The following is a 72,089-nucleotide window of genomic DNA, read 5'->3' as shown; positions in this document are numbered from 1 at the left end:
GCTAATTTCCTTCAATTCTACACATTTTGCCATGACTTATGCCATGTTAACAATATCTGAGGGAGATTGTGTATTCTATTCAACTGTACGTTGAGACCTCGACTGAGTTCCTAGGGGAAAAAAATGGGTTGGGGGCCCCCTAGCGGCCTTGGTCCCTAAGCAACCGCTTATGCCTGGAGCTGGCCCTGGTGGAGCACAATACCATGGAGGGAGTCCCTCAAATTTTTATTCCTTAGGCTGGGATCCGCACCATGCAGCTGTTGCAAGACCGCATTTTTCACTGGCTATCCGCTGGTCGCAAAAACAATGATTGATAGGCAGCTTAAACTTCCTCAATTCAACCATTATTGGGTTAGAATACAAATATACTGTACCGTTCAAAAGTTTGGGATCACTTAGAAATGTCCTGGTTTTGAAAGAAAAGCAAAAAGAATTGTCCATTAAAATAACATCAAATTGATCAGAAATACAGTGTAGACATTGTTAATGTTGTAAATGACTATTGTAGCTGGAAATGGCAGATTTTTTTATGGAATATTTACATAGGCGCACAGAGGCCCATTATTAGCAACCATCACTCCTGTGTTCCAATGGCACGTTGTGTTAGCTAATCCAGTTTATCATTTTAAAAGGCTAATTGATCATTAGAAAACCTGTTTGCAATTATGTTAGCACAGCTGAAAACTGTTGTTCTGATTAAAGTAATAAAATTGGCCTTCTTTCGACTAGTTGAGGATCTGGAGCATCGCCATTTGTGGGTTCGATTACAGGCTCAAAATGGTCAGAAACAAAGAACACTTTCTTCTGAAACTCGTCAGTCTATTCTTGTTTTGAGAAATGAATGCTATTCCATGTGAGAAATTACCAAGAAACTGAAGATCTCGTACAACGCTGTGTACTACTCCCTTCACAGAACAGCGCAAACTGGCTCTAATCAGAATAGAAGGAGGAGTGGGAGGCCCCGGTGCACAACTGAGCAAGAGGACAAGTACATTAGAGTGTCTAGTTTGAGAAACAGATGCCTCACAAGTCCTCAACTTGCAGCTTCATTAAATAGTACCCGCAAAACACCAGTCTCAACGTCAACAATTAAGAGGCGACTCCGGGATGCTGGCCTTCTAGGCAGAGTTCCTCTGTCCGATGTCTGTGTTGTCTTTTTCTTTGCAACCCAAAGTCACTTTTTCTTTCAAAAACAAGGACATTTCTAAGTGACCCCAAACTTTTGAGCGGTAGTGTACATTTGTGAACAGTCATCCACAAAACCCAGAATCCGCAAGGTGCAAATAGCTAAATAAGCGAGAAGTAGTGTGATTCACATCATTGCGTTATGTATATATCAATAATAAGTGATATCCATATTGCCAGTAGGCTACAACACTGCTGTCATCCTTACTGTACTTCCAAGTGTTTATTCAAGTTGGATGTAATCTTTGCTGACCAGTCACATCATTGGAAAACATAGCTTGGACTGTGGCCTACAAAAGCCTTCTCCTGCTCTTTTCCCGGAATCCATCAAAATGCATTTGGTGTGTCATCATAGTGGTCTCTGACTTGTGGTCAGACTTGCTCAAGCGGAACAAATTTAAACTTGAGCCTTTTTTCAATGCTGATTTGATTGTCATTGAGAAAACAATTGAAAGCAACTGTTTCGCAAGCATCCTTTCTGAATTTAAAAGTAATCCTCGAAGTAATCAACTTTATATTTTTTGATCTGATCATTTTTTTGCTGGTAGCGTAACGGATTACAGTTACAGTTTTGTTGTAACCAATTGTATGGAACGGATTACATATAACCCATTACTCACCCACCTTGAATGTCAATGTATCCATCCCTCCCTATTAATAAACCATTACAGTTCATTGAATTGCTGTTGTGAATGAATGCAGGTCTGGGACTTGGGCATGAGGTCTGAGTGGTACAGAGTTACTTTATTCTCATGCCCCTGAGAGATTAACTGATGGTGGACTGCTGAGCTTTGTTTTGGTGGACCCCTCCAATTTAGCACTCAGCTGTTCAAATATGCTGTTTATATTAGCCTATAAGGATTAATACATGTGTGCATGTGTGCGTGTGTGCGTGTGTGCGTGTGTGCGCGTGCTTACGTACGTGCGCGTGTGTGTGCCCATCAGCGTTTCCAGAAACCTGGATCCAGTGACTGATGCAGGCCGGAGTAACCTTCTCGTATGAAGGTGTCGCATACAATACTTCCTCAAGCCCAAGCCAAACACCGTTCAATCCCTGATATAACTTCACACCTAATCCATCCCTCCTCCTCTCCCTGCTCTGGACGTTTGACCCCGATCTCTCTCCATCCCTTACCATCCATCCCTCCGAGCAAAGACTCATTCAACTTCCAGGTGATGGACACTTTTGTTTAGTTTGGCTTTGGGTGAAATTTGAATAAAGGTCCCACAGAGGTCAATGACTCAATGAAAGTCCTAGCTACGTATCAATTTACAGTGTTTTTAACCAGGTTATAAACAGCTAAATACCACAGAATTGTCTGCACTTACAATAAGTACATGTAAATGGTTTCTACGTTATAGTTTGGTACAAGATAAAAAAAATATTAATATTTCATTAATTCTTTCTTGTTTTTGCAATGTGGAGAAAAGTTACCGTATTTGTATCAATATTTGAGAGTGCATTGGTGAATTGGGGCAGTGAATTCTATATATTTTTTTCTGGGTCTGGCCAAACTCAGAGGGCTGTTGACAGGATTTAACAAACAGAGGGCATGAGCAACAACAGGACATTTCATTTAGTGATTTAGCTAAACGCTCTCAGACTGACCTAATCAGATTTCCCAGAGGGCAGCTTTGGTTAAGTCTCTTTTTGAGTGACAAGTGACATTGCTGTTTGTCAAAGTCAAAAGTGAGAAGAGAGATGTCAGTGTTGTTGACACACACCAGATTGCTCTGTCACTGAGTGGTTCAGGTCTTAAAGATATGGATGTCAGTATTTCCTTAATACTCCTGATAAACTGAATTAGAATGAAGTGTACTAATCTCGGTTGATTGAACCTAAAAACAAAGAAATTACTGACAGAGTTGTACTGTGTTAAGAGTCCCATCAAATCAAATCACATGCGCCGAATACAACAGGTGTAGACCTTACCGTGAATTGCTTACTTACAAGCCTTAACCAACAATGCAGAATAATTTTAAAAAAAGAAGTAAGATAATATATATTTTTTAAAGAATAGAAAAATTAAATTAAGTAAGAAAAAAAGTGAAACAATAAAATAACAATAATGAGGCTATATACAGGGGGTACCGGTACCGAGTCAATGTGGGGGGGTACAGGTTAGTTGAGATAATTGAAGTAATATGTACATATAGGTAGTGTTAAAGTGCATAGATAATAAACAGAGTAGCAGCAGCGGATAAAAGGCGATCAATGCAAATACTTCGGGTAGCCATTTTATGAACTGTTCAGCAGTCTAATGTCTTGGGGGTAGAAGCTGTTAAGGAGCCTTTTGATAAACTGTTCAGCAGTCTAATGTCTTGGGGGCAGAAGCTATTAAGGAGCCTTTTTATGAACTGTTCAGCAGTCTAATGTCTTGGGGGCAGAAGCTGTTAAGGAGCCTTTTTATGAACTGTTCAGCAGTCTAATGTCTTGGGGGCAGAAGCTGTTAAGGAGCCTTTTGATAAACTGTTTAGCAGTCTAATGTCTTGGAGGCAGAAGCTGTTAAGGAGCCTTTTTATGAACTGTTCAGCAGTCTAATGTCTTGGGGGTAGAAGCTGTTAAGGAGCCTTTTGATAAACTGTTCAGCAGTCTAATGTCTTGGGGGCAGAAGCTGTTAAGGAGCCTTTTTATGAACTGTTCAGCAGTCTAATGTCTTGGGGGCAGAAGCTGTTAAGGAGCCTTTTTATGAACTGTTGGGGGTAGAAGCTGTTAAGAAGCCTTTTGGACCTAGACTTGACTCTCCGGTACCACTTGCCGTGTGGTAGCAAAGAGAAAAGCATTTGACTTGGGTGGCTGCAGTAACCGCCTGGTATAGAGGTCCTGGATGGCAAGAAGCTTGGCCCCAGTGATGTACTTGGACGTACATACTACTCTTTGTAGCGCATTGCGGTCGGATGTCAAGCAGTTGCCATATCAAGCGGTGATGTAACCAGTAAGGATACTCTCAATGGTGCAGCTGTAGAACTTTTTGACGATCTGAGTACCCATGCAAAATCTTTTCAGTCTCCTGAGGGGTAATAGGAGTTGTTATGCCCTCTTCACTACTGTCTTGGGGTGTTTGGACCATGATAGTTTGTTAGTTATGTGGACGCCAAGGCACTTGAAACTCTCTCGACCCGCTCCGCTACAGCCCCGTCTATTTGAATGGGGGTGTGTTTGGCACCCCTTTTCCTGTAGTCCACGATCAGCTCCTTTGTCTTGCTCACGTTGAGGGAGAGGTTGTTGTCCTTGCACCACACTGCCAGGTCTCTGACCTCCTCCCTGTAGGCTGTCTCATCGTTGTCGGTGATCAGGCATACCACCGTTGTGTCATCAGCAAACTTAATGATGGTGTTGTAGTCGTGCGTGGCCATGCAGTCGTGGGTGAACAGGGAATACAGGAGGGGACTAAGCATGCACACCTGAGGGTCCCCCGTGTTGACGATCAGCGCGGCAGATGTGTTGTTGACTACCCTTACCACCTGGTAATCGAATAAGACAAGGTGTGATCTAGTCACTATGTAATGAAACTATTGACTTTACATGGAAAGGACTAAAACAAGCATGCCTTTGTCCTTTAACAAGACTCTCCATTTCTCTTAAATGCATGACTGACACACACACACACACACACACACACACACACACACACACACACACACACACACACACACACACACACACACACACACACACACACACACACACACACACACACACACACACACACACACACACACACACACACACACACACACACACACTTTCATGATGCTTGGAGAGTGATTGGCTTGGGATCAAAGTCACTGTCAAACATAGCTCTTCTGCTGTCTCTGCTATCTCATCTATTGGTGCCAAGGGACACATTCTGTTTGGGGCTTCGGTTCTTATGTGTTTCCTAAGTGAAAAGACAGCCTCGTCCTCTGCTTGGGATACTCCCCCAGTTAGAAGGGAGAGCTTTTCCTGGACACCCCACTCATATACAGTCCATTAATTTCATACTGTTCTGTTCCTCTACTGTCAGCAAAACATGGACAGTACCTGAGAACAGGCCAAACTCTGAAGATTTCTTTCTACTTTAGCCTTCACATTTGCCAGAAAAGAGGGACATTGTTTTGTCTCGAACCAGACTCGATTCAGCTTCCCAAGAACCATTTTCAGATTCAAGAGCTCATAGGTAATTTAATTTGACCATGACCATAAAAAAAGCAATGTGTACGTGCTAAGAAATGCAAAACAATGTGTCAGCTCCCCTCGTAAATATAAGCTGAAAATATATGTGTGAAGTAAACTACAGCAGATGATACATTAATAATTCTGTGTCATTTCTGCTTCCCTCCTAGAATCCCATCCTGGTGAATGTATGGCCTGTATGAACGGGTCAACTTTCATTCCTACCTGTCACTTTGCTCTCTCTGCGTTTTGCTGATGTTTCTGTCTGAGTGCCTGGAGAGATGAGCTGTCTACATTTGTATCTCCCTCTTGCTGCCAGGATCCACCTCTGAGAGCTGCTCATCAGCCTGCCTGCCTGCCTGTCTGCCTGCCGGCTGCCCCACCAATGGGGTTTCAGATTCCTGTGAGCTCCGGGAGAACACTTATTTCACAATTAAACTGAGCGACTCTTATTAGCTCAGGGCCCCTTGGGGACAGCTCAAGGGAGGTGGTGACAAATTGCCATTTGTATGGAAGGCTAGCCTTGTTATGAACACCTTGAAGGGATTGTTTACCAATCACTTTATTCTAGCACTGAAATATACAGCCGTCTTCTCATTGGCTATTCAATCTCGTTTTACAGAAAGTAAGTGGTGGTGGCTCACATTTCTCCCTTTTGATGAGAAATTTAGTTTTATCTCAAGTGTGTTGCTTGCCATATCCATTTAATCACACATTGAACATCTTTCTGAGTACTGATGAGTTATTGTGTTCCTGTGACTTTTGCAATCTTGAAGCACTTTCCATTTCCTGTCAGAATTATGAAGAGAACGCCAGAACATGACAGGAATCCAAGGAACGTGTTCAATAACTTATTTTAGTGGGACGCTTCGTGAGTGAGGGAAGGAGGGAGAGTGAGTTTGGCTGCGGTGCCTGGTGAACTTTTCCCCAGTTTCACCTGGCTGCATCTGAGGGCTTTTTAGCCACGATGGGTCCATGGGATCCAGCGGTCAGCGGAGCCACCGGTGCTTATGAGCTGTGATGGGGACGGGGGTGGTGGTGGGTTGGTGGTGGAGTAGCGGGGGTCTGGAGACAGCTGTCCAGCTCATCCTCCCCTCACAGCCATTTATAATTAACACAGATGACCAGGTGGCTATGTCCCTCTGTCCCTGCCAAGGCATACTTCCGACGACCTCCGACCTATCAGATATTCAGAAGCAGAGAATCAGTGAAGGAGCAATGGATCATGTTTACTGTTAAAGTACTGCCGCCTCACTCACTGGGCTAACTTAGAAACAGTACTGTTTAGATTAATACAGGACAGAGGGAGGGACAGACAGAAAAATAGAATGTAAGGAAAAGAGAGGAGCACGGGGAGATGAAAAGAGACAAAGTAAAGAGTGAGGGGTGGAGGCAAAGAGAGAAAAAGAAAAGCAAGGAGAAAGAGAAAGCAAGGGAGAGATAGAGCCAGACATAGACAGAAAGAGAAAAACATAGCTTTGTAGCTTTGGCTGGGCTGAAGGCTGAGGGCTGCAGGGAGCTCCCAGGAGGCCAGGTCTGGGGAACAGGAAGTGTTGGAGGCACCTGCGATTCTCATTCATACAGACGACAACAGCCCTGCAGCAATGCTAGAGCAGCGTACAGCAGTGCTAGCTACAGTACATCGTTCCCCCATGGAGCTCATGTTAAAGCTCTCATATGATTCATTTCTGACCCTGGTTACTGACTGAGCCCAGCTGAATAACAGACAGCCAACCAACCAACAAACCACTAGCAGTTTGGGCACCAGGACCTGCTTAATCAAAACCACAGACTAACAACTGACCTTTAACCCCAATCCCTCCCTGCCAATCGTTCCCCCCCACCCACCCCTAACCCCACTCCCATTCCCCCTACGTGCTGTTGCTAGGACAGCATTAAAGGTTTTTCCAGATGTGTCTGGGACTTGTGACTATAGTTCTGCACTCTCCCTGCAACCCTGCCTGCATCCACAAACAATGTTTGGGTTATTATCGCCTGTGGACACATCCACCAACAGACTGAGCTCCAGAATAGGTTGAGGCTCACACATTGTATGTGATCTTCTATCGCCATCAAAATGGTTCGGGGCTGAGGTCCTGACTGGGACCCAAGGTTAGCGAACAAGCCATATCCAGTTTCTGTGTGTAACCAGAATACCTCAGACTTCCTGTGCACATGTTCTGGGTAGTGTTCATGTCTGACTCGGCTTGGCCATTAGAGGACCTGTTAGATCGCGATTCCATTTTTCATCTGTTTGTTTCTATACTTTTAGGAATCTTTTTGTGATTAATAACGGAAACAAATTATAGCCAGTGTTTGGCACAGTTTCCCGCATGATCACTATTTTCTGCAAATCAAGTTTATTCTGCTGCAGATTTCATTCAGTAATTCACCTGGTTCACAGAAAAAGGCATGATTCAGTAGCCAGTGAAGTGACCCTGTGCTGTGGAGGCTTCTGTCTCCTCTCTGTAAAGGGCAGGGATGTGGCCCACTAATATCCCAGTGCACACTCTACCCTTCCCTGGCTGCCCCACCCAGCCCCACCTCGCCTCTCTTTGTTTGCTTTGGCAGTGGGGAGCACATCCGTCACGCCACCTGCCACAGCTGCCAGCACCCCGTGCCTCCCTCCTGGCCCATGCCTCTGCCAGTGTGCTAAAGGGCGAGCCACGTGTCCCCACCACCCCCTAAATGGGTGACAATATTGCTGTCCTTGCCCGTCAGGGAAGAAACAGGTGTGTGATTTTTTTTATACATGGCCCCCACAAGTGGGGAGCACATTTTTCTCTGTCCACAGAACCAGAGGGGAGGTGTGGTGTTAAGAGTCAGTGTGAGGGCGGTGAGGGGGAAGAAGAGTGAACAGGAGATAGGGGGTCTTCAGACAGTTTGAAATGTTCCACTGTATTCTGGTCCAGTTGAAGTCCCTGGTGAAGACTAGAGGGCCTTCAACACATTACATCCAAACTAGGATTTTGGACCTTTGATTCAGTAGCTGCAACAAACACATTAATACACTATTTATTGATGGTTTACTATTCATAATGACACAACATTATCACTGCAGAATATTTCCAAATTAATGAACAATTGTTAAAAAACAAGAACATAATCTGGTGAACGCACAAAGCAGTGTGATAAAGTCAGGTGGTCTGTTGAAGAGGCTCCTTCATTTGACCAGAGGAGGTAAAGACGTTTGATGCGGGGCCTCCAGTGTATTGTTGGTGGCCTGAATGGGATGCTGTTGTCAGGACCTGGTGTGAGAAACAGTCACTTAGTAAACTGAGCCACTAATAGTTGGCAGAACCCAGAAGATGAGGCAAACACAGCAGTACTAGAGACGGTGGTTTAATAAAGTAAAAAAGGAAAAGATCTTCAGGCAAAAAATATAAATCCACAACGTCAAAAGTAATTCCAAGAGAAAAATGTATATCCTCCAAGACACAAGGAAAATCCACAAAGTGGTAAGAACAGCAGGGAAAAAACAAACCTCAAAAGAATAATCAAAAATAAACAAGAACAAAACCAGAGTACGTCAAGAAAATCCAACTAGAGAAACAAATGTTCACAGCATGGCTGGGGCTGGGTGCTAACATACAAACACAGAGCAAAGAACTGAGGAACACTAAGGGTTTAAATACTTTCAAGGGAAATGAGGCACAGGTGCAAATAATAACTGGAACAAGGGAAAAAACAAAAGGGTCAAAAAAGCACAATGGGGGCATCTAGTGACCAAAACCTGAACAATCCTGGCCAAATCCTGACAGCTGTGGCCTGGTCGCCGAGGTGAATTTAGCTCTGAGGCCTCTAAGTGTGAGTGGTATCTCCACACACCTGCATCAAGGCCTCTTTGTCCAAGTGACCATATGTGCAGCGCAGAGAACCAGCACTGTATAGTGCCCGTGAGCACGCTAGCCGTGGCCACAACTAGGCCACAGTGAAAGAGAGAGCACCTGCTTTTGTCCACAAGAGTCTGATGGACTGATAGGATCACTCTGACCTCCTCTTCTTCCTCTTATTGGTAGTCTATCTTGGCTGTTAACGGACCTGTTTTGTGTGTGTGATACTCTCAACCAATGGCTCAGACAGGCAGAGCCAGCTAAGAGAAGGGATGTAAAGTGCTATCGGAAAGAATTCAGACCCCTTGACTTTTTCCACATTTTGTTACGTTACAGCCTTATTGTAACGATGACGTCGAGAAGCAGGTGCAGTTAAAACGTTTAATGAAAACAACAAACATGAAACAAGACGGTGTAACAGACGCGAGGTAACATGAACACAGGTGCAATACCAACGGAGGAATGAACAAAAGGAAGGGATCTATAAAGGGGAGGTAATGAGGTGGTTAGTATTCTGGCGACGTCGCACGCCGGAGGGGAGAAGCAGGAGTAGACATGACACTTATTCTAAAATGTATTCAATCTTTTTTTCCCTCATCAATCTACACACAATACCCCATAATGACAAAGCAAAAAAAAAATTTAAATGTTACCTAAGGTATTTAAATAAAATACTGACATATCACATTTACATAAGTATTCAGACCCTTTACTCAGTACTTTGTTAAATTGCCTTTGGCAGCGATTATAGCCTCGAGTCTGGTATGACGCTACAAGCTTGGCAAATCTGTATTTGGGGAGTTTCTCCCATTCTTCTCTGCAGATCCTCTCCAGGTCTGTCAGGTTGGATGGGGAGCGTCGCTGCATAGCTATTTTCAGGTCTCTCCAGAGATGTTCGGGCTTCAGAGAAGTCCGGGCTCCGGCTGGGCCATTCAAAGACATTCAGAGATTTGTCCAGAAGCCACTCCTGCATGGTCTTGGCTGTGTGCTTAGGGCCATTGTCCTGTTGGAAGGTAAATCTTCGCCCCCCAGTCTGAGGTCCTGAGCGCTCTGGAGAAGGTTTTCAACAAGGATCTCTCTGTCCTTTGCTCCGTTCATCTTTCCCTCGATCCTGACTAGTCTCCCAGTCCGTGCCGCTGAAAAACATCCCCATAGCATGATGCTGCCACCACCATGCTTCACTTTGGTCGCCTCCCTGACCAAGGCCCTTCTCCCCCGATTGCTCAGTTTGGTGTGGCTGCCAGCTCTAGAAAGAGTCTCGGTGGTTCTAAACTTCTTCCATTTTAAGGATGAAGGAGGCCATTGTGTTCTTGGGGACCTTCAACGCTGCAGACATTTTTTGGTACCCTTCCCCAGATCTGTGCCTCGACACAATCCTCTCGGAGCTCTACGGACAATTCCTTCGACCTCATTGGTTGGTTTTTGCTCTGACATGCAATGTGAACTATGTGACCTTATATAGACAGATGTGAGCCTTTCCAACTCCAATCAATTGAATTTACCACAGGTGGACTCCAATCGAGTTGTAGAAACATCTCAAGGATGATCAATGTAAACAAGTTGTACCTGAGCTCAATTTCAAGTGCCGTAGCAAAGGGTCTGAATACTTATGTAAATAAAGTATATTTTTATACATTTGCAAACATTTCTAAAAACCTGTTTTTACTTTGTCATTATGGGGTATTGTGTGTAGATTGATGAGGGGGGAAAAAAATATTTAATCAATTTTAGAATATGGCTGTAACGTAACAAAATGTGTAAAAAGTCATGAGGGTCTGAATACTTTCCGAATGCACTGTATTGGTAGGTATGTAAACGGTATATCAATTCTTAAACTAACCATTGGGATTCACATCAGTGAGGATGATTTAGTGTAGTTCAACAAGCCCATAGTCTAGCCCAGGGGTACTCAGCTCTGACCCTACGAGGTCCGGAGCCTCCTGGTTTTCTGTTCTTCCTGATAATTCATTGCACCCACCTAAATCAGTCCTTAATTAGAGGAGAACATTGAAAAAACGCAGTGGAACTGGCTTGAAGGTCCAGAGCTGAATTTTAGGGGTCTAATTTTAGGGGACTCCCATAGCTCCCATGCAGGTGAAGGGGTAGGAGAGGTAGGATAACCCCAGTGTCATACCTCCCGGGGGGTACATCAGGTCCCCTGGCCGCCCTCCCTCACAGCCAAAATCATCTACTGATTCTTTCCCCATGTGACAAGACCTCTGTCACAGCTCCCGAATGAAAGAGAGCCTTTCTTCTCCTCCCTGTCTGGGCCATCTGACAATCCAATATGCTGGGCCAACGGTAACCATACACTCCTCCTCCTCCTTATCCTCCTTATCCTGCCCCTAACTACTCCTCAGCCACGGCTCTCTGCTTCTCTCCTCCCTCACTCCCTTCCTCTTTCGTCCTATACTCCTCACTTTCTGTTGTTGTGGCAGAGATCCACAGAGAGGTGATCGTTGGAAGTGCAGGTGTCTGATTTTCATTAGAATTGCAAATTGAAGCGGATGCATGATCTGATAAGGAGACGTGGCTGGGACTCGCTGTGCTCTCTTTCAGCTCAGGGAGGACGAGCAGGGATCATTAAACCATACACCACACCCCAGGGGACAGGACGATCCCCCTTACCTTGACCCCTCTCTCACCAGCCTCCCACCGTATCACAATGGACAATGCCATGGGAGCCAAAGACCTCCAAATGAGTCTGGGATGAGACAAAACTAAGTCAATTGTGTGCTATATTTTCAAACAATGTAAATCCATTTCCATAAAACAATGTGTTATCACAATATTGTAACTACAGTAATTACTGTTTAATTACACAGGTACAAGAGAAACTTAATGTAATGTGTTACCATCCCGTCCTGAACGTGTATTCATGTCATCTACACTGTTAGATCCTGCATGTCATTACAAAGACACTGTAAATAGTGAACATGATAATAGTAAATGGATCTAAAGTGGTACAAGGCTGTGGATAAAAAGCACAGAGCAACACCAGCTGGACCTTTAAAGAAGAGAGCAACAGCTGTGCTTTACACCTCTCCCCTCTCAGTGAAATATCACATCAGATTTCTGGCACCAAAAATCACAATTAACAAAGAGGATTTGTCAACCTTCCAAGTTTAGGGAAACAACCGATTTGCGGTGTACTGCGAAAACCACTGCAGCTTGGCCACATCATGCTTGCATGTTAAATCACATTGACAAGTCCAGTTCGTAAAAGGATAACCTTTCCTTTTTAATTGTCTTTGTAAATGTCTTTGTAAATGTCCTCCTGTCTATGTGAGAAACGTTTCCCCCCTAAAGAGACACACCTTCCTCCCCATAGTCAGCACTCCCTCCACACTCCCCCAGGGTGAAGTGTTGAAAATCATCATTTCCCGTGGGCCTGTTGCCGTGGTGAAGGCTTGCAGAAACACGGTCGGTCGGCTTTTGTGCTCCCAACATGCACCTGAATGTGTTTGTGAAAGGACATGACAGGCCGGAACGAAGGAACAGCTATGTCAATACAGCCAAAATGGGAAAAACAAACATTTTTGAGTCAAGTGTCACTTCAGTTATTTTCACCTCTACTGGAGCTCAACCCCGTCCAAAAACACACACACAGAGACCCCATCCTCACACACACACACACAGACGTACAAATCAAATCAATTCACATTTTATTTGTCACATGCGCCGAATACAACAGGTGTAGTAGACCTTACCGTGAAATGCTTACTTACAAGCCCTTAAACCAACAAGGCAGTTTTTAGAAAAATAAGAGTTAAGAAGAATATTTACTAAATAAAATAAAATAAAAAATAAAAGGGCAACAATAAGATAACAATAACGAGGCTATATACAAGGAGTACCGGTACCTAGTCAATGTGCGGGGGTACAGGTTAGTCAATGTAATTGAGGTAATATGTAGGTAGAGGTAAAGTGCATAGATAATCAACAGAGTAGTCCTGTTTGCCATTTGGTTAGTTGTTCAGGAGTCTTATGGCTCTTATGGGGGTAGAAGCTATTAAGAAGCCTTTTAGACCTAGACTTGGCGCTCCGGTACCACCTGCTGTGCGGTAGCAGAGAGAACAGTCTATGACGAAGGTGGCTGGAGACTCTGACAATTTTTAGGGCCCTCTGACACCGCCTGGAATAGAGGTCCTGGATGGCAGGAAGCTTGGCACCAGTGATGTACAAGGCCGCACGCACTATCCTCTGTAGTGCGTTGCGGTCAGAGGCCGAGCAGTTGCCATACCAGGTGGTGATGCAACCGGTCAGGATTCTCTCGATGGTGCAGCTGTATATCTTTTTGAGGATCTGAGAACCCATGCCAAATATTTTCTGTGTCCTGAAGGGGAATAGGCGTTGTCGTGCCTCTTCACGACTGTCTTGGTGTCTTTGGACCATGATAGTTTGTTGGGAATATGGATACCAAGGAACTTGAATCTCTTAACCTGTTCCACAACAGAATGAGAATGAGGGCGTGCTCGGCCCTCCTTTTCCTGTAGTCCACGATCATCTCCTTTGTCTTGATTATGTTGAGGGAGAGGTTGTTGTCCTGGCAACACACTTCCAGGTCTCTGACCTCCTCTCATCATTGTCTGTGATCAGGCCTACCACTGTTGTGTTGTCAGCAAACTTAATGACGCCGTTGGAGTCGTGCTTAGCCACGCTGTCATGGGTGAACAGGGAGTATAGGAGGGGACTAAGCACGCACCCCTGAGGGGCCCCTGTGTTGAGGATCAGCGTGGCAGATGTGTTGTTACCTACCCTTTACCACCTGGGGGCGGCCCGTCAGGAAGTCCAGGATCCAGTTGCAGAGGAAAGTGTTTAGTCCCAGGGTCCTTAGCTTAGTGATGAGCTTTGAGGGCACTTTGGTGTTGAACGCTGAGCTGTAGTTTGTGAACAGAATTCTCAGGTAGGTGTTCCTTTTGTCCAAGTGGGAAAGGGCAGTGTTGCGTTATATGTGGATCTGTTTGGGTGGTATGCAAATTGGAGTGGGACTAGGGTTTCTGGGATGATGGTGTTGATCTGAGCCATGACCAGCCTTTCAAAGCACTTCATGGCTATAGATGTGAGTGCTACAGGTCGGTAGTCATTTAGACAGGTTACCTTGGTGTTCTTGCGCACAGGGACTATGATGGTCGGCTTGAATCATGTAGTTATTACAGCCAGGGACAGGTTGAAAATATCAGTGAAGACGCTTGCCAGTTGTTTAGCTCATGCAAGTCCGTCTGGCCCTGTGGCCATGTGAATATTGACCTGTTTAAAGGTCTTACTCAGTCGTCCGGAACAGCTGGTGCAATCATGCATGTTGCTTGCCCCTAAATGCGTAATAAGTAATTTAGGCTTCCCTTTGTAGTCCGTAATAGTTTGCAAGCCCTGCCACATCCGATGAGAGTCGGAGCCGGTGTTTGATGGTTCGTCTGAAGGCATAGTGGGATTTCTTAGAAGCATCCGGGTTAGAGTTCCGCTCTTTGAAAGAGGTATCTCTACCCTTTAGCTTAGTGTGGATGTTGCCTGTAATCCATGGTTTCTGATTGGTGTATGTACAGTACTTATGGTAACTGTAGGGACAATGTCATCGATGCACTTATTGATGAAGCCGGTGACTGATGTTTTATACTCCTCAATGCCGTCGAATGAGTCCCGGGAATATTTTCCAGTCTGTTGCTAGCAAAACAGTCCTGCAGCTTAGCATCTGCGAATCTGACTACCTCATTGAGCGAGTCACTGGTACTTCCTGCTTTAGTTTTGGCTTTTAAGCAGGAATCAGGAGGTTAGAATTATGGTCAGATTTGCCAAAGGGAGGGCGAGGGAGAGCTTTGTACGTATCTCTGTGTGTGTAGTAAAGGTGGTCTAGAATTTCCTCTGGTCGCACATGTGACATGCTGGTAGAAATGAGGTAAAACGGATTTAAGTTTCCTTGCATTAAAGTCCCCGGCCACTAGGAGTGCCGCCTCTGGATAAGCATTTTCTTGTTTGCTTATGGCTTTATACAGCTCGTTGAGTGCGGTCTTAGTGCCAGCATCGGTTTGTGGTGGTAAATAGACAGCTACGAAAAATATAGATGAAAACTGTCTTGGTAAATAGTGTGGTCTACAGCTTATCATGAGATTACCTCAGGTGAGCAAAACCTTGAGACTTCCTTAATATTGGATTTTGCACCCCATCTGTTATTGACAAATAGACACAGACCGCCACCCGTTGTCTTAACAGAGGCAGCTGTTCTGTCCTGTCGATGCACGGAAGAAACAGCTAACTGTATATTATCCATGTCGTCGTTCAGCCACGACTCGTGCAACATAAGATATTATAGTTTTTAATGTTCCGTTGGTAGGATAGTCTTGAACGGAGCTCATCTAGTTTATTCTCCAATGATTGCGTGTTGGCCAGTAGGACAGATGGTAGAGGCAGGTTACCCACTCACCGACGAATTCTCACAAGGCACCCGGGCCTACGTCCCCTGTATCAACATCTTCTCTTCATGCAAATGACAGGAATTTGGGCCTGGTCGGGTATCTGGAGTAAATCCTTTGCCTCCGATTCGTTAAAGAAAAAATCTTTGTCCAGTTCAAGGTGAGTAATCACTGTTCTGATATCCAGAAGCTCTTTTCGGTCATAAGAGACGGTGGCAGAGACATTATGTACAAAATAAGTTACAAACAACGCAAAATAGCTCAAAATAGCACAATTGGTTAGAAGACCGTAAAACGACAGCCATTTCCTCCGGCGCCACACACTGCAGACATCAGTGTAATCTAAAAAGAGACAATTACATTTTTCTCCTATACTATAAGAGTCCTATACTCTTCAGCTTCGTGGGTGAGAAGAAAACAAAAAACAGCTTTTATATCTTTTCTTTTTCTGTCGTATACTGAAATTAAACTTCTTTTCAATTGAGATTTTGCAATAAATACTGTACGATATCATTCATACGTCAGTGGTACATTTTGCATCTCTCAAAACTCTCTCTCAAAAGGGGTTAAAATCCTATGGTTACATCTAACTCTATCTCTCTGCTCATGAAGAGCCCTCTGAGGCAGATCCACTCTAGCCGTGCCCCTGACTGTGCCCTCATTGCCCTGGGTCGGGTTTACAGTTCAGACCGGTTTAACACACATATTCTCTATTCAGCTGGACACGGCTGTAGAGTGCACCTGGTTGTGTCCATGTTCTCACGACATTGTGTCATTCCACAGCACCTGTTGGTAGAACCGTCAGCAACAGATGTTCCAGCCACATACCAGCAGTAAGGCATGACTATTGATTTGAAGGAAATCCCTGTCAGGATCCATCATAGAGTTTGCTTTGAGCTGTGGTGTGGGAGCATTGCAGTGCCATACTGTGCTGCTCAGAAATTAACTTGGGGAAAATACTCTCACCCAAAGCCAGGAAAGCTGTTTCCTGGCATGACACATGCACACACACAAACACACTCTTGTAATTCAATGTGTCAATTTATATTTATTTACAGTAAGTCCAGTGAAAGGATATAAACATGTTCATACAAAGAAAGGAATTCATGACGGTTCTTTTCCTCCGTGACTTGATACAAATGTACAGTATTGCATCTGAACAGTTTGCTTTCTCTGTTTCCTTGATGGTGTAGCGTGATATGCAGCAGTCTGAAAATATAGATCACAGGGCATATTTGCTGATGAACATGATTGTCAAGAAGAAGCACGGTTTGACAGCCTAACAATGACAGCCGTCATTGTAAATAAGAATTTGTTCTTAACTGACTTGCCTAGTTAAATAAAAGTTAAATAAAAAACAAGTGGATGACTTATGGATCAAATCGGCCTTACAGCACTCTGTTACCTCGTCACACTCTGAGATACCTGAACAAGATTGAGACACGGAGAGATTGACTACGAACAATTAAACCAGTTTGGGTGAGTGAGTGAGTGAGTGGGGAGTGACCCCCTACGAGGCTGGTGGGAGGAGCTATAAGAGGACAGGCTCATTGTAATGGCTGGAATGGAATCCTAGGAATGGTACCAAACACATCAAACACATGGAAATTGTTTGACTTCATTCCATTGATTCCAATCCTTCCATTACATTGAACCTGTACTCCTCTGGGAGTGACTTACTGAAATAATTCATTAGTGAATAAGGTTTGAGTGAATGAATAAGTGAGTGACAGTGAATGAGAGACAGGAATGGAGGAGGGAGGGAGTGGGCTAGAGGATTGCAGAGAGTGGGAGAGCTTTCACCTCTTTCGCCATTAAAATCCAACGGCCACAAGAAAGCTCTCGAAGGGAACAGGCTGTACAGCTGTATCTCCCAACTATAGAAAAGGCTCTCATCTTTATTACTACTTTTTAGTTAACTGTCCCTTTAATTGCACTTTTTGGTTAACTGCAGGCACCTCAGAACCATAGAGATTGCAACGACGTATCAGTCCTCAATATGCGCTGCCCATGTGAACATCGGCTTTTGGGCACTAGAGACGTCTATACATCTCTATGCTCTGAGCACACCTGCAACCATTTCCCTTATTAAATACCTGAGTTCCCTGTGTCTTTCAGTTCAGTGCCAAACAATCCATACCTCTTGAAAATACTCTCCAGCATGTATCCCTTTTATTTTGGTTATCTGTGCTTCCAATACCCAACCACACACAAATCAATAACGGAAATTAAACTGGATTATTATTGAGTGGAGAAAATAAACCGGAGCTGCAACTCTAAACCGAAACTACAAGTCTCTCTGCTCCTATCCTTGTCCTCTATTTGGGACTCCCGTACCTGTATCAGCTCCTACCTCACCCAGTGCATTCAGAATAGGCAACCAGCCTTAACACCAACAAACTTACGGACAATTACTGATTTTGGTTGCCGTTGCAATGTAATTTCTGACAGAGCAATGTAATTTACAAAATAACTTAACCTTTCTCGCCCCGGGGTTCTGCTAGCGGAACACCCACAACATTCCGCTGCCTTCACAGAGCGCGAAATTCAAAAAATATTTTTGGGAAATATTTAACTTCCCACATTAAACAAAGCAAACTGCAGCCTGACAATGGGCCATTGGGCATTACTTTTTCTCCCTCTTGTCCAAACAATTATGCATTCTTCCTCAGTGACTTCAAACGGTCCAGCTACAAAAACATTATAGTATGTTCCCTGCATTACAGGCACACCAATGCAGAGACAGGCCCTCCTCTCCGAGGATGAGGGGTCCTCAAACCCTGCCACTTTTCTTGTCATTGTGCAGTTTTTGTGAATGGGCCGCAAGTGGGGTTTGGTGTGGGTGTGTGTGACATGTGTGTCCCTCACACACAGACCCCATCTGTTGATGGCTGGACACAGTCTGGGAACGTGTGTGCAGGCAAAGAATTCACACACAGCACAAAGGTCCAATTATGAGCCCAAACTCTGAGGAGGGAGGAGGGCTGCTTTGGAGAAGGATAATAGAGGCTTGTCCATCTCAGACGGGGGTATGATGGTTTACTTGCCTCTCCCCTTCCCCCTCTCCTACCAACTAGCAGGAAGTTGTAGGGTAACTTTACTTTGAAGCAAAATAAGAATATAGGCCTAGTTCTGACACAACATTTTCAAATTACATAACTTGACATCTAGTATAGTAAATAAGTATGATGACATTTGAGATACTACTTTAGGTTTAAGAAAAAAACCTGGACAGAGTAATCTCCCGTGTCGAAATCCCCCTTGAAAACTTCACCTTCAGTCTGTGTGAACTCTGTGAAAGCTGATTAGATAGCCTCTATTGGGAGGCGGCGATAATGCCCTGTAAGCGTCACCTTTCATCCGGCGCCGTCACAGGAGTGACAGAAGTTGTGCCAGCTCACAACTTTGATTCCTTATCTCACATTTCAACAATCTACTTTTGCTAAAAATGTTCTCTCCTTCATTACACATCTATTTTTCACTTTGTAGTTTGCGAGACGTGGTGACTGCTTTCATCTCTCCCGTCTTGTTTAAACTGGTATGCGTTACTTCCCTTGTTGTGATACCAGAGGCTGGGAGTGTGTACTGGTCCAAACTTTGACACTTCTGGCCTGAGTCAAAATAAACAACCGCAGTAACATGATCGAGTTAGGCAGCACAAAGGCAATGTGGATAATTCACTTTGAAAGGCATGATAAAAGTTTGCCTATCTGCTACTGCAGGGTTGTTCTCCACGTACTCATCGTTTGCCAAAGCAACTCAATACGTTTTTGTAATCTGCAGGTTATATGCACTCCCGTATGGTATACTAAACACATTTCACATTTGCAGCATTTCAAATGCATAGACATTCAGTTGCAGACCAGTCCGGGACAGTGTGTTCCAAATGAGAAACTATTCCATATCTCAGCATTGCATCTCGTGCTTTGTTGCAGTTGTGCGTACAGGATTGTGTCTTTGTGCATACCATTAGGGATATACAGTAGGCTCTGGAGAGCACATGTGAGCATGAGTGCAAGTATGTAGGTGTAAGATGTAAGATGTGTGTGTGAACAAACATGCAGGCGTGTGTGTGTGTGTGTGTGTGTGTGTGTGTGTGTGCGTGTGTGTGTGTGTGTGTGTGTGTGTGTGTGTGTGTGTGTGTGTGTGTGTGTGTGTGTGTGTGTGTGTGTGTGTGTGTGTGTGTGTGTGTGTGTGTGTGTGTGTGTTTGTGTTCTGTTACTGACATCAGAGTGTCAGCAGCTGGTCAACTCTTCTCACACACCAGGTGTGACCTGTAGCTTTCAGCGCTGTGTCAGCACAGAGCCTAGCAACATGACACTGTTTAACACAACGGACACACACACACAGACACACACACACAAACACACGTGAGTACGCAAGCACACACACATCTGTGTAGTGCATCCGTATAGTATAAGTACCAATATAATAGATAGAATAATAGAACTTTATATCTCACATGGAAGTGACTTTACTATCATTGGCAATTTCACCACAGCATGATCATTGACTTATGTATGAATATTTTTGAAGGGCAGGATATAGTTGTAAACTAATTATGGTCATCTTCTGGTTGTGTGGCTGTTGTGTGGTCATGACTATTCAAACTGAGGCCACAGAGACAGATGGGCTTGTACTGCCTCTGTCACTTGTGTGTCCCTATCACTTCAATTATGGCTCACATCAGCAATGGGAATATGACAAGCCTGCATGCCTTTCTCTCTCACACACGGACGCATCAACTGACCTAACACACTTTTACAACTTTGGAAAGGATCAAGCCATGGCTAGCCTAGTTCAGATAGTGAGTCGTGCCCTCTATCTCTGTTTGACCCATGGCATGACAAGACAATGCCTCAACTTTGACTAATTACTGGTTAACAGTAAATACTTTATTGAACCACGATAATCTGCAGAATTAATATTTTTCTTATGAGGAAAACAATGGCGGACGAGAGCAACTGATACGAGCAGGCGCTGACAGACACCAGTCCGGGTCACAACATTAGACCGTGCCGCAGACTTCCCAATCATCTCCAAATTCACATAATCCCACCGCCCGGATTTAAAGGTTATTGCCTGTGTTCTATTCTTTGTCTCAGGGGTCATTTTTGAGGCTGAGGTGACTCTGAGGTGAACACTGAAGGATTGTAGCACAACGGGATAATGTAGCGTTGATGTAAAATATAGCATCCCAACCTGTGCGTAACGCTCATTCATTTTGATGGAAATAATCTGCGATGACAAACATTTGAGGGCGGTTACCTGTTGAATAATATTATTCAAGGCCGTTGCAGTAGTGAAGGGTGCATGGGGAGGTACAGGCAGGGCAGGCCAATCTATTGTGAGGCCAGTTGAATGTTTGAACAGAACACTGAAGGTCATGGGTGACACCTGTTTTCTGTCTCATCTCCAACGTCAAGTTGAGTCTCTGCAGGGATTCTAACCCCCACCCACTCTGGCTCAAATACCCTAGTCTTCCTTTCCTAAATAGCCTACAATAATAGGAAGGGACAAAATGTCAACGGTTGTAATTTAGAATGATAAATTAATTCCCAAGTTGAAATGAAAGGAAGGCATATCTCTATTGGAAATGTACTCTTTGGGACTTTTGCATGAAAACTTATTCTGGTTTAAACGCCATATACAATTGAATAAACGTATGTGTGAGCATCTGTTAGGACCTAAAGAAACACTATAGCCCAATTACTAGAAATGTGAATGGAGACAGATTGCCCCCTTGTGGGAGCTGTGAACAATGTTGAGTTGCCCTTGTGCCGAGAGTAAGTAGTAGGCCGCTAAGCACATCTCCACGCAAATTCACACAGCTTGCTTTACATTAGACAGGATCATGGTCTGTTAGGCAGGCTATAAATCATGATCCCTTATTGATGTCACTTATTAAATCCACTTCAATCAGTGTAGATAAAGGGGAGGGAGAGGACAGGTAAAAAAAATATGTATTTTTAAGCCTTGAGACAATTGAGACATGGATTGTGTATGTATGCCATTCAAAGGGTGAATGGGCAAGACAACAGATTTAACCATTGTGTTGTGTTAAGGGTCAAAAATGACCTGCCACATTGTTTAACATCAGAGAAAATCCACTAAATTATATTTTTTCAACTTGAAATTTCATGACTTTTCCTCGAGTGACCCCAACATTAGAAAAAGTGAAACATCGCCTTTATTCAAATTTCCATGAAAGCTGTACACCACCAGGGTACAAAGATTGTCTTAGTTATAAAATCAGTTATAAAATCATTTACACACCACAAAAAAAACACAAAGACACACACACACACACACACACACAATGAGAAAGTGCACGTTTCAGTGCCCAACACATCGTAGATCTGATTTTTTTCAGATGTCCAGGAGGAACAAGAGAACAATGATTTAGAAGAAGAGGAGGTATCTGAAGAAGAAGATGGGGAAGAATACAACCCAGAGCACGATGCATCATCTTCAGATGAAGAAGAAATTCTCCCAAGCTGAGAGACATTTTTGTCTAAGAACACCAAAATAACATGGTCCTTGTCACTATATGACAACCAGGGCAGCATGCAGCACAAAATGTCATAAGAATGACCCCAGGGACCACAAGACATGCAGTTGCCCATACCCAGGACATCGACTCAAAATTCGACATGTTCATCACACCAGACATCGAAAAAATCATCCTGGAGATGTCAAATTTGGAGGGTTTCCGTAAATATAGAGACAACCGGAAATGGATAGATGAGATTGACCTGTGTGCCTATATAGGCCTGCTAATCTTAGTGGTGTGTATAGGTCCCGAGGCGAGGCTACATGTAGTCTCTGGGATGCAGAGAGTGGAAGGGCGATTTTCCGTGCCACGATACCACTGAAAGTCTTTCACACTTTCTCAAGAATGCTACGATTTGATAACCGTGAGTCAAGACCTGCAAGACGTGTGAGAGACAAACTGGCGGCCATAAGAGAGGTCTGGGAGAAGTGGGTGGAGCGTCTGCCATACCTCTACAACCCTGGGCCTGAAATAACAGTGGATGAGCAACTGGTTCCATTCAGAGGTACATTTTTATTTTCAAATCTGTAATGTAATTGATTTTCATTGTTAATTTTATTATGTATTGCTGTAATATCATTGATTTATGTGATTGTTTTCTGTGACACTGATACTAATTACTGATAGTATTACTGATCTCTTTTGTCAAAAGGTCGCTGTCCTTTCCGGCAGTATGTGTCCAGCAAGCCAGCAAAGTATGACATCAAGATATGGGTAGCCTGTGACGCACAATCCAGCTACGCTTGGAAAATGCAAGTCTACACAGGGAAGCTGATCAGTGGAGGCCCGGAGAAGAACCAGGGGATGCGGGTTGTGCTTGATGTGACAGATGGACTGAGGGGGCACAATGTCACGTGTGACAATTTCTTCACCTCCTATGAACTCAGCCAGCAGCTCCTGAAGAGGAAGATCACCATGGTTGGCACAGTTAGAAAGAGCAAGCCTGAGCTCCCCCCTGCACTCCTCGCAACAAGGGGGTGAGAGGCCTTCTCATCAAAGTTTGCCTTCACCCCCACCACCACTCTAGTTTCTTACCTCCCAAAGAGGAACAAAAATGTGGTCCTCCTGAGCACACTGCACAAGTCGGCTGAGATCAGAGATCGTGAGGACAGGAAGCCAGCCATTATCCTGGACTACAACCACAACAAAGGAGGTGTGGACAACCTGGACAAGGTACTTACAGCTGCAGGAGGATGACTGCCCGCTGGCCCCTGGTCATCTTCCATAACATCATTGATGTGTCCTCATACAATGCCTTTGTGATATGGAACAAGATCAACCCTACCTGGATGCCTGATGAGCGGAACAAGAGGAGGGTGTTCCTGGAGAAGCTGGGAAAGGCACTTATAACCTCACACATTCAAAGAAGTGAGCGCCTTCCCAGCACAGCAGTCTCTGCAGCGCTTATGAAAGCTGTTCAGGGGGCTGAATCTTTTCCTGATCCACCTGAGGCCGCAGCTGGGGCAGGCAAGAGCAGGAAATGCCATTTCTGCCACCCAAAGAAGGACTGTAAAACAAATACTATGTGCTGCACGTGAGAAATACATCTGCAAAGTCCATGCACACTCACTTGCATACTGTCCTACGTGTGCTAATTAGAGTTGATTGATGTACGTTCTTCACATTTTTGTTTTGTATCTATTATCTTATTTTATTCTTATATATTGTTGATGTTTATTCACCTTGTGGGTTCAAAAAATAGGAGAAGACTAGTATTTTGTAGTTGAATTCCTCATTGTACAGTATATAAGAATATATCACTATGTTGCCAGAAAAGTTCAAGACTTTTGTTTCCCTTCAATAAAATGCATTCAAAACTACTTTCAGCACATTTCTGCTACTTTCTTAGGTTATATAAGTGCTATCTCTCGCAAAAGAAATGTCTACACCTATGCAGTACCTTCAGCAATAATAATACACCTCTACTTTAGTAAAGAAAACAATTATGTCAGGTGTGTTGTAATAAAAACGAGTGGTGTCCACTGATTAAATGCAGTCTTTCTGCATTGTGAAGAGGGTAAACCCAGATATTCACAAAGTTTGTGATGAATGACAGGTTGTTTCTTCATGCAAAATAGATTTGGGGTTTAAAATGAAATGAAGCTGCTTTATTTTAGAGGTTCAAAGGCGGGTAATGTTTTACCCTTAGGACAAGGAGAGTATACAGAATGTTAAGACTACACAAGGGTTAAGTACCTTTGAACAGGGTATGGTAGTAAGTGCCAGGCGCAATGGTTTGTGTCAAGAACTACAGAGCTGCTGGGATTTTTCAAGCTCAACAGTTTCCTGTGTGTTTCAAGAATGGTCCACCACCCAAAGGACATCCAGCCAACTTGACTGTGGGAAACATTGGAGTCAACATGGGCCAGCATCCCTGTGGAACGCTTTCGACACCTTGTAGAATCCATGCACCAACGAATTGAGGCTGTTCTGAACTCAATATTAGGAAGGTGTTCTTAAAGTTTTGTACACTCAGTGTAACGAACGTCGTCGGGAGAAGGAGAAGAGGACCAAGGTGCAGCGTGGTAAGTGTCCATATTACTTTTAATAAATACGAAACACTTGAACAAAAACCAACAAACGAACAGTTCTGCAAGGTATACACACAAAACAGAAAACAACTACCCACAAACACAGGTGAGAACAGGCTACCTAAGTATGGTTCTCAATCAGAGACAACGATAGACAGCTGCCTCTGATTGGGAACCATACCGGGCCAAACACATAGAAATACAAAACATAGAACAACATAGAACACCAGACATAGAATGCCCACCCAAACTCACGCCCTGACCAAGCAAAATAGAGATAAAAAGGTCAAGGCGTGACACTCAGTGTATATATGCACCCACCTTATTATTATAAAAAACTTGTTTTCAGCTTTGCACGGCATTAGGCCCCCCAATAAATGTCTAGTGGAGTTTTATACCTTCATTATGCTTACTACTGGTAGGCTCATTGAGATAGACTATGTAATTGACATTTGTGGCTATTTGTACAACGGACAAGTAATACATTATAGGCTATAGGTTCCTTTTGTGAGGGTCTTATTTTGAGGTATTCTACCTGTTTGCCTGTGCAAACTGATATAAACCCATGTGTTTTGTGTTGTCATGGTCAGGCTGTTTGGCTCTTACCTTTACCATATGGTCTTTTATAATGCTGTGTGCACACCCTTAAGGCAGGTTTGTATTGGGAAGGGTCTCAGTAAAAGAGGAGAAAAGCGTTTTCTCCCAGCCTCTTTATTAGCCCCGTTTCCCAGTTGAGTTCTCTGCAGCTGAGGCGTGAAACTGCTCTGTGTTTAAGGCCATGACGCAGCTGCACACTGACTCAAGGTGCAACTCTTACTCCTTATCCCTCCTCCCCTTCTCCTGGCTGTCCCTTATTTTCCCCCTCCTTGGTCTGGAACATGCTAAAGCACTTACCCCTTCTCGTTCTCATTCTCTCTCTCTCGTTCTCTCTCTCTTTCTCTCTCTCTCTCTCTCTCTCTTTCTCTCTCTCTCTCTCTCTCTCTCTCTCTCTCTCTCTCTCTCTCTCTCTCTCTCTCTCTCTCACCCCCTCTGTAAAACCATTACATGGACAAGAGTGCATCCATATGTATTCCTATGCTAAGGAATTTAAGGTAGCCTAGCGGTTAAGAGCGTTGGGCCAGTAACCAAAAGCTTGCTGAATTGAATCCCTGAGCCGACTAGGTGGAAAATCTGTCGATGTGCCCTTGAGCAAGGCACTAAACCCTAATTGCTCTTGTAAGTATCTCTGAATAAGAGTGTCTGCTAAATGACTAAAATGTAAATGATTGTCCTCCATTTCATATGTTAGACATGACTTGCACAGAGGGACATGTTAGTCATTGTTGAGAAGATACTATAATAGCAACTTGGGTAGTTATGGTTGACAATATTGGTAAAACCATACAAGTCAAACAAAACGAATCAAAATCACACAAACCCATTCAAACCATACAAAACCACACAAAATCATACAAAACCTTTCAAAACCATACAAAACAATACAAATCATACAAAACCATACAAAACCAAAACCAGTAGATGGCATCAGTGTGCCGTAACTTGCTTGTAGTGTATTTTTATTTAAAGCATTGGACCAGTCAATGTGGGGTTTGTGTGGTATTGTGAAGACGACAAACAAGTGTTGGGTGTTGAGAAGATACTAGAATCTGACAAATGAGCCAGCCATCCCTGTAAAATATGTTTCAGACAACTGTCATATTTATATTCATTGGACACTTTAATGCATTATACAAGGCTCTTCATCCAAAACCAAATCTACTAATTACACGTTTCTTCCTCTAGTAGATTTACCTCAAACCCTTCTGCATCTAACTCGATGACAGACAATTGCATTGTGGTGAGGTCACTCTTGTGCACCCGCCAGGTGTTGTCGCCGTGGGAAGGTGACGCTGTGAGAGCAGATCATTGAACAGTTTAACATCAGAATATCTAGTTTGCTGGACTGGGCATGCTTTGTGCGTCAGCTCTGTATATTTCCAAGTGACTGAACCTCATAGCCTGCCATAGGTATGGCATATACTATGTGTATATTTTTCAACCCCCTCACTGTTTTTTATGTCACTATCACTATGTTTAATTATTGGCTCTGCATATTTGGGCGTTCATCCATGTGAGCTTCTCACTCAATTTCCCAAATCCATATATTATTCCTGTAGACTACACAACACTATTTAGTGTTACATTCTGACTTCACCGGGCATGCTTGTGCATGGAAGAACCCTCTAACATGCTAACCTCACAGGCCACCTTGAGTGCACAACCATTAATCATTTCACCCACACCGTTTGCGCACGTGAACGAGCGTCTGAGTAGCCAAGCGCAAAAAAAATACTTATTTCTATTTTAATTGAGGATGCTTCACACACTGCACGTCCCCTCCTTATTGGCTATCAGGAAGATACAAACCCACGTAGATGCTTGAAAGACAAATGAGGAGAGATTCATTGAAGATAACTAACTAAAATATTACTGGGTTTCCCTTTTTATCTGTGGATTAATCTTCAGAGTAGAGAAACACATGATTTACACACGATTTTGTATGACTCCTTGTAAAAAAAAGTTAATCTGCATGTCATGATCGCGTCTGGTGCGGTACACAGAATCAACATGCGCACAATGAGCTCATACCATATTTCCTGAAAGGAGGTAACTGCAGAGTGCGTCGCTCGTGCACTTGCGCCATCGCATGTCTGGTGTCTATCCCCACCAGACGTGATCATGACACACTGGTTCAAATACCAAAATCAACTGTGAATCATTTATATTAATTTCTGGCAGGTTGAAGCGCACATGAAACATTCATGGACATTTAGCTAGCAGTTTGTCCTGGGAGATGAACACCTTGGTTGTTATTTTACCTGACATGCATATAGTCCTCCTTTTTAGCTAGTTCTTCGTAGAATTTTGACGAGGATTTATACAGAATCGTGTGTTTCTGTACTCTGACGATTAATCCACAGATAAAAATGGAAACCTAGTTAGTTTTTTGTTATCTTTAATGAATCTCTCCTCGTTTGTCTTTCAAACATCCACGTGGGTTTGTATCTTCCTGATAGCCAATAAGGAGGGGACTTGCAGTGTGTGGAGCATCTCAATTAAAGTAGAACCAAGTTCTTTTTTGCACTTGGCTAAGCAGACTGTCGTTCACGCGCACGAGTGGTGTGGGTGAAATGATTGAATAACATTTATGTGTACATTTATTTTGCAACGCTCGCACTCGCAATGTGGCTGGTGAGGTTGGCATGTTAGAGGATTCTTCAAAGAGAATGGCACTCTCTACATTTAGATAATCAGAGTAACTTATCAATCTAGCCAGAGCTGAGGCCTCATTTGTCTCCCTCTCACATGCCTCTTAGATGACTGGACGCTGCCTTTTCCCCCAGCTAGTGGCAGCCTTCCTCAGACAGACAGACAACTTATTAATCAGTCTTTCCTCCTCCTCCATCCCTCCTCAGCAGCCCCCCAGAGTCCCTCTCAGATTGGACAGCTGCAAACAATACTGGAAAGAGCCTTGAAAGTGTAATTAATGAGTGTAATGGTGAGATAATTCTGGCGAACAAAAATATTGATCAGGGCCACGAACTCCTGAGTCTTACAAAAAGGACTGCGCACTCAGCAGTTACCTCATCCATGTTTCAGGAAATATGGCATGAGGTCATGCTATACCTCTAACTATTTTATTGCAGTAAAGCATTATTGAGATGGATAAAGAACACTCAATCAGAGAAGAGACAGGTTCTTAGTTGAACTCTCACTTCTTTCCATTTAGGAGAAAGTATCTGAACTGGGGAGAATGATTACTGTATTGCTGTGCTGAGCAAGTGACTTTATTATACTGTTAAAGTGCCATAAGCCATCTGGCAATCATAGTAGATGTCATTCTTGTTTAAAAATGGCTGAGTCATTATTAAAAGAGCATTAAAGTTTACAGTAAAGCCGTTGGTGAAGTTTCATGTATGAGGTGACTGTGAACTTGTGAAGGACTCCTTGGTGACCTCTATTGGTTCTGCATAACAAATGGCCAGTGTTTCCTATTTGACTGATGAAATGGAGTCACACACTGGACATGATCAATGATCCAAAATGGGCTAGCAGAATAGAATAAACAATAGTCGAACGTACTCACTGAGACCTTCAAATGATCTCAAGGAGTAACTTCTCAACACTTCTACCCTGTACATACTCTTAACATATCACACTCAACATAAGGAAGCATTTCACTGTAAGGTCTACACCTGTTGTATTCGGCGCATGTGACTAATACAATTTTATTTTATTTGATATCAATTCAAAATGATGGAATAAGGACATCAATACAACAGCCTGTTTCAAATGATTGGCTGACACCCAACATGCTCTCCTCTCCTCACATGGTTGGGGTTAATGAATGAGGCTGTGTGCTGATGGCAAGATGAAAGATAGTCAGTGAGAGTGACAGGTTTATTTTGGGGCTCATACAGGAGCAGGCTTGAAAAATGACGTGCCAAGCTGAATAATTCAGCAGCTCTCAGTTCTACTGATCCGTCCACAGATCAATAGACACCATTCAGATGGATCGTGCCATATGTCCTCTAAAACTCAACATCACAACCACACGGATTCGATTTATCTTAGTTAACCTTTCTAATATCCAAACAACCAATAACTAAAAGGTACAGAATCCAGACTGGGCATCATACACTACCCTTCAATTTAATGACTGGTAGCTCTTTACATCAGCCAGGGCTTGTACTGGTATGTCTCTTATAGCCAATATATTCCATTACTGCAATTTCCCTCTTGTAAAAATTAGTCAGTTGTGTACATGAATCCACATGATCATTATTGCAGCAAGTGGCTTAATATTTTTTTTTGTTATCCCGTAACCCATGTTTGATTGAATGCAGCCTAATGGGTTTTTCTCTGTCTGTTTAACATCAGTAGCGGCAGTGCTGCACCCTGTTCTGGGTTTAGAGTGCTTGTTATTTCCTTAAAGGCCCCTGACCTCTGCGGCTCCCTGACAGGGTGAAGCATTAGCCGCTCGCGGTGGCGTCTGCACACCAGCTACTCTGATGCAAATTTCATGTCACAACCTCAAACGCTCATCTGATCAAAGGTCAGCTCTCCTTTGTGTAGGTGTTTGATATAGAAATTTCTATTTCATCTCCAGCTGTCAGGGTATGTTAGGAGGGAGAGAGGGGTAGAAAGATAGAGAGCGAGAGAGAGAGGAGAGCTCTGTGTATTCAGTGTACTCAGTGAATAGAAGCTAAAAAGCTTGTCATTTGCTGAGTGTTTCTTTTTGTTATCGGAATGTGTTTGCATTTTGCAAATGGTTAGTTTGAGGAAGACAGTTTGGTACTGTGAATGTGAATGCAGACTACCTGATTATTGGATTTTGAGAATATCTACTTGCTCCTGAAAATCCTAACCCAGCTCAATTAGATTGTTAGATTGTGCTTTGGACATGCACCTACACTCACAGACACACACAAACGGATGCACATACACTCAAACATGACCCTACACACTTCACAAAGTAAAACATTGAAAGCAAAAAGGATACTGAACAGCAATTTTATGTGTAATAAAATGCCTCATCTGGGTTTACTGGCCCCTCACCTCAAATGGCATTGTTGTTATTTCCCTATGTAATCCTCGTGAGCCACAGCAGATTGGAGAGGAAGGGAGGAAGGTAGTTTGAATCGATGCATCATTCCGATTAATTAGGGGCATGATTTGCTGCTGCGCCTCTGAAATAAACCAATCTGAATGTGAAATTAGGATTCATCAGAGAACAGCGAGGCCAGGAAACATCCAGATATGTGACATTATGCATTAAATTATGTTTAAAATAAAAACCATCCCTCCCTCCTGTGTGTGTGTGTGTGCGTGTGTGTGTGTGTGTGTGTGTGTGTGTGTGTGTGTGTGTGTGTGTGTGTGTGTGTGTGTGTGCGTGCGTGTGTGCGTGCGTGCGTGCGTGCGTGCGTGCGTGCGTGCGTGCGTGCGTGCGTGCTTGCGTGCGTGCGTGTGTGCGTGCCTGCGCGTGTGTGTTTTAGAGAGAGAATATGCCAGATTTGAGTCAGGTGGGCTACGGAGGCATGCGGTAGCTGAACAAACACACAGCCATGTCAGACACATGTGCAATTACTTGCACCTCCAGGGGTGTTTTACATTATCGTCGTAATATATTACTGAGTCTGGCCACTCTGTCTGTGTGATGCACTGCCACCATATTAGCCTGCAGAATGTAAATTCAGATTCATGGCAGGCACCAGTGGGACACATAGCAAAGGATTATTATTCCACTTCATGGAAGTGCCACCGCATCCCATGTACATTTACCACCTCAGATATGTTTGCTCAATGCAGGCCATAGGAATAAATCTCAGCACTGCTATACGTAGCCAAGGCCATGGTTGTATTATTATGTGCATGGTAAGTGTCACAGTATGACAGTCAGAGCAAAACGGCAGTTTTGAGACAAATAGGGAGCGTTCTAGATGAGCTATCTCCTGTTTAGGATCCTAATATTTAGTCCCCTGTCTGTCTGATTAGCCCTGATGTGTTTTGATTGACTGTCTAAACTCTGACATGAGATCAGAGAGACTAAGGTGTCAGAACCTGCATAGTTCTCCTTATGCCCATTGTTGCCTGATTATTGGAGTAATATCAAATCAAATCAAATCAAGTTTATTTCATATAGCCCTTCGTACATCAGCTAATATCTCGAAGTGCTGTACAGAAACCCAGCCTAAAACCCCAAACAGCAAGCAATGCAGGTGTAGAAGCACGATGGCTAGGAAAAACTCCCTAGAAAGGCCAAAACCTTGGAAGAAACCTAGAGAGGAACCAGGCTATGAGGGGTGGTCAGTCCTCTTCTGGCTGTGCCGGGTGGAGATTATAACAGAACATGGCCAAGATGTTCAAAATGTTCATAAGTGACAAGCATGGTCAAATAATAATCAGGAATAAATGTCAGTTGGCTTTTCATAGCCGATCATTAAGAGTTGAAAACAGCAGGTCTGGGACAGGTAGGGGTTCCATAACCGCAGGCAGAACAGTTGAAACTGGAATAGCAGCAAGGCCAGGTGGACTGGGGACAGCAAGGAGTCATCATGCCCGGTAGTCCTGACGTATGGTCCTAGGGCTCAGGTCCTCCGAGAGAGAGAAAGAAAGAGAGAAGGAGAGAATTAGAGAGAGCCAAGATTTTCAAAATGTTCATAAATGACAAGCATGGTCAAATAATAATCAGGAATAAATGTCAGTTGGCTTTTCGTAGCCGATCATTAAGAGTTGAAAACAGCAGGTCTGGGACAGGTAGGGGTTCCATAACCGCAGGCAGAACAGTTGAAACTGGAACATCAGCAAGGCCAGGTGGACTGGGGACAGCAAGGAGTCATCATGCCCGGTAGTCCTGACGTATGGTCCTAGGGCTCAGGTCCTCCGAGAGAGAGAAAGAAAGAGAGAAGGAGAGAATTAGAGAGAGCCAAGATTTTCAAAATGTTCTTAAATGACAAGCATGGTCAAATAATAATCAGGTATAAATGTCAGTTGGCTTTTCATAGCCGATCATTAAGAGTTGAAAGCAGCAGGTCTGGGACAGGTAGGGGTTCCATAACCGCAGGCAGAACAGTTGAAACTGGAACAGCAGCAAGGCCAGGTGGACTGGGGACAGCAAGGGTTCCATACAGTGATCAGTGATTATGCCTGCTGTTTTTCCTCCCATTAACCCTGTGTAGCCCAGGGGTAGGCAACCCTGTTCCTGGAGTGCCGCAAGGTACTGCGGGATTTTGTTCCAACTAGGCACCACACCTAACCAACTGAGCTAATTGATCAGTTCAGTGATTGCCTAATTTCAACACACCTGGTCTTCCAGGTCGATTAAATCAAAAACAAGTGTCTGCGGCACTCCAGGACCAGGGTTCCATACCCCTGGTGTAGCCTACCCTCAAATACTATCCTGTTGATAAAGCATGTTATTCCCTTTCTAAATGATAGATGGCAATGTTGTTCTTCCTAAGAATCTCATCCATTCAAGTTTGGTGCCAATAATTTGACTAGGTGTTCCCTCTCTGTCCCTTTGCTAATGTAAATGACTGCTCTTGTGAGAGAACATTTAGTTTAGGTACAATACAACACCGTAATGCAACACATCTGACTTTACTACACTCAATGTTACAACTAAATCAACAGGTAACTTTTTTCAACTATGTGTTTATAGCAAGCATAAAAATAAATGCATACATTTTGTGAGCAACCTTGAGTTTGATGGCTCGACAGTAGGCATACATAATCATAAAAGTTTAAAACATATTTTCTTTCACCATAGTTGTCATCATGGACAACATAATTTGAATCCCTGCCCAGACATTTCCTTCCATCCTAACCATGAAATTCTTCTCTTTGACTCGTTCAATGTGAATTATTGCACATGATTCATAGATGATAAAAAAGCCAGACTACTTCTGATTTTGGGGAAGGGGAAGAATTTGCATTGCTCACAGGGGGCCTATGTATTCGGACTATAATCCATAAAGAAAAATCTGTATGTGAAAAAAAAGAAAAGAGAATGGGCGTCTCTTAACAGATTGCCTTATCATCTCACATATAAAATGAATCAATGGGGAAGAGAGATTCATTCCACTGGGTAATTTATTCTCTCCCTGCTGCAAATGAATGTCTGGCCTCATATCTGTGGCAGTGAATAGGCTTTGTTTTACTAAGCCGTGGAGTCCATAGACTGCTACATTAATCGGCTGACAGCCCAACGCTGACCAGGCCCATAGAGAGGGAAGAGGGTGAGCGACCAGAGAGAGAGAGGAGAGGAGCCAATGATTCACAGTCTTTTATTTATTGGCACCCCACCTTACCCATTGTGAGAATGGAAGAGAAGAGAGTGCAAGAAAGACAAATGAAGAGGGAGAGAGAAAAAAGTGAGAGAAAGAAAATGAGAGGGAAAGAGTTAAATAAAATGAGAAAAGTTGGAGCGAGGGCAAGAGGGGATGAAGAAAGAGCTAAGAGAGAGGAGGGGCGATGGATGGAGTAAGGGAGGGAGAAACACAGTCTGACAGAGAGAAAATATGATCTCAGTACAGAGCTCCAGATGCTGTTCAAATCTCCTCTTTCCACTGAGTGCCACTGAGGAGGCTCCAGCACTGCTCCCCTGTGTGGTGGCTGCTTCTGAGTCTGAACACTTAATTACCACACACACACACACACACACACACACCAACCAACAGTGTGGCTAGAATATGTCAAGCAGACAGGTGTTCCATCTCAATTCTGATGTAAAGATTTATTCAAGATGTATCAAAGTGTGTTTTCATATCGATTTTGTAAGTGTCACTTCACATGTACTATATCGGAGTGTGTATTGGAGAGCATTGGAGTGTATATTTCACCATCATGTCTGCCTCCACACACTCCCACACAGTGTTGGGATGCGATGTGGGTGTGCATTGTGATTAGGCTGAGTTGATGAGGGAGAGGAGTGATGGAGGAGATACTCAGTGACATTTCCTCTGTCTACAATGCAGGCAGGCAGGCAGGCAGGCAGGCAGGCAGGCAGGCAGGCAGGCAGGCAGACGGTGGTCCCGTCCCCAGCCCCTGCTGCTCCTGTGTCTCGCCACCTCAGGTCAGTGACTTTGACTCACTACGCACCTTCATTAGTATTCCAAGAAGCTCCACAGCAGACACCCTGTTTCTGGGTAAAAAACAAAGGCTTGTGTCATTGTAGGATTCACTTCCCACGTGCTGTAATATTCCAGAGATCAACACTAAGGGTTGAGGAGAAGGTGAGATACTCTCAGACATCTTAGTAAAAAAACTAGTAAAACTACCAGAAACAGGTGTTTTAGCCACTTTTATGTTGTTCGGAGGCACTGATGACACATGCGCATGCATGTACACGCACACACACATTTACAGACACACTGAGCTGTCATGATGTCAACGGAATGACATTCAGCTAAATTAACGTTACTAGTCTGCATGAAAAAAAATCTCCATATTGAAGGATTAATGTTTTCAGGAACACTAAGTAATGACTGTACGTTATGCTTTTGAAAAGTCTCATAAACCCTGTTATTAGGTATGCAAATATCTCAGTGGGGTTTGGCTTTTTAGATAAATATTTTGCTAAAATGGAACAGTGACAGGGAATGTGTATACAGGGAATAGATGCTAAATGAAAACAAATTACTGCTCAGTAGCATGAGCTACATACATTTAGGCACTTTAGGGCGTTATTGAGATGTATTTTCAGGAACATTTTGTGGATTAGCCATTAGACACACTCACCATGAAAAATTATTTAAATGTTCCAACATTTAATTCAGAGACAATAAGAGGAAAAAAACATGTACACATCCATGTCCTTTAGTACTTTTTCCTCTCACATCTCAAATGATATGTGCACACTTTACTTATCTTGTTAGAGAAAGAAGCCAATTGTATTGGTTGGGGTTATGCACAAGGAAATGTACAAGAGGCCACATGGGTCCAATCCCCAAAACACCTAATGTTGTTTTCACATGCATAATAGGATGGACTTTCAGCAGAATTGTATGTTCACTAGGTTCTCTGCTTATACTGCCTATATTAAGTCAAATTGGATATAAACTTAACATGTGTAAATATTTGTATGAACATAACAAGATTCAACAACTGAGACTTAAACTGAACAAGTTCCACAGACATGTGACTAACATAAATGGAATAATGAGTCCCTGAACAAAGGGGGGTCAAAATCAAAAGTAACAATCAGTATCTGGTGTGGCCACCAGCTGAATTAAGTACTGCAGTGCATCTCCTCCTCATGGACTGCACCAGATTTGCCAGTTCTTGCTGTGAGATGTTACCCCGCTATTCCACCAAGGCACCTGCAAGTTCCCGGTCATTTCTGTGGGGAATGGCCCTGGCCCTGGCCCTCAACCTCAACCTCCGATCCAACAGGTTCCAGACGTGCTCAATGGGATTGAGATCCGGGCTCTTCGCTGGCTATGGCAGAACACTGACATTCCTGTCTTGCCAGAAGTCACACACAGAACCAGCAGTATGGCTGGTGGCATTGTCATGCTGGAGGGGCATGTCAGGATGAGCCTGCAGGAAGGGTACCACATGAGGGAGGAGGATGTCTTCCCTGTAGTGCACAGCGTTGAGATTGCCTGCAATGACAACAAGCTCAGTCTGATGATGCTGTGACACACCTCCCAAGACCATGATGGACCCTCCACCTCCAAATCGATCCCGCTCCAGAGGACAGGCCTCAGTGTAACGCTCATTCCTTCGACGATAAACGCAAATCCAACCATCACCCCTGGTGAGACAAAACCGAGACTCGTCAGTGAAGAGCACTTTTTTGCCAGTCCTGTCTGGTCCAGCGACGGTGGGTTGTGCTCATAGGCAACATTGTTGCCAGTGATGTCTGGTGAGGACCTGCCTTACAACAGGCCTACAAGCCCTCAGTCCAGCCTTTCTCAGCCTATTGCGGACAGTCTTACACGTGGTCTGCCACTGCGAGGACGGTCAGCTGTCCGTCCTGTCTCCCTGTAGCGCTGTCTTAGGCATCTCACAGTACGGGCATTGCAATTTATTGCCCTGGCCACATCTGCAGTCCTCATGCCTCCTTGCAGCATGCCTAAGGCACGATCACTCAGATGAGCAGTGACCCTGGGCATCTTTCTTTTGGAGTTTTTCCAGAGTCAGTAGAAAGACCTCTTTAGTGTACTACGTTTTCATAACTGTGACCTTAATTGCCTACCGTCTGTAAGCTGTTAGTGTCTTAATAACCTTTCCACAGGTACATATTCATGAATTGTTATTAGTTCATTGAACAAGCATGGGAAACAGTGTTTAAACCCTTTACAATGAAGATCTGTGAAGTTATTTGGATTTTTACGAATTATCTTTAAAAGACAGGGTACTGCAAAAGGGACGTTTCTTTTTTTGCTGAGTTTATTGATTTATAAGAACTTGTTCGATAATAATTGCCTTGCAACATATAGAAGTACCTTAGTGTGAATGCCTTGTTAACTAATTAATGTTATACTAGTCCTTAGACTCTGGTCATGAGATTAGAAAGACTAAGAAAGTGGGCACGCATACTGGTAGCCTTGAATATTAGGGTCCAGCATTTGTCACCTTCTAAGGCAAGTGAATAAAACATGCGGTTGTCCAGCCCAACCACAGTAAACCAAAGCCACTCTCAGTAAAAGGTATTGCCCTTGTCTAACCGGTTAGGCCCCCCTAAGGCTGATTCAGACAGGTCTATTTGGAACAGTCTTGTTTGACCTCTCACTGCGTCTTCCCCCGGAGCCATGCATGCAGTGAATCAATCACATGATAATACACACCTCACTATTCATGACCTCACCAGGCACACAACACTGCCCTTAGTACTTGTCTGGTCCCTCTCCTTGCTATCATAATGTAGCAGGCTGGAGGGCGTGGTACACTTAGTTGGGAACAGGGCCACTCTCAGACCACACCACATGGGGATGCAACAATACAGTATATCCATCTTCCTATCTTTTCAGACCAGCAGGTCATTGTCATTAACTGCTCCTCTGGGGATTACCATAGCCAAATGTTTTTGGCAAACATATACTATTTTGTACACTGCTAGGTGTTTCATTTTCTTTGGTATCCATAATGCAATGGTTTTCAACTGAAAACGCTCAGCACTCAATTAGATTTGTGTGTGTAAATGTAAATTCTGCAAAAGGTACTGTATAACATCACACCCTACTGAGCTATTTTCTTAATTGCATAAGTTAATTTACAGTATATGGCAAGGTTTCATCTGGTGCATAATTTGTTTTAAATCAGCCGGTGCATTGGTTGCTGGTACTTTAAATGAGAGAGGGCAAATGGAGGGTCAGAAGCCCTAAAATGAGCTGGAGATTACAACAGTGCACCCGATGGGGAATGTGGTGACATATTGTTGGGAGAACGATCAGATAGACTAGTATGGTCTGTATGGGTGAGATGATTAAGTGCTAAAGTTGCACTTTCTCCTCAGAGTAACCTGCCTGGGGCTGGAAGGCTGCATGATTGCCTCTGTGTGCTACATTACATTAATGGATACTCTCCCGGAATAATGTCAAAGGGGAAGAAAAGCCCATCCCAGCTTTCTGCCAGGACCTCAGAATTCTGGGTGTGCAATCGGATTTGCTGATGGATCACCCCCGCGCAAGCACCTCAATATTGATGATGGGCAGAGCCTTCACACACGAGTGAGCCGGACACGCCGGGGGAGTCCTCTAATCCGATTCTGCTATTAGAGCTTCAGACTTCCCAGCTGGGTGTCTCCCGGCCCGCTTCCACTCACACCGAGAGACCTCAATAGTGCCTCAGTGCGGACGCACCGCCTGTGAAGACCAAAAAAATTGCTGAAATATGTATATTTTTTTCTTCAGTAATTAGAGAGGGGCTAAAAAAGGCCTGATTTTATCAAACAGAATCCATCAGCCGGACAAGTGGAACAAATGACTCGAGCTCACAGTGGGGAGCTGCAGCCTTATTTGTTTTCTTTTGAAGGGCAGACAATGCACGGTCACCCAGCCCAATGAACTGTCCCTAAAGTTATAAAGGAAAACTGGACTCCTGCTTACTCCAATTCAGTCACTTTGGGATACTACCCAGAAAATATGTATTCATAGACCTACAGTACAGAAGTGCTTTCATCCGTTGTTCTATAATCTCAAATTCTGAAGAGATGAAAATGTGGTTTTCTGTGGGGAACTCTTTTGCTAAATTGAGGTTATAACCTCAGACCATAAATGGATGAATGGCTAATTACACCAAAGAGAGGAGACCACCAAATATGCTAGCTACAAACAGAACAATATTTGTGCAGTATCCAACAGACAGCAGATAATTAAGATCCCAATCTGTATTTTACCACATTTTTCTCCCCAACATGACCCGCCAAAACATTTTTTATTTAATATTTTTTATTTCACCTTTATTTAACCAGGTAGGCCATTTACAAATGCGACCTGGCCAAGATAAAGCAAAGCAGTGCGACAAAAACAACAACACAGAGTTACACCTAAACAAACCTACAGTCAATAACACAAAAGAAAAGAAAAATAGAAAGATCTATGCACAGTGTGTGCAAATGTAGCAGAGTAGGGAGGTAAGGTAATAAATAGGCCATAGAGGCAAAATAATTACAATTTAGCATTAATACTGGAGTGATAGATGTGCAAGTAGAGATACTGGGGTGCAAAAGAGCAAGAGGGTAATTAATAATATGGGGATGAGGTAGTCAGGTGTGCTATTTACAGATTGGCTGTGTACAGGTACAGTGATCGGTAAGCTGCTCTGACAGCTGATGCTTAAAGTTAGAGAGGGAGATATAAGACTCCAGCTTCAAAGATTTTTGCAATTCGTTCCAGTCATTGGCATCAGAGAACTGGAAGGAAAGGTGGCCAAAGGAACATGACACGCCAAATTGCGCTTCTTAACACATGCACGCTTAACCCGGAAGCCAGCCGCACCAATGTGTCAGAGGAAACACCATTCAACAGACGACCAGCCTGCAGGCGCCCGGCCCGCCACAAGGAGTCACTAGATTGCGATGAGCCAAGTAAAGCCCACCCGGCCAAACCCTCCCTAACCCGGATCGATGTTGGGCCAATTGTGCGCCGCCCTATGGGACTCCCGATCACGGCCGGTTGTGATACAACCTGGGATTGAACCCGGGTCTGTAGTACTCTTAGACCGCTGTACCACTCAGGAGGCCCAAGAGGATTGTTTTTGACTCATTGACCAAAGGGGCCTTCAATGAACTAAAGGGTTTTCCAGTGGTGTAAAGTACTTAAAATACATTAAAGTACTACTTAAGTCATTTATTGGGGTATCTATACTTTACGATTGATATTTTTGACTACTTTTACTTTTACTTCAATACATTCCTAAAGAAAATAATGTACTTTTTCCTCCATACATTTTCCCTGACACCCAAAAGAAGGACAGGAAAATGGTCCAAATCCCTCACTTATCAAGATAACATCCCTGGTCATCTCTACTGCCTCTGATCTGGCTGACTCACTAAAGACACATGCTTCGTTTGCAAATTATGTTTGACTGTTGGAGTGTGCCCCAGGCTATCTCTAAATTAAAAATATATATTTTTTTAAACGGTGCTGTCTGGTTTGCTTAATAAAAGGAATTTGAAATTATTTATACTTCTACTTTTACTTTTGGTACTTAAGTATATTTTAGCAATCACATATAATTTTGATACTTAAGTATATTTAAAACCAAATACTTGTAGACTTTTACTCAAGTTGTATTTTACTGAGTGCCATTTTCTGTTAAGATATCTTAACTTTTACTGAATTATGGCAATTAGTTACTTTTTCCGCCACTGGTGTTTTCCAATTCTGCTGTAATTCTACTCATAAACATTAGCCATTGTAGTCATTAAGAAACATCATAATCAGTTTTCCAAGTGGCATCATGGGGTTGTGCTGAGACTAGCTAGGTAGGCTCAGAGCATATGATGGGGTATTCACCCAGCCCCACAGATGGGGTTAGAAAGGCACTTTTTAAACATGAAGCGGGGACTCCAGGTCTGTATTTACAGCAGCCTCCCATCGTGCTCCTATTTGTCTCCTCCTGGGTGGCAGAGGAGACACAGACAGACCGAGAGGCTCTTCACAACATCTGCAGGCGTTCTCCCACAGGTCCCTAGAGGCATTTTATAACCCATTACCTCCATCTCTGACAAAAACACACATTTAAACTACAATTACACCCCCTGCCTCCTCTCCCTCATGCATTCCATCTCATCCTCTCTTCTGTTCTGCAATTCAATCGCTCCCGACCCAAGGCTCCTCCGCTTATCCCTCTCTCTCCGATGCCCGGCAGACGGTGCAAAATTGTCTCACGACTGAAGAGGGGCCTTTTAGGCAGGATGGGGAAATTCATCATAAAGTGCAATCCCTCTATGGCACGCGCACGAGGGCACACACATATATACACCTACACACACTAAAACACATTGAATATGAGTTCTCCCATTCATGTACATCTTTTTTTTGGAAGTGAACATCTGGTGTGTAATTCAATCAACGTACAGTACGTACCAAATATTACATTACATTTACATTCCACAGGACAATAGTGCTCATTTACTCAGCAGGTTCCTGGTGCTAAAGGTTAAAGAATCTGAGAAACAGGCTGGGCTAAATGATGACATTGCAATTTCTTCCAGATAAATATTTTATAGCATTTCTGTTGCTCCCCACTCAAAAGAGGCTCTGGGACACTTTTAATCTTAAAATAATGTAGCTTAACAATGTGTATCAAAGGACTGCAGTCTTTAAACCATATAGTATCATTCTGTAAGACTATAACTACATGATATAGTTCATCCAAGCATTTTCCCTTAGGAGAAAAACACGGGCCTACAATTTTAGACTGCAATCTGAGGATAAACCACAAAAGATGACCCCATCTATTCCCATTTTCTCTCAGTCAACATTTCCCCACATGTCATGGATTGTAGCAAATCACACTGTTTTTAAAGTTGAGACAGAGTAGCCTATACAATTTGAAAGTGCACCAAAAATAAGGAATCCTTTTTTCATTGTTACTGTGACCTGAAAATGCAGTTCTACGTGCAAAAAGTAAAAAAGTATTAGGCTATAAAGAGCCAATATATCAGGAGATCGGTTTCAATGTATCAAAAAGGGGCATTCTGCAGAGGGGTAAACATAAGCTAAAGGTATCATTAAATAACAGAAACGCCAGGAAGCCTCTTTCCTTCATTCCAGAGCAGCTAGGCCCAATTTAACAGCCTGCACTGTAGCTGAAGGGGAACAAATTGGAGAAAAAAATCGATTGTGCGGATTGCAGTTATTTTATTTGACTCTCCTCCTATCATTTTACAATGTTATGCAGCGTTAGAGTCATTTTCCAGGCTGCACTATGCTGATAATGGCAAAAAGAATGATCAGGCTGTTGCCTCTACTGTAGTATTGCAAGACACAAACATTCTGAGTAGAAAATATACAGTTACTAGTGAAAGTCTACAAACCTTTTGCACAGACTTCACATTTCGCTGCCTTAAAATTAAATCTAAAAAGTGATTATATATATATATTGTTCCTACCGATATACACAACTTACTCCATATTTCCAAAGTGAAAGAAAAATTACAGAAAATAAATGAAAATGTATTGATTGCGTATGTCTTCACACCCCAGAGTTAATACTTTGGCAGCCATTACAGCTGTTAACATTTTGTTGTAGGACTCTACCAACCTTGCACAACTCCTAGGGCAACATGTATACATTGTTTTGGTAAAAATTACTCAAACCAAGTAAATTTGGTTGGAAATGATTGATGGAAGGCTGTATTCAAACCTTGTCACTGATTTTCAAGCAGATTTAAGTCAGGACTGAGACTAGACCATTCAGGAACACTCAACACCTATTGGAAAACCATTCTGCTGTGTCTTTCGCATTACAATTTGAATAATTGTCCCGCTGAAAAATAAAACTATAGCAGGGTTAGGTATAAGAAGATCACCCATAACATGATGCTCTCACCACAATACTTGACAATACAGACGATCAACAATATGCATTCACTCAACATTACTTGCCTACGTGACAAAGTTAAAAGAAGGAAGCGTGTGTTTTAAAAATAGACATTGAATCATCCTCTCTGTTTGCAACAAGGTCGTCAAGTAATACTGTGAGACAACACGGCAAAGACATTTTCTTTCTGGCCTGAGTTAAAAACGACATATTTGGACTTACAGCTGTAGTTTTTAACTCAGGCCAAAAAGTTAATGTCTTTGCCGTATTGTCTTGCAGTATTACTTCTGTCAAATCTAATCCAACACAACACAGATTGAAACCCTCTGTATTTTTAAGTATTGTGGTGGCACAATCATGTTATGAGTATGCTTGTTACCGGCAGGGACTGGGGAGTTTGTCAGGATCAAAATAAATATGAAAGAAGCAATTTCACAAAATGTTATGCCAAAGACACACCAGAATGGCTTTCCAGGTATTGCGTGTTCCTGAATGGTCTAGTCTCAGTCCCTACTTCAATATTCTTGAAAATTCTTGAGAATTTTGACAAAAAAATGGATATATGTTGCCCTAAGAGTTGGTAGAATCTTATTAAAAATTATTCACAGCTGTAATGGTTGCCAAAGGTGCTTCCACCAAATATTAACTCTGGGGTGTGAAGACACGCATTCAGGACATTTTCCGTTTTGTAGATCTGTGGGGGGGGGGAAATCCAGTTTAATTCATTTTTAGATGTACATTGAGCCTACACAAATGAATACAAATGTCTAACCATAGAATAGAACAACAAAATATGCCAGCATCAATTACTTGTTATAGCCATTAATAAAATACAATGTACTCTTGCATGTTGATGTAATTAATCTAATAATGCTGCCAGTATATACATTCTAATTAAGAGCAATACAGATTAAATGACACACTGCATGGAAATTACAAGCCAACTGCATGGCTTGTAACAGCAAATACCCTGTTAATCTTGACACAATTAGATTGCAAGTGGCACCCCATGTGCCAACCTGGACTCAGGGTTAGACGTAACATAGTAAATTTAAATCTGGAAAATGTCAATTAGTATCATATGTTGTGTTTCGTATGGTATGTATACATTTGTGGATGTCCATCATCCATTTCGTATGATATGTTACGAATTACAATTCGTATGATATGTTATGAATTGCAATTCGATCAATGTGCAACAAATTTGAATTCGTACAATATGTTACCAATTTGCTAAATGTATGATATTTTACGAATTCCAATTTGTGGCTAACATTAGCTAGGTGGCTAATGTTAGCTAGACTAGGGGTTAAGGTTAGAGTTAGGGTTAAGGTTAGGAGTTAAGTTAGGGGTTAAGGTTAGAAGTTAGGTTAAAGGGTTATGGTTAGGCTTAGGGGAAGGGTTAGATAACATACTAAGTAGTTTCAAAGTAGATACAAAGTTGTAAGTAGTTGCAAAGTTGCTAATTAGCTAAAATGATGTGATGAGATTCAAACACACAACCTATGGGTTGCTAGACATTTGCGTTATACACTTACCCATCCATCCCGACCAACCACGCTACTAGCTTTGCCTTAAGCAACCTTTTGTCTTATGTAGCCATACTAAACGTAACATATGATACTACAGTAATTTGAGTCCCCGGATTTACATTTACTATGTTATGTCTAGTTTATGAGACCAGACTGTATGTGCTGAACTTCAAGAGGCCCACATCAAAATGCTGACCACTCTCTTGTGATTGAGAGCTCAAATTGAAATGAATTGCCTTTCATACATTCTTCTTAATTACAGAAAGGCCATTCACTAATTGTAATGTTGATAACAAGCTTGGTATGGGCCTTTAGCAGCATAGAGACAATCAAAGTAGTGTAGTTTCATGGATGCAAGGTAATGGCTAGACAGACCTTGGAGTTACTTGGATGCTAAGAATTAATGTTTTTGTAAGGGTTTTCCTACATTAAACTTCGGATGCATGACAAGATAGTGTGTGTAAATCATATCATTAAATATAACACATACTGCAGTGTATGCCTATACAGAGCCCTTATTCTAATTTAAATGCCCTGGGCCTTTAAATCTATTTATTCCTGATTAAAAGAGAACGTATAAATTGTTGCCTAGATGTTCTTCTAGTGATTCATTTGATCATCAATTCCATTGGTTCTACTTTGATTGGTTGTCATTGTCGGCTGTTTCCGTTTCACGGTGTGCTTTGAGAACAGACTGAGGAGAATGGCTGCCAGTGGAGGTTAGCGTTTCTTGATTGTTTGTGTTAACGAGGCAGACTTTTAAAACCAATTTTAAAGTTCCCTAATTCATATTGAATGGTATATAACCAACAAGATTACACCCTGACAAAAATATTAGACACTTAAGATTATCTCTTCGTTTTACAAGTGAAGTTGTAAGCGAATGGCTTCTCAAAGTGTATGCTGGTTATCTAAATTAGCTAGCATTACTATCTATAACGTTAGCTCTATCAGATGGCTAGTTTTAACCACATTTTGTCTGTTAGTACAACTAAGTCTAAACAATTGCATATTTGTATGCCAATGATACTGTTAGACCTTTTCGTGTGTACTATCTTAGCTTTTATTAATAGCTGTCAATAAGGTATGTAACAAGCTAACTAACGTATGTCTGGCTAGCTAACGTAACGTGCCCACGTCTCGTCCTGATGAAACATAGCTAGTTGTTGGCCAGTTTGACGTTACTTGGCTAACGTTAGTTAGTAATGAACTAACCGACTAGCTCCATGTCAACATGAGTACGAGAACGTTAGCTACGTGACAATCCAAATTAGCTAGCTAATGTAGGTAACGTTAACTGCATGACTGACGGTAGTCGTGACTAGTTAGGTCAATGGCTAAATGATTGCTTGCTAACTACTATAGCCGGCTGATAATGCCGCGGACGGCTTGCTGTGATGCTACCCAGCTGTGAGTTTCTAATCCCCAGAGTTCGCTAGCTAATTACGATAGTTAGCTTGTTAAGAAAAGTATCGTTGTTTCGGAACGGGTCTTTGTTCTGTCAATAAATCGTGCGCACAAATTGTGCTGAGTGGGTGATATCCATGGCACACTGATTGCATGCTAGCTAACGTTACTACTCTACAAACAAGGACTATCTAGTGTGTCGAATAGTAATTTAGTACAGCCATAGTCAGTCACTTTACTAATCTCTACGTGTTTTAGAATATGTTTTGCTCTACTCATTGTAGCCAGTACGCTTGACTCAATTGTTGTGCTGCATATGCTACTAAATCATATTATTTAGTAAAGTTTCCCACACAATTTTATAAGTGTCTGTTTAATATCCATCATGGAAAAAGGGTATGTTTCTCTCCTATGTTTCTTCAATAGACATAGGCAAGCTGTTACAAGTACAGAATGGGACTCCATCAAACACAACCTACAGTGGGGTAGATGCTGTTCATGCCTGTAACATCCTCCAGCAGCTCAAAGTCTTGTATGATGAAGCACAGCTCACAGATATTGTCGTTGAAGTGGACCATGGCAAGACATTTTCGTGTCACCGAAATGTCCTTGCAGCAATCAGCCCTTACTTTAGGTAGGTCTGATGTGAGCCGCTTGTTTGTTTCTAGTCGTTAACATTTTTAGATAACAACCAATGCTTCAACTAGCCTGAGTGCCAGTCTGTTTGTGCTATCATACCAGCTTCCTGTCACTCATTGTCATGTCAATGATGGCAATGAAGTAGTATCTGGGACCAGGCAATGCTGCAACATTTAAACTTTCTTTAAAAAAAATTATATTTCCTCTTCCCTCCAGGTCCATGTTCACCAGTGGCCTTACAGAAAGCAGCCAGAGGGAGGTTCGGATCGTCGGGGTGGAGTCTGAGTCCATGCACCTGGTCCTGGACTATGCCTACACGTCCAGAGTCACGCTGTCAGAGTCCAACATCCAGGCCCTGTTCACGGCAGCCAGCATCTTCCAGATCCCAGCCCTGCAGGACCAGTGTGCCCAGTTCATGATCAGCCGCTTGGACCCCCAGAACTGCACCGGGGTCTACATGTTTGCAGATGCCTACGGCCATCAGGAGCTGAGGGAGCGCTCCCAAGACTACATACGCAAGAAGGTGGGTTTTATTCTAAAAACAAGCTGTTCTATTACACTATTGTGCTTCACTTGGCTCGCCATTTAGGAAGGATTAATGTATCAATGTGTCATTAAAATGGCCTTATAATTACAGTAATGTGAGAACACAAGTACCATAAATAAAGTAGTTTACACTAACATTTTAGGATAGCATTCCAGGTCTTGATCTGTTATTTGAGCATTCTGCGACAAATGACAGTGAGGTTTAGATGAAATGTGACATGTGGTGTTGTGCTGTTGTAGTTCCTGTGTGTGGCGCGGGAGCAGGAGTTCCTCCAGCTCACCAAAGAGCAGCTGGTGAGCATCCTGAACAACGATGACCTGAATGTGGAGAAGGAGGAGCACGTGTATGAGAGCATTGTGCGCTGGCTGGAGCACGACCGCTCCCGCAGGGAGGCCCACCTGGCTGAAGTGTTCTCTCAATGCATCCGCCTGCCCCTCCTGGATGACTCCTTCCTCAGCCGCATCCCACCCCCCTTTGCCTGCGCCCTCTCCAGAGACCCTGCCATGGCCCGTCTCAATGGCACCAACGGCTGCCCCCAGCGCTTGGGCATGACCGCCTCTGAGATGGTCATCTGTTTTGACGCGGAACACAAACACTCAGGGAAGAAGCAGACCGTGCCTTGCCTGGACACCACTGCTGGGAAGGTGTTCAAGCTCTGCAAGCCCCCCAATGACCTGCGGGAGGTGGGCATCCTGGTGTCATCGGAGAACGACATCTTCATCGCTGGGGGCTATCGCCCTAGCAACAGTGAGGTGTCCATCGACCACCGGGCGGAGAGTGACTTCTGGCAGTACGAGCACGCAGGGAACCGTTGGCTTGTGCGTTCGCCCATGCTGCGGGCCCGGATCGGCTGCAGGCTGGTCCACTGCTGCGGGAAGCTGTACGCCCTGGGGGGCCGTGTGTACGAGGGGGACGGGAGGAACGCACTGAAGTCAGTGGAGTGCTACGATTCCAGAGACAACTACTGGACCGCCGTCAGCCCCATGCCTGTAGCCATGGAGTTCCACAGCGCTGTGGAGTACAGAGACCGCATCTACATCCTCCAAGGTGAGGCGGAATAGTGGAGACACTATTCAACCTTGAAAATAGACTGAAGAGAAATGCAGTGGGGAAAAGATGAACGTGGTGTAGGAGAATCTTAATACATAAAAGGGGTTGTTTAAATTTACTTCATTCCTTTTTCAATGTTTATCTTAACACTCAGTGGTGCTTCTTTTCTCTGTTTCCCAGGTGAATACTTCTTCTGTTTCGACCCTCACAAGGACTACTGGGGCCACCTGGCCCCCATGAGTGTCCCCCGGAGCCAGGGCCTGGCTGCCTTACACAATAACTGCATCTACTACATCGCTGGCATCTGCAGGAACCACCAGCGCACCTTTACCATGGAGGTCTACGACATCGAGCAGAACACCTGGGCCCGCAAGAGGGACCTTCCTTTCGACCAGGCCACCAGCCCCTACATCAAGGCCCTGCTCCTCCAGGGCAAGCTGCACCTGTTTGTCCGAGCCACACAGGTCATGGTGGAGGAACACGTGTTCCGTACCAGCAGGAAGAACTCCCTCTACCAGTACGACGACGAGGCGGACACATGGACCAAAGTCTACGAGACGCCCGACCGCCTCTGGGACCTTGGCCGCCATTTTGAGTGTGTGGTGGCCAAACTGTACCCACAGTGTCTTCAGAAAGTGCTCTGAGGGACAGGTTCCCTCCTCCACGAAGAGGGAGTGTGTGTGTGGTCCTGCATGCCTTGTGCCTGGTACTGTCCTGTGTTTGCATCACAAGGACTGTCGAGTTTAGTCTTAAAGCGTTAATGGTTCAACACGATCAAATTGGGGTGGTTAAGATTGCAGTATAGTTTTTTTTTTTTCTCCAGTCGGAACCAAATACCCACACTGATACTTGTTTTACACTATAGTACAATGAGTCATAAGTGCAATTATCTTGTTTGCTTGTTTTTGTTGAGCCATTTTGTTCCATCTTATTGTGTGGACACCAGAAAGAGTAGCTGCGGTTTTTGCAAAACAGCTAATTGGGATCATAATAAAATACCAATCTTAAAAGGATATGTAGGTTATAATTTTTACACCTGATATGCATGCAGTTGAGGGATCAATATGAAGTGCCCTCTAATTGTCATGCTACATGCCAGCATAAAGTGAAAATTATAAATAATTTTAGTCTATATTCATACGGGTAAGATGAGCGGTGATGCTCAGATTGATGAGGTTGTCGTCTTTGACTGCTCATTGCGCCCTACAGCAAGCTCATCTTTGGAAGTGTTTATTAGTTGTGTGTGCTAGTGATTTAGGTTTATTTCCATGTGTGGTAGGAGGCAGGTATGTTATTTTGTGAAATGCATACTTTGCTTTTAAGAGAAGGCCTTAGCTGTGTCAACCAATGTGCTGTTTGGCTTTGTTGCAGTTGGATTTATACTTGTTGCAATCGTAGATTAGCTTCACACTCGCAGCTGACATCCATATTGTTGTAACAAGTGTCACATGCCAAGAGAAGTTAGACTATTCACTCCACATTGGAGAAACAAGCATGGTGTCAGGTTTGTGTGGCTCGCATAAGTGAGACATTCTGAACCAGGCAACCGTTTGCTTTGATAGCAACTTAGCAGTCAGATAAGGAGCGAAGGGACGTGGTTCAGGCAGATGCATTGATTTGTCCGAAGTATGGGCAGCTTGCTGCAGCATAGTGTTTTCTGTGGATATACATTTTTTTTTTCAGCATGTCTGATATTGATTAGAAGTGTTTGGAATAACCTACCTCTTAAATGGCAAAATGCATTTCAGAACTTGGTTCATCTGAAAAGTTGATAAAGTTTCCAGTAGCAATAACTAAGGAAACGTTGATACAATTAGGTTTACCCTTGTGGAAGTGCATTAACTGTTTTCAAGCTTAATTTGGGTACTTACCTTTAGGTGAAGCAGCTCAATATTGGCTGTGTGGCTGGCTGATGTACAGTAGTTGAGGAGTAAAATGGAGATTGTTGGTGTGTAACTTAGCGCAGATCCCGAGGGCTGTCATTGTGCCTGTGGGTGCATCGGATAGTAGTCCTGTGTGTTTAGCCTGGCGAGGCAGTGTCAAGTCTTACTCATCATTGCACTGAATCACTCTCCAATAGTCAGTCACTGCAAACTTTACCAAGCACCCTCCTGGACAGAGAACTACCACAGTGTTGGGCACAACTTCATTGCCAACACATCTTTTACACATGAATCCATCTGTACATGCTATCACATGGAGAAAAACAAGAGAACTTGGTCCTGCTTTTTTGACAGTCTTGTATGTAATAATTGGGGTAACACAGCCATTGAGTGATGGTTCCCTATGGAACTGCAACATTTTCAATGATGTCAATAATTTCCTCATGCAGGTTCCTGTGTCATCTTTGCACTACATATGATCATTTATTTTCTCATTTAAAGCTTTCCCTAAAATCAATCAACAACAAAGCAATCTTGGGATATACAGTTCTGCCTGCAAAGAATTTGAAATGGAGAATAATATGAAAACCCACATTCTAGGTGTAGAGGTGACATGATAAACTTTTGTAAAGAAAGGGACTGCAGATCATTTGGTGCTTGTTTGATCTGGTCAGAGCAATGCCCTCCTGAAGCCCTCACCGGTGAAAGGGGGTTTGCCCGAATGCCTGAACTCAGTCACTTGGGAACCAGGAATGGACAACTCTCAGGATTTCTATTGATACAGAGTACTGTATTTTAAATGTCTTGTGTAATATACTGAACTATACGTTTGCTGTACTTGCACAGTTTTTACGAACTTTTTCCTTTTGTAACTTAAAATAGATGTGATTTATTTTCAATGGCTGTATTTGTATTTTCTATATTTAGTTATGGTAGAGTGATTATGTTGTGTATCCCACACATGGGTATCGGCACATTTATTTGATTTTCTTTTAGTTTTTCTTTACCATAAATTCTCAATAAGCATTACAGATATGTAACTTCAATGTTACTTTAAAATCTCCAACACGATGCAAAGCTTACAATGAATCAGCCAATCGATGTGCTTTCTGTGCAACAGCCGTAGTTGGCCTTGGGCAGCCATATCGAAGCTCATTGAAGACCTGTATGTAAGCATTGTCCACAGATGGCAACTAGCAGTGGACTCTTCCTGTATTTCATTTCTTTGATGGTTTGTCTGTAGGGTTTGGGGAATAGTGGTGGTTGAGCTCAACTGTGAAATTCACATTGCACATATTTTGACAATAAAATGTGAAACCCTATTGGTGACTTATTGCCATATGATTATTTGGTGCTGAATTATTGTTAGCGGAACTTGTACTACCCTTGTATAGCTAGCTATTTTTCGAAGTAACCGATCACATTCATGTAACATTGTACAATGTTAGTTTTTTAAACTATGCATCGTTGGGAATGTTTAATAAGCAAGCATTTCACTGAGGTCTACACCAGTTGAATTCGGAGCATGTGATGAATACAAAACAATTGTTACCTTTTTAATAAAGTTGCAACGTTTGTAACAAATATACCTAGCAAGTTGACATGACGTCACTGAGTAGGGACATTCTAGTGACCTGGGTAGTGAAAGATGGGACCAATGTCGGTTTGCATAAAAAACGACCAGAATCGATTGCCTAGTTAATCAAATTCACAGCCTTTTGGGAGAGAACTGTTCGAATTCAATGAACCACCAGGCGGAAATGAGGTGACACGTGTCTAAAAGCTTCTGAGAAGTACTATCAATTTGTTTCAGAAACTTTCGGAGTTTGTGCTGGGCTTTGCATTTGTGGTCAAGGTAAGATTTTTTATTATGTCTCCCACCCAATATGTTCAACGGTTCAACTTGTGTTGTATGTGTGCACTCAGAGTCGGATATCCACGTGTACCAACCAAATTTTAGGCTTCCTGAATTTGTTGGGTGTATCGCAAATGGTCATTATGCTAGTTCCTTAAAAAGAAAACACGTTCTTTGGATTTTTAAATTGACTCCATATGTAGGATCTGTAGAGATGATGCACTTTTGTAACAAAGCAAACAGCTAAAACGTATTCTTTACGTTATTCTGTGCTTCTCATCAGGTAGTCTTGATGCAACTATCGTACAACGGCTAGTTTGAATTACTTAAACTAAACTTAGCCATGATCAGCCTGGTCTCAGACTAGACATAACATAGTACACGTAAATCTCGCGCACTCAAATTAGTGAGCTTGGTATGGTTACATAGGACAGTTGGTTACTAAAGGCAAAAACAAACGTAGGATGGTTGGTTGGTGTATAGGGCAAACGTCTAGCAACCCAAAGGTTGTGACTTCGATTCTCATCCCGGACAATTTTAGTTAATTAGCAAATGTTCAACTACTTACTATGTTAGCTAACCCTTAGCCCTAAACTTCACCCTTGAACTCAACTCCTAAATCTGTTCCTAAACCCTAAACCCTATCTTAGCTAACGTTAGCAAACTAGCTAAAGTTCACGTAGTTAGAATTCGTAACATACTTTTTTTTTGCAAATTCGTGACGTATTGTACCAATTGTCCATCAGTCATTTCATATATGTTATGAATTACATCTACAAATGTGTACATGCCTTAAGAAACATATACTAAATGGAGAGTCACTGATGTACATACAGAATAATACAAAATGCTTTGAGACCAGGTTGAAATGATTGCCAAAGCAACATAAAAACATGCAACCTATGAGTATGAGTCTAAAAAGCAGAGTAAATAAACAAATCAATTGGAATTACACCATCTACAGCAATAGCAGATATTGAACGTCTATTTACTAATGGGCATTTCCATGTAAATGGTACAAGAGCACCAACGTGAAGTTCATAGGAGCATGTTAAATGTGGTTTCAAATGAAAGCTAAGAGTCTATATTTTTGATAATTTAAGGCATAAAAACATTTTTCAACTATTTTCTATCCTAAATGTTAGGAATAGGTTAAAGGGCTCGTACATGCTGACCGCGTGCGCAAGCATTGCAAAATAAATGTACACATACATGTTATTCAATTATTGCACACACACTGCTCACACGTGTCAACAAGCGTCTTTGTAGCCAGGAGCTAAAAAATTATTTGGTTGAATTTGTGATGCTTGATGCATTGCAAGTTCCGCCTCTCCCATCTCCTCAAATCAAATTGGTCACATACTTTTTAGCAGATATTATTATTGTTGTTATTGTTGTGTAGTGAAATGCTTGTGTTTCTCGCTCCAACAGTGCAGTAATATCAAATAATTTCACAACAATACACACAAATATAAAGTGAAGGAATGGAATTAAGAATATATAAATATTTGGATGCGCAATGTCAGAGCGGCATAGACTAACATACAGTGGAATAGAATACAGTATATGCATATGAGATGAGTAATGCAAAATATGTTAACATTATTAAAGTGGCCAGTGATTTCAAGTCTATGTATATAGGGCAGCAGCCTCTAATGGCTATTTAACAGTCTGATAGTCTTGAGATAGAAGCTGTTTTTCAATCTCTCGTTCCCAGCTTTGATGCACCTGTACTGACCTCGCCTTCTGGATGATAGCGAGGTGAACAGGTAGTGGTTGTTGTCCTTGATGATCTTTTTGGCCTTCCTGTGACAGCTGGTGCTGTAGTTGTCCTGGAGGGGAGGTACTTTGCCCCCAGTGATGCGTTGTGCAGACCTCACTACCCTCTGGAGAGCCTTACGGTTGCGGGCGGTGCAGTTGCTGTACCAGGCGGTGATACAGCCCGACAGGATGCTCTCAATTGTGCATCTGTAAAAGTTTGTGAGGATTTTAGGTGCCAAGCCAAATTTCTAAAGCCTCCTGAAGTTGGAGCGCCTTCTTTACCGCACTGTCTGTGTGGGTGGACCATTTCAGTTTGTCAGTGATGTTTACGCAGAGGAACTTGAAGCTTTCCACCTTCTCCGCTGCGGTCCTGTCGATGTGGATATGGGGGGGGGGGGGGGGGGGGGGGGGGTGCTCCCTCTGCTGTTTTCTGAAGTCCCCGATCAGCTCCTTTGTTTTGTTGACGTTCAGTGAGAGGTTATTTTCCTGACACCACAATCACAGGGCCCTCACCTCCTCCCTGTAGGCTGTCTCGTCGTTGTTGGTAATCAGGCCTACTACTGTTGTCGTCTGCAAACTTGATGATTGAGTTGGAGGCATGCGTGGCCACGCCGCCATGGGTGAACAGGGAGTACAGAAGAAGGCTGAGCACGCATTAATTGTGCAACAATTAAAATATTAATTGGACCCTAATCTATTGATTTTGCATTATTTGGAATACAAGTATGCATCTGTTAGTGACACATACCTTTTAAAAAAAGTTAGGTGAGTGGATCAGAAAACCAGTCAGTTTCTGGTGTGACCATTTGTATCATGCAGCGCGACACATCTCCTTCACATAGAGTAAATCAGGCTGTTGATTGTGGCCTGTGAAATATTGTCCCACTCCTCTTCAATAGCTGTATGAAGTTGCTGGATATTGGCGAGAACTGGAGCACGCTTTCGTACACGTCGATCCAGAGCATCCCAAACATGCTGCCTGTCCTCCTGAACGATTAAAATAAAACCTTGATTGTTTGGATGAGGCAGGCCTACAGTCATCTTCAGCAGCCTTGGTCAGGTCTTGGGGGGTCTTTCACTTCAAGTTTTGTATTGGTGTGTTGACTTTGCAGGTTCTTCAAGAGATTGGAAGTTGTGTTTCTAGCATTGGAGAGGTGTTTCACGCCTGGGCACAGTTTACATTTTGGAGTTCTATACTTGTCGTTTTCTCCTACCAAATCAAAATAATTCCCACCAAATCAAAATAATGTGTGTAACATGAATAACCTATTCCAAACCCTTCCATATAAAGCCGGCAAGACGCAGCCACTGGTCAACGAATACTTCCACGCTGGGAAAGTCGAATTGCAGAAGCATCTCAAATATTTTTATCTCCCTCACTAAAGCAGTTTATTGTGTGTGTGTGTGTGTGTGTGTGTGTGTGTGTGTGTGTGTGTGTGTGTGTGTGTGTGTGTGTGTGTGTGTGTGTGTGTGTGTGTGTGTGTGTGTGTGTGTGTGTGTGAACAAAACTTTGTGAGAGGACAAAATCAATTAGGGCGGAGGATTTTTAAATATTGTGCCAACAGAGGGAATAATAATCCCCAATATATTTTTAATCATTAACTGTAATTGGAAGGGAATGATGACAAAAGTATCAACATATTTCTTTGATCAGTAGCTGTAATATTATTACTCAAAATAGCAGTAACTCCGTTATATTACTCGTCACTGCAAAAAAAAAAATATTATTACTGTAATGCATTACCCCTAACACTGGTCACTGGTCACACAAACCACCATTGAGTCACCTGCTACAGTCTACCCTTCCACTGGCATACTGTTTTGTTCAGCTCATAACTGTTTTCTTTCTCTTTCAGTCATCTGGTGGTCAACACAAGTGTGAAAACAGTCTGGAGAACATTCTCTCTGTCTCCCGCTGTCTCCCCCCCCGACCAAATCTGAACCAATCATAGTCTATTTTTCACAAATTGGGAGGGTACAGTAAAGTTAAAAGATTTTGAGTACGGTTCAGCACAGTACTTTATATATTCAGTAGCGCTATACAAATTAAATGTATTTTTTATAACCATAATTATGCATTTCTGTGTAGCACAGATCAGGGACCAATGATGAAATGTCATTATTGCAGTTCTGTTACTGGGTATAAATCTTCCTCACTTACTGTAGTTTCTGCAGACATATTTGAATCGTAATTCTGAGCAGATTTTCATAGAAAACTGAGGGAGATTTTACAGAAATTCAGTTACTAAACGTTGCATCTGTTCTTCGAGTAAATGTGTTTTTGTAAAATGTTCAGTGTAAATTGTTAAAAATGTTCATTTAGCATGGAGTTGTATGGTTTGTTAAACTTTGAAATCAATAGTTTTTGTTTGGCATATATTTTCATGTGAAAAATCTGAAAAAATCTACAATTCCTATACAACATTTTCATTTGGAACAAGGAGTAAAAATATGTGTAGCATGAGCCTATGCATCAAAGGTTTTGTTGTATAGCCCATGGCTACTCATATACTATTTGGGAAGGTCCGGTCACACAAATGCCCTAAGTTGCAAAAGTCCAGATGGATTTGCCATTTACTGGCGTAGTAACAAAACCCCACCTCGCAACCCATGAAACCCCAAACTGTTCACACCCCTCTTGGCAGATACATTTTTTAAAAGCTAATTTCTTGCAATTCTACACATTTTGCCATACGGCATAGAGAACCTTTTGACTTTTTAAAGTGAATTTTCTGTAGTTCATGACCTGTCTTATGTGTTTATATGATAGCTAAGTGCCTCAAAAAAGTCAGTGGGGGCTCCCTGGGGGTTGAGGACTCAAGGCACGTAATCAGGTCATGATAACTAGCCTACAAGAGTTCAATATGTTAGCCTAACTTACCTACCTAGCTTATATGTTGATCACCTGGACTTTGCTGACAGGTTATAAATAGCTCTTGAAGGTCTCAGTTAATGGCATAACAGGAAAACTGCCCATACACTCAACAGCATTAAGTTGAAATCCTGACTGACTTGAAACTAATCAAATCATGAAAGAGGTTCGGCCTGTATGCTCCTCTCTGTGACAGCAGTAACTTGTCACTTTACATGTGTGTAAATACCAAACAGAGACAATACCTGGGTCAAACAATTATGGTTTGGGGAAATAAAGTGATTGACTGTTTTTCTCTGTAGTGATTTGTCTGTGTACTTAAAAAAGGTATATTCAAGATCATGTTTTTGATCCGGAGTGTGAACTTCATCATCATCCTCTTTTCATTCGACAGAAACATGTCCCCTGCACCAGAATCTCCCCTGGGGTACATCCCTCCGGACGGGGGCTGGGGCTGGGTCGTGGTGTTTGGGGCCTTCATCTCCATTGGCTTCTCGTATGCCTTCCCCAAAGCCCTCACAGTCTTCTTCAAAGACATCCAGCTGATCTTCGGTGCCTCCTACAGCCAGATAGCATGGATCTCCTCCATTATGCTGGCAACCATGTATGCCGGTGGTGAGTAGGCATGCATGTAATCAAGCAGCTCTGAGCCAGCATCAAGTCACATGAGGACCACAATGCACAGATTGTATTAAGGGATGCATGTCTTGTATGGAGCTTTGCAGTTGCTTGTTTTTTTCCTCCCCAAATTGTAGGCCTGTATCTTGCATGTGAGGACTGAGTGTAGTAGCTGGAACGAATCAAGAAGAATGAGTACTACTGTGTTCACATGACTATGACAGCCTAAGAAGTGAAGTCTTTGTGCAGTCATCAGACTCTTCTCTAAAGTTAGATGTTACTATCCCTGAATAATACATATATGTTTGTAGTTTATTTAGGAAGTCTACTAGTTGAAGAAAATACAGTAGTAGACTATTTGAGATGAAAGCCAGGCAATTGCAACCGACTTCATCATGCTGATAGAGTAAGCATAGAATAAGAAGCTTGCTGTCTTACTTTACTCTAATGAGCTTTGACAAAGCAACCTCTCATTTTGGAAACCCGTAAATATATTGAATTAAAGAAACTCGTTGACCAGTGGCTGCATCTTGCTGCCTAGTGTTAGGCTTTATATGGAAGGGTTTGGCATAGGTTATTCATGTGATTTTACACCTGACACGAATTTGGGTATTTAAACAAAGCCACTCTTTCACTTAAGAATGGGGCCGTGAGGCGGCAGGGGATTCACCCTGGGGCATGTTCAGTTGGCCAACATGAGTGTTGATCCAGGGCACAAATATATAGACTGTCAGTTGAAAATGTTGTTTTTTGTTTTGTTTACCCTTGCTCTGTTTGCATGAGCATTTATATTCACAATTGTCAGTCGGTGCCGCAAGCCTTGATGGGACCTGGTGTGATGAATGACCAACATGAGTGTTCCATGTCACAATAAGAAAAAACTACTGTCTTACAAATCACTGTTGTTACTCAACGCCTGGGCCTGAATTTATTAATGATAAGGCACCTTACATGACTTATTAGATGACACTGAGATATTATAATAGAATGATCCAATTGAATTTTGAGATAAATCAATCAGTGGCTGCAAGGTTAAAAGATGACAGGGCGCCTGACTCACCTGCAGTCACCAGTACAGATAATCCTGTGAAATGTTCCTGTTCTCAGTGGCAGAGGCACATGGCTTTATCATATTGTCCTTGGCTCAGCTTTTGCAATGTCACCCAGTTGAAAAAAGACAGGGAAAATATATCAGTCATGGGTTCAGCACATTTGGGCCTCGCACCAAGTTCCCATGGGACAAACGTGACAGCATTTCAGGGGACCTATGATTTAGGGAGCCAGAGTGATAAAGTTATAATGGGAGAGAAAATTGTGATGTCTGGGATGCAACTCCAAAGTAACACAGGAAGTGGGAGAATGTGATCTATGCAATACACACCACTAGTCCCTATCCTCACTGGGGTTTGCTAGGCTGGATGAATCTGTTCTAGCTCGGGCACTGCTCAGATTACATGTCTTTTTTTTTTATAATCCAGAAATGATTGCGGTATGTTGTAGATTGGTACATGCACAAGTGTATTTCTTTATATCTGTCACAACTAAACAGTGGAAAAAGACTTGATATGGTGTACTTCCGCTGGACCTGTGGGAGGGGATGAGAAGCAGGGTTTGATTAAAAAGCAAAGGGAAATAAAATGAGAATTTGATTTATTCTTTGAACCTGTGTAGCGTACAGCTGCTTTTACATGAAGTATTACGTCAAGGTCATTGTCAGAATATACAGTGCATTCGGAAAGTATACAGTCCCCTTGTCCTTTCCCACATTTTCTTACGTTACAGCCTTATTCTAAAATGGATTTAAAAATAAATGTCCCTCATCAATCTCCACACAATACCCTATAATGACAAAGCTAAAATAGGTTTTTAGATTTTTTTAAAATGTATTAGAAATAGCAAAACATACCTTATTTACATATAGCCTTATTTACATATCGAGTGTCATAGCAAATGGTATTCAGACCATTTGCTATGACACTCGAAATTGAGCTCAGGTGCATCCTGTTTCCATTGATCGTCCTTGAGATGTTTCTACAACTGTGGTAAATTCAATTGATTGGACATGATTTGGAAAGGCACACACTTGTCTATATAAGTGCCCACCATTGACAGTACATGTCAGAGCAAAAACCAATCCATGAGGTCGAAGGAATTGTCTGTAGAGCTCCGAGACCGGATTGTGTAGAGGCACAGATCTGGGGAAGGGTACCAAAACATTTCTGCAGCATATAAGCTGTCCACCCGGCCAAATTGATCAATCAGGGGAGAAGGGCCTTGGTCAGAGAGCTGACCAAGTACCCGATGGTCACTCTAACAGAGCTCCAGAGTTCTGTTAGAGAACCTCTGTGGAGATGGGAGAACCTTCCAGAAGGACAACCATCTCTGCAACACTCGACCAATCAGGCCTTCATGGTAGAGTGGCCAGACTAAAGCCCCTCCTTAGTGAAAGGCCCATGACAGCCCGCTTGGAGTTTGCCAAAATGCACCGAAAGGACTCTCAGACCATGAGAAACAAAATGATCTGGTCTGAATTTGGTTTGAATGCCAAGCGTCACGTCTGGAGGAAACCTGGCACCATCCCTACAGTGAAGCATGCTGGTGGCAGCATCAGGCTGTGTGGATGTTTTTTCTGCGGCAGGGACTGGGAGACTAGTCAGGATCGAGGGAAAGATGAACGGAGCAAAGTACAGAGAGATCCTTGATGAAAACCTGCTCCAGAGCTCTCAGGACCTTAGACTGGGGTGAAGGTTCACCCTCCAAAAGGACAATGACCCTAGGCACACAGCCAAGACAATGCAGGAGTGGCTTCGGGACAAGTCTCTGAATGTCCTTGAGTGGCCCAGCCAGAGCCCGGACTTGAACCGGATCGAACATCTATGGAGAGACCTGAAAATAGCCGTGCAGCGACACTCCCAATCCAACCTGCCAGAGCTTGAGAAGATCTGCAGAGAAGAATGGGAGAAACTCCCCAAATACAGGTGTGCCAAGCTTGTAGCGTCATACCCAAGAAGACTCGATGCTGTAATCGCTGCCAAAGGTGCTTCAACAAAGTACTGAGTAAAGGGTCTGAATACTTGTGTAAAGGGAAGTAAAGTATTTTTTATTTGTAATGAATTTAAAAATGGTCTAACTGCTTTGCTTTGTCATTATTGGGTATTGTGTGTAGATTGATGAGGGGGAAAAAACGATTTAATCCATTTTAGAATAAGGCTGTAACGTAACAAAATGTGGAAAAAGTCAAGGGGTCTCAATACTTTCCGAATGCACTGTATACTAGTGATAAAACATTTTTTTTACATTTTTTGTTTTGTTTGTTTGCATAAATCACGAGCTATGTAAGTAAACAACAATTATTTAAAATGTGTTTTTTAACACATGTAATCAATTTTGGAGAATGGATTCAGAGTGGTAAAAATAACACCATTATTTTATTCAGATTAATCATCAGTCGTAAACTTGCGATTGAAATAGCCGCTGTCTGCCAAACTAATCCGCTTATTTTTTTACTAGGAATTTTCAATTATCACCCTCCTTGCAGATTGTCATTCTAGCACTGACTAGAAAGGCAGCATGTTGAGATTTCAATAATCGTGGCAGCCTACATATTTTCATGATTGATGCTCGTTCTTTTTATTTGATTTAATGAATTGCGGGGAATGATGTAGCGTTGTGTGATGCTAAAGGACTGTTCTGCGTGTTGTCTGTGGCAGGGTTATGAATGAAGGATGAAGAGAGACAGAATATAGAAGGCTCTTTAATTACTGATTGATCACTCACACTAGCTGTTTTAGCGGGAACATTGTCAGGAGAAATGCTCATGAGTCACTGGCTTGCTTTGCTTATGTAGATAAGATAACTATTTAGAACATCAGATACCCCTTCACGCCCTTTTAGACATGAGTTACTATGTATGGATATTTGACCGGCAGTGCATTAGGGGTAATGAATAGGGATGAAGGGTTAGGTTTTGGTAGAGATCTACCGGTCGGGTGTCAACTGCCTATCCATGACCTCAATGCTGTATGAACCTAAGACTGACACTTTCTCTCCCCTTCTCCTCTCTACTCTCTCACTCTTTTCCTTTGCAGGACCTATCAGCAGTATTCTGGTGAATCGCTATGGAAGCCGGCCTGTGGTCATAGCTGGTGGAGTGATGTGTGGCGTTGCTATGGTAACTGCTTCTTTCGGCAATACCATTACGCATTTGTACATATGCGTAGGAATCATTGGAGGTACCCACTCATTTCATACATTTGATTGACGTGGCTTGTTTTGTGATTTCATGTTTATGTGTGCGCCAAATCATACTCAACAGTAACAAAAATCACTTGTTTTTATGTGAAGGAAAGTTGACAACTAAGACAACTTTAATAATTATTTCTGTAGGCCTAATCCATAAGTTTACTGTATGCTCTAAATGTGTGTACCTAAACAATTCTAATTGTGGTCCTATTGAAGATAATGTAGTTGATTAATTGTACCTAAAACACAACGTTAGATATAAGGGTTCAATCTGGGATGATGTGTTGTGTAAATGAACCAGTCTTGACACGGGCTTAGATTTGTTTACCCTGCCGATAGACCAGCCCTCAACCAGGCCTGGCGGTGCTCCTATGGGGCTACACATCCTCTCTTGGTGGCCCTGGTCTCCCAGGCTGGGCTGGCGTGCTGTATGTCTGGGTTCAGGCTGGGGAGTCTCAGCCTCTGGATTGTGGCCTGTGCACTGGAGGGGGGGAGGGAGGTGGGCAGCACAGGTGTAATTAGAATGGTGCCATTCTGGTTCCAGGAGAGCACGGTTTACCAGGGCCCCCTGTTCTCTCCCACAGGCTCCCGTCCTGGCCCCCTCATGGTAGTGGCTGCCAACCGCCACCCAGCGAGACTCATTAACCAGCCACTGAGCTGCAGGCCTGGAGGATTAATAGAGGGAGGAGGGATTTGTGTTGTGTTCTATCCTCTCCTCATTGCTCTGGCCCACTGAGACACACTAGGCTAAGACACACATCCCTCTCTCACATACACGTACAGTGCCTTCAGAAAGTATTTACACCCCTTTGACTTTTTCAAAATGTTGTTGTGTTGCAGCCTGAATTTTTATTATTATAAATTGAGATTTTGTGTCACTGGCGTACACACAATACCCCATAATGTTAAAGTGGAATTATGAAGAAATGTTTACAAATTACAAAAATTATAAGCTGAAATGTCTTGAGTAAATAAGTATTCTACCCCTTTGTTATGCCAGCCTAAATAAGTTCAGGAGTAAACATTTGCTTAACAAGTCACAGAATAAGCTGCATGGACTAATTCTGTGTGCAATAATAGTGTTTAACATGCTTTTTGAATACTACCTCATATCTGTACCCTACACATACAAAGTGAAGTTATTTATTACACTTTGGATGGTGAATCAATACACCCAGTCACTACAAAGAGACAGGCGTCCTTCCTAAATCAGTTGCCGGAGAGGATCGAAACCTCTCAGGGATTTCACCATGAGGCCAATGGTGACTTTAAAACAGTTACAGAGTTTAATGGCTGTGACAGGAGAAAACCGAGGATGGATCAACAACACTGTAGTTACTCAAGAATACTAAACTAAATGACAGTGAACAGAAGGAAGCCTGTACAGAATACAAATATTCCAAAACATCCTTCCTGTTTGCAACAAGGCACTAAAGTAAAACTGCAACAAATGTGGCAAAGAAATTAACTTTATGTCCTGAATACAAAGCATTATGTCCAACACATCACTGAGTACCACTCTTCATATTTTCAAGCATTGTGGTGGCTACATCATGTTATGGGTATGCTTGTCATCAGCAAGGACTAGGGAGTTTTTTTAGGATACAAAAAAAGGAAATAGAGCTTAACACCGGCAAGATCCTAGAGGAAATCCTGGTTCAGTCTGCTTTCCAACAGACACTGGGAGACATTCACCTTTCAGCAGGACAATAACCTAAAACACAAGACGAAATATACACTCAAGTTACTTACCAAGATTATTATTATTATTATTATATATTTTGACCTTAATTTAACCAGGAAGGGCTCATTGAGATTTGAAATCTCTGTTTCAAGAGCGTCCTGGCCAAAATAGGCAGCACCAAGTCATTACACCATTACAGACTGACAACATGAAAAACTACACGTAATCTAGTAAAAACCATAGAAATCACAGAAGTGTAACGAAATCATAAAACAGCAAATTATAAACATTGACAGGTCAAGTTTAAAAGTATTTTGTAAGGAGTTCCAAGCCGATGGTGCAGAGTACATAAAAGCCCTTTTTACCAAATTCAGTTCGGACATTTGGAACAGTTAGCAGGATAAAGTCTTGCGAACGAAGAGAGTACCCACCACATTTCTGAACAATAAAAATGGCCAAATAAAATGGTAATAAACCCAAAATGGCTTTGTAAATAAAAGTATACCAGTGACTGAGCATACGAGTGACTAGAGAATGCCAGCCAACCCTGGTATATAAAGGTGCAGTGGTACATAAGGGGTTTTGCAATACATCTCAATGCTCCATCATAAAGGGTGTCAATTGATCTCAAATACTGAGCGGAAGCATTCATATATAAAATATCACTATTGAAGGTTCCTGAGTGGCCTAGTTACAGTTTTGACTTAAATCTGCTTAAACATCTATTGCAAGACTGGAAAATGTCTGTCTAGCAATGATCAACAACCAACTTGACAGAGCTCAAAGATTTAAAAAGAAATAATGATCAACAACCAACTTGACAGAGCTCAAAGATTTAAAAATAAATAATGATCAACAACCAACTTGACAGAGCTCAAAGATTTAAAAATAAATCATGTGCAAATATGGTTCAGTCCAGGTGTGCAAAGCTCTTACACAGAAGTACTCACAGCTGTAATTGCTGTCAATGGTGACTCAACTAACATCAAGGCGGTGGCCCGTTCCTGTAGGTTCATGCTCTACAACATCCGCAGAGTACGACCCTGCCTCACACAGGAAGCGGCGCAGGTCCTAATCCAGGCACTTGTCATCTCCCGTCTGGATTACTGCAACTCGCTGTTGGCTGGGCTCCCTGCCTGTGCCATCAAACCCCTACAACTCATCCAGAACGCCGCAGCCCGTCTGGTGTTCAACCTTCCCAAGTTCTCTCACGTCACCCCGCTCCTCCGCTCTCTCCACTGGCTTCCAGTTGAAGCTCGCATCCGCTACAAGACCATGGTGCTTGCCTACGGAGCTGTGAGGGGAACGGCACCTCAGTACCTTCAGGCTCTGATCAGGCCCTACACCCAAACAAGGGCACTGCGTTCATCCACCTCTGGCCTGCTCGCCTCCCTACCACTGAGGAAGTACAGTTCCCGCTCAGCCCAGTCAAAACTGTTCGCTGCTCTGGCACCCCAATGGTGGAACAAACTCCCTCACGACGCCAGGACAGCGGAGTCAATCACCACCTTCCGGAGACACCTGAAACCCCACCTCTTCAAGGAATACCTAGGATAGGATAAAGCAATCCTTCTGCCCCCCCCCCCCCTTAAAAGATTTAGATGCACTATTGTAAAGTGGCTGTTCCACTGGATGTCATTAGGTGAATGCACCAATTTGTAAGTCGCTCTGGATAAGAGCGTCTGCTAAATGACTTAAATGTAAATTCAAACATGTTTTGACTCAGGGGTGTGAATACATATGTCAATTATATATTATTTCTGTATGCAACAACCAGTTAAGTTGAAGAGATGTTCTCCCTCTGTACCATCTCAAATAGACAAATAACAAATACAAGGATTATTTATTTCTAATCATTGTACTTTAAAGGCCATCCCAGTTCAATCAAGTTGAGACAGAGATAATTGTTGACCAAAACTCTTAAAACAATGAAGATGAAAACGAATCAAAATCCCCCGTGGAGCTGGGATATCTACCCTGCATTAAGTCTTGTGTTAGCATGTACTTTTCAATCAAGGAAGAATGCATACTGAGAACTGTTTCTATCTGTGAACTAAAATAAGGCTTTGTAAGTTGTGTAGCTCAGTGGGCATTGTTCAGTGGGGGATTGTGAGCAGCAGACATTTTAGCAGTCGTTAGAATGATGGAATGGTTCAGTCGAGGTTGCTACCTGCAGCTCTTCATCTTAAAGTGGAGACTCATTTAGAGAATAAGATGCTCATTTACAGGCAGAAATGTTACTAAATTGGATTTGGGGGAAAGGAGGTGGGAGTGAATGAATTACCTGGAGTCTCTAATTTGCCATTAAAATGTAGAAAAAAATTCTGAATATGTTCCAGCTTCCTCAAATTAGATTTTAGTTGGCAATGTGAAATGAGATGGAACCTTAATGTGCACAAAGTAGAATGGTCTTAATTTAATCCTGTAGTACCAGTCGTTTTAAATTGTATCCTCTGAAAATGTGACATGTGAACGTAACTACTCTCCTCTCTTTTATTTCCTGCAGGGTTTGGACTCTCCTTTAACCTCCAGCCGTCCCTCACCATCATTGGGAAGTACTTCCAGGTCAAGAGGCCATTAGCCAATGGGCTGGCCATGGCAGGAAGTCCAGTCTTCCTCTGTACATTAGCACCTATGAACCAGTTCCTGTTTAACCACTTTGGCTGGAGGGGCAGTTTCTTCATCCTGGGAGCTCTGCTGCTCAACTGCTGTGTTGCCGGTTCTCTCATGAGGCCCATTTGTCCAAAGCCCACTGGAGGCCAACTCAAGCAGACAAACGGATTCCCGAAGAAACCTCCCACGGACCAGTCTGAGGCCCAGATGAATGGACACAACCCACAGCTTGAGAAAGGCTGTATGGAAAACTTCAACACGTTTCTGGACCTCTCACTCTTCAAGCACAGGGGCTTTCTGATCTACATCTTAGGGAACACAATGATGTTCTTTGGTTTCTTCGCCCCTGTAGTGTTCCTGGCCCCGTACGCCCGGAGCCATGGCTTTGATGAGTACTCTTCCGCCTTCCTCCTCTCCATCATGGGCTTCGTGGACATGTTTGCTAGGCCGGGAACTGGGCTGATAGCTAACACTAAGTGGATCAGGCCCAGGATCCAGTACTTCTTCAGCTTTGCCATCATTTATAATGGTATGTGCCACCTGTTGTGCCCCATGGCCAGTGGGTACTGGGGGCTGGTGGCCTACTCAGTGTTCTTTGGTATAGCGTTTGGCATGGTGTGTGCCCTGCTGTTTGAGACACTCATGGACCTGGTGGGGCCTCAGCGGTTCTCCAGTGCAGTGGGACTGGCCACCATCATAGAGTGCGGCCCCGTGCTCCTGGGACCACCTATAGGAGGTAAGCCTACTGAACACAGCCCACAGTCCCCCTCCTTCTCCAAAGTCAATACACATACAGCTCATAGACAGCTAACAGCTTTAGCCAACAGAACCTATTGACAAAAGGACAAGCACTATTTAACTAGAGTCACCACTCTCCCTCCAGTTCCTCTAAGATCAACTCTCCATTGTCATTCAGTACATGGCTGTCAGTATTATCCCAGCATTACACATGCACTTGAGAGAAGGAGAAGTCCGACTTTAGAAGACGTTGGTTAAAAAAAAAGCTGAATTTGAAGCAGAAAAAGCAGCTGGTCGGTTGTTGCTCTCTTTCTCACTCTGCTCCTCTGTCACGTCCGGACGCTGCATGCTGTATGGTGGTGGAGTGGAGCCCAACTTCTTTCCAGGGTGTCATTATTGTAAGACATTCCAGTAGAATTGGATTATCATCGGTGAGCAGGGCGGCCTGGAGCGCACGGCCCTCCTAGAGAAAAGCCGTAATTGGTCACGGTTATTTACTGCTGTAAATAAGCCGGGCTGCTCTGGCTTTCAGGGCACGCCCGCTAGAGGATTCATCCTCCACGCAAATTATGGAACATTTTTCGGAGCTAAGAAGCCGTAAGGGTAATGACGGTCTCTCTGCGACTCTTTTGCTGTCTATTTTCCCTTCTCTCTTTACCAGGTCCCCTCGGCCTAGAGTATAAGGCCATTAGACCTCTACTATCACTGGCTGCAAAGAAAAGCTTGGAGAGTTAGTTATTGGAGTTACAGAAACCTTTGACCATTGCAGTGTTCCCAACTTAATTTGATTAGCTGACGATACGTCATGGAAAATTAAAGATACACTGTAAGTGATTGACTCTAAACCCAAATCCTAATTAGCAAGCACAATCTAGTACACTTTACTATAAAAACAATGTCATAGATCTCTCTCTGGTTCTAAGGTTTCAGAGGAGGCATTTCCACATAATAGCGTACTACTGATTAGGAATCATTGTGTAAGGTTATTCTGACAGGACCATTTGCTTTCATGCTTTTTTTTTGTGTTATCAAAAAGGGGTAGTTCTCCCCCCATATTTCCCTGAAATTGCCATATTTCCCTGCAACTTTTCAAAACGTAATCTTCTACACTCAACTTTGATGTTATTTAGCACAGAGGAGAACTAACAATGTTAACATTCTCTGCTCAGCCCAAACTGTTAAATAACACATTTCCATGGAAGTGAACTTGCTTATGGTCTTTGAACAACCTGTGGGCTTCATAATAATACATAATACAAATGTTCTCCTCATGGAGTCCCTCTCATTTCAGTCTCTGAAAGGGTAGAACACACACTTCTCTCCCCAGACAAACTGGTGTTCTGCCTAGTCTATAGAGATCCTATGGTCTCGTCTGTCAGGTAAAAGTAGGATCCCGTTTGATGTCCAATGCATCTCTCTCATCTGCAGAGTTTTAAGGAGGTGTAAATGTATAGCCTCCTGGTTGTTTTGTGCGACCCCCGTTGGAGGTAAATGTATAGCCCTCCTGGTTGTTTTGTGCGACCCCGTTGGAGGTAAATGTATAGCCCTCCTGGTTGTTTTGTGCGACCCCGTTGGAGGTAAATGTATAGCCTCCTGGTTGTTTTGTGCGACCCCCGTTGGAGGTAAGTGTATAGCCCTCCTGGTTGTTTTGTGCGACCCCGTTGGAGGTAAATGTATAGCCCTCCTGGTTGTTTTGTGCGACCCCCGTTGGAGGTAAATGTATAGCCCTCCTGGTTGTTTTGTGCGACCCCGTTGGAGGTAAATGTATAGCCTCCTGGTTGTTTTGTGCGACCCCGTTGGAGGTAAATGTATAGCCTCCTGGTTGTTTTGTGCGACCCCGTTGGAGGTAAATGTATAGCCCTCCTGGTTGTTTTGTGCGACCCCGTTGGAGGTAAATGTATAGCCCTCCTGGTTGTTTTGTGCGACCCCCGTTGGAGGTAAATGTATAGCCCTCCTGGTTGTTTTTTGCGACCCCCGTTGGAGGTAAATGTATAGCCTCCTGGTTGTTTTGTGCGACCCCGTTGGAGGTAAATGTATAGCCCTCCTGGTTGTTTTGTGCGACCCCCGTTGGAGGTAAATGTATAGCCTCCTGGTTGTTTTGTGCGACCCCGTTGGAGGTAAATGTATAGCCTCCTGGTTGTTTTGTGCGACCCCGTTGGAGGTAAATGTATAGCCCTCCTGGTTGTTTTGTGCGACCCCCGTTGGAGGTAAATGTATAGCCCTCCTGGTTGTTTTGTGCGACCCCGTTGGAGGTAAATGTATAGCCTCCTGGTTGTTTTGTGCGACCCCCGTTGGAGGTAAATGTATAGCCCTCCTGGTTGTTTTGTGCGACCCCCGTTGGAGGTAAATGTATAGCCCTCCTGGTTGTTTTGTGCGACCCCGTTGGAGGTAAATGTATAGCCTCCTGGTTGTTTTGTGCGACCCCCGTTGGAGGTAAATGTATAGCCCTCCTGGTTGTTTTGTGCGACCCCGTTGGAGGTAAATGTATAGCCCTCCTGGTTGTTTTGTGCGACCCCGTTGGAGGTAAATGTATAGCCCTCCTGGTTGTTTTGTGCGACCCCGTTGGAGGTAAATGTATCTCTCTGCACGTTGAGCGTTCTTCTCCAGAGGGCAGAGTCTTTACGTTTCCCATTACAAGTCTCCTCGCTACGGCCAGCCTCGTCGTGCTGCGCCGTGCCTCTGCCCTAACCTGGGGGTCAGCCTAATTAGGAGGAAGTGATGTAATTGGTGTAATTATCCTTTTGCTTTCTGTGTTTAATGGAATCTCAGTTCAGACCTCACTTCACTCATCGGACTCCCGTAACTTGGCCATAATGAAGCCATGAATATGCATTTAGAAAAGAGGTGACTACGCCAGATGGACTTAATTACCGTTCAGCCAATCAAGGTCTGCCTTAATTAGGGTGACGGTTATCTGCATATGCCCACAGGACAGAACACCCTCAATCAAACCATGGCCCTGATGCTGATTTATCCTGGACCATGGGCAAAGTGACCCCCCATCCCCTCCCTTTATACTGGACCATGGGCAAAGTGACCCCCCCCCCCCCCCCCCACACACACACACACACACACACACACACACACACACATGAGAGATAAATGAATGGCCCCATCCATATCAGCTTCATTGAAAATTGGCTCATTAAGAACAGTCTTTTAATTGGTTTACCTAACCTGAAAACTGCCCCTCCATTTAACAACCTAACTTTGTGTTTAGTGTTGTTGATTATGTCAGACTCAGTAATTGACCATTAGTAACTGAAGTTTGCTGGACATCAGTCCATTACATGTAAATACTCTTATAAAAGTTTGAAATGCAGAGGGCAATCAAAGGCAATGTCTCCTTGCACAAACACATGGGAGTTAGATAAGATGCATAAGAAGTATGTGGGTAAATCATGTTGTGGTGCTCAGCTGTAAAAACTTTCTAAATGTATTCATTGTGATTGAATTAGTCAATGACCATAAACTCCCCATACAATAGCTTGGGATAGTACAGCTTGGGATAGTACAGCTTGGGATAGTACAGCTTGGGATAGTACAGCTTGGGATAGTACAGCTTGGGATAGTACAGCTTGGGATAGTACAGCTTGGGATAGTACAGCTTGGGATAGTACAGCTTGGGATAGTACAGCTTGGGATAGTACAGCTTGGGATAGTACAGCTTGGGATAGTACAGCTTGGGATAGTACAGCTTGGGATAGTACAGCTTGGGATAGTACAGCTTGGGATAGTACAGCTTGGGATAGTACAGCTTGGGATAGTACACCGTTGTCACAGATGATCTTCACCTTCGTTAATCAATTTAGCAGATCCGACAAACATCTGACATGCATAACCCTGCAGAGTGTTATACAGTATACACAGGCGTAGGGGTGGACAGACAGATAATTAGATACACACTGTGGAGGCTGAGTGAGATGGGGAGGACTGCAGAACGATCCAGGGGAGGATGGAGGCTCAAAAAGCTTATGGTTCCAATCTGATATAAACTACATTTGTCACTTTTTTTCCCTCTGAAGCGGGCTAGTTTTTGATCGTTTTCAGAATGGGCATGGCCACACTCCTGATTCATTCTTGTGCAGCAGACAAAATTGCCTTCCCAGAGAGCAGTGTGGAGCGTGGCCAGGTGTAATGGCTCCATGTTATTTCCTGCATGTCTCCAGTAGGATCGTCCTATCTTCTTCTCTACAGAAGAGTTTGAAAAGCACATTAAACCATACCCATGTTACACCTCCTGATTCACCTCGTGGAGCGAGATGGGGAAAGGCTTCCCTAAACCCATAACAACCTGTTGATGGAAAGATACTATAAGCAGGGGGGATTTTTGTGGGGATCTTGTCTAACTATACTTTCTATAACTGAACTTCTGATCGGAAAAAGGGAACAGAGACTTTGTTTAACCTTCCGTAACATTTCTGCTCCCCTGCAGGAGCCTTGGTGGACACCTTTGGTGACTACAAGTACCTGTACCTCATGTGTGGAGCGGTGATGGTGTTCGCAGGACTCTTCCTCTTTGTTATGAACGCCTACAACTACAGGATGCTGGAGCGGGAGAGGAGGCAGGAGGAGGGAGAGGTGAAGGAGGGCTGTGAGAGCCAGGAGCAGGACCAGGAGCAGGGTATGTGGCTGTGTGAGAGGGGAGAGGCTTCCTCAGAGGAAAGAGCAGAAGAGCCTGAGTCTACGAAGGAACAAGACACCCAGGGAGACTAAAACTCGCTATCCATCACACCAGTGTTTACAAGCACACTATATTGATTTCAGGACATCAATGTATAGGCCTATCTCATATCCCATCCCCACACACATCCTATTTTATTCTGTTTATGTTGGTTCCTGTTAATGTGTTAACTCTACTTCTAACGTTGGTGGAGTACACTCCTGTAGGCGTTCCCCATGCTGACAAAGGCTGTTTGGAGAGAACTACTTCTGACTGTATGAGATCAAATAGCAGTGTAATCCTTTCCGGAACATTATTTATTTGAGCAGCCAGGTGTGCCACTCCCCTGAGCAGTCCCAGCTAGTATCTAGTTTCTCGTGGTCAGGGATAACTCCAGGCTCTAGTAATTCATTATAAACAAAAAACACCTATTAATCGATGTAAAGTTACATCGAGTGTTACTCTGTGAATTATGACCGTTAAATACATACTTGATATCAATAATGAAACTGTGAACAAACATTTGCAGTTGAGAGGTTTGTCACATCCATAATGAGGATGTGATATATCAGCCTTGTGGTAGTCATGAACGTTTACTCTTCTGCCTGTTGATGTTACAGTGAGTGGATGAAGAATGCACTGTTACTGACATTATGATGTCATGTTATGCGTCTTGTTCAGGATCCATTTTTCACTTATATGACCAAAAGAAATGTCTGCTTTAAAATGTACCCAAACAGATCATAGGATGAATGTAATGAACACGGATTCAGCTGTAATGAAGTTTACGATGACAATGTAAATCATGTCTAGGCTGTAGCTTTGCATAAACTGTTTGTTTTCTTTTAAAGATGGATTTATTGTTTTAAGATGCTAACTGGGACTCACTTTTTTAAACACTGTATTTGAAGGACTGTATTCAAAGTTAATATGATTGGGTAGAATACTCAGCAATAAATGCCATCATTCTTATTCAGTATTTGATTAGAATTATTTCAATAACAAAACAGCATATGAATTACAGTTCATCAGATGTACAGTATACAATTCAGAATACTGTCATTCGTAACTCTTGACATTTAGCTTAAAGAAATATTGTAATGGGTACTATTGTTTCTTGTAGTTTTACCACTACAATTCAGCTAAGACAAAAGCATGTCTGTGTCATTTTTTTTTGCTGCATATTAACAGCAGGAGAGGAAAATGACAGTCCAAGTGGCACAGAACTTGGTGTCAAAGCCAGATTTACCATGCAGCCATTAATGTTTGTAGCTGTGGCCAATTTTTCACACCAATTAGAAAGATGTGTAACAAGTTTGAAAATGTCAGCGCTAAGGGCATGACTAGCTAATGAAGCAAAGCCCGGATGTTCCACACTAGCGCACTGAGCCGCATGAAGTCTCTGACACACTCAGCAAATCACTAAGCCAATAAATTAGAACCCGCACACTCACCAGCCAACAGCCCAGCCCAAGGTCCTGGGACATGGCAAGGTGGGGGATGCCTCAGAGACAAGGGGATAGTCGCTGAGTCTGAGATTCTTTTTCTTATTATAATATATTTCGCCCCTCCACGCTGTTGACCCCCTACCCCAACCCTCATCTACCCCCTGTGTGTTCCCATAAATGACCATGGGGCATGTCCTTCATGCTGTCTCTCAGAACAACTCTCTAGTCTCTGGTGGATCCACAGGGGTGGTTCAGTGACCAACCTTTCCATACAGGATACAGGGTTGGTGGATGACTTTTAAGGAATGATGACATGTTTGTTGTCCCCTTTATTAGG

General features: G+C 43.1%; 2 protein-coding genes across 3 annotated transcripts; both read left to right on the top strand.

Moving 5' to 3' along the window:
- The first annotated feature begins 44,358 nt into the window (after positions 1 to 44,358).
- Positions 44,359 to 50,580, top strand: LOC129815106 (kelch repeat and BTB domain-containing protein 8). Of its 2 annotated transcripts, none has more exons than XM_055868477.1 (5): positions 44,359 to 44,451; positions 45,566 to 45,773; positions 45,995 to 46,301; positions 46,565 to 47,372; positions 47,556 to 50,580. In XM_055868477.1, the coding sequence occupies exons 1-5, from the start codon at positions 44,436 to 44,438 to the stop codon at positions 48,017 to 48,019; spliced, it is 1,803 nt and encodes a 600-aa protein (XP_055724452.1). In that variant the 5' UTR covers positions 44,359 to 44,435; the 3' UTR covers positions 48,020 to 50,580. The 2 variants fall into 2 exon arrangements, with proteins under 2 accessions (XP_055724452.1, XP_055724455.1); XM_055868480.1 differs by lacking the exon at positions 44,359 to 44,451 and adding an exon at positions 44,458 to 45,142.
- Positions 50,581 to 50,893: 313 nt separating this feature from the next.
- LOC129815105 (monocarboxylate transporter 2-like) lies at positions 50,894 to 71,276 on the top strand. Its single transcript, XM_055868476.1, has 5 exons — positions 50,894 to 51,113; positions 56,141 to 56,361; positions 60,453 to 60,596; positions 64,797 to 65,639; positions 70,077 to 71,276. Exons 2-5 carry the CDS (start codon positions 56,145 to 56,147, stop codon positions 70,355 to 70,357), a joined length of 1,485 nt encoding a protein of 494 aa, XP_055724451.1. The 5' UTR covers positions 50,894 to 51,113; positions 56,141 to 56,144; the 3' UTR covers positions 70,358 to 71,276.
- Positions 71,277 to 72,089: the final 813 nt, after the last annotated feature.

This window comes from Salvelinus fontinalis, chromosome 18 (assembly GCF_029448725.1).
Source record: "Salvelinus fontinalis isolate EN_2023a chromosome 18, ASM2944872v1, whole genome shotgun sequence".
Lineage (NCBI taxonomy): Eukaryota > Metazoa > Chordata > Actinopteri > Salmoniformes > Salmonidae > Salvelinus > Salvelinus fontinalis.
The sequence above is the reverse complement of the archived record's forward strand: the minus strand, read 5'-3'. Positions and strand labels throughout refer to the sequence as shown.

What these genes read in the sequence shown, in the direction of transcription:
- LOC129815106 (XM_055868477.1), top strand. An exon ending in GCAATCAGCCCTTACTTTAG is followed by an intron (nt 45,774 to 45,994) that starts GTAGGTCTGATG and finishes TCTTCCCTCCAG; the next exon opens with GTCCATGTTCACCAGTGGCC. An exon ending in CCGCATCTACATCCTCCAAG is followed by an intron (nt 47,373 to 47,555) that starts GTGAGGCGGAAT and finishes TCTGTTTCCCAG; the next exon opens with GTGAATACTTCTTCTGTTTC.
- LOC129815105 (XM_055868476.1), top strand. Translation starts at nt 56,145, where the DNA reads ATGTCCCCTGCACCAGAATCTCCCCTGGGGTACATCCCTCCGGACGGG. An exon ending in GGCAACCATGTATGCCGGTG is followed by an intron (nt 56,362 to 60,452) that starts GTGAGTAGGCAT and finishes TTTCCTTTGCAG; the next exon opens with GACCTATCAGCAGTATTCTG. An exon ending in CCTGGGACCACCTATAGGAG is followed by an intron (nt 65,640 to 70,076) that starts GTAAGCCTACTG and finishes GCTCCCCTGCAG; the next exon opens with GAGCCTTGGTGGACACCTTT.